The sequence below is a fragment of the Notolepis coatsorum genome (genome assembly GCF_963971535.1).
Source record: "Notolepis coatsorum genome assembly, chromosome: 8".
Taxonomy (NCBI): Eukaryota; Metazoa; Chordata; class Actinopteri; order Aulopiformes; family Paralepididae; genus Notolepis; species Notolepis coatsorum.
Genome location: NC_140172.1, coordinates 76,387,461 through 76,459,549, shown reverse-complemented (window position 1 = coordinate 76,459,549; position 72,089 = coordinate 76,387,461). Strand labels below are relative to the sequence as shown.

Genomic DNA, 72,089 nt, shown 5'->3' with positions numbered 1-72,089 from the left:
TCTGCTTCTCTTTGGGCACCGGCAGCGGCGCGCTGGGCGTCGGCCCGGTCTCTTGCCATATTCTCTTCCGTCTGAAGGCGTCTCATCTCCAGGCGTATGCGCTCTTCTTCGCTCCGTTGCTGTGCTTGGAGTCGATCGCGTTCGCCCTGAAGTCGATCGCGTTCACCCTGAAGTCGATCGCGTTCGGTAGAGGCTGTCAGGCTGACGAGGAACGCCTGTTGTAGCATCCTCTCCGCTTCGCTGGGGGAAGGCGGTTGTGGAGGTGAGCCGCTCCTGGGTGAGCTGCTCCTGGGTGTACTCGTTGGGGAGTCCTGGAGCTCTATTTCCTCGGCGCTCTCCTCCTCTTCTTCCGTGCAGAGTTCTCTCTCTGTAGGGTTGTCTTCCTCCCGGGGCTGGTCGGGGACTACTTCTTCGGTATTGGCGGGGGGTAAAGGCATGTCAGCTCCCTCCTGGTCCCCACCGTGCGCTTGGTCAGTTACATTAGAACCTACTAGGGCCTCTGTGGTCGGGGAAACCTGGTCGTTAAGGTCAGACATAATTTTACTTTCTACTTTTACCGCGTTTACCGTTTGCCGAAGGCTAGGTAGTTGACTGACAGCGTAATCCTCTAAGTACTGAGGTGGCTGTCGTCTGCGCTGCGGGCGTTCCACGTCAGGAGGACCGTTTCGTGGAGTGTTCATCATAGGCCACCTCAATATTAATAACACTATATTAATATTACACTAGTTACCCTCCGGCTCGAAGGACCAATTGTAACTGAGGGGTACAATTCCCTGACTGTATTGATAAGTATGGTATTATTAAACCACTACCTCTTGTACTTTAACTTTTGGCCATCCAGTACATGATATAGATATGATGAACACTTTCCCACCTGATGAAACGAAGTCCACACAAATGTACAAATCGAATATTTTATATAGCAAAGGGTATATACAACGTTCACTTGTTGACATTTATGATTTGAAATGCACTTGTATGGCAAATGAGTATTCGTAGGTAAATCAACATTGAATGTCCAATCTCTGGTTACGCAGGGAGTAAGTATACAACCCGGTTCTTTAGGGAACTATAGCGATGGTACTTAAATGATTATAGCTGGATACACTAAGGGGGGGGGGGGGTCCCGCTGGTTGTAAGACAGTAGGAGGGGGGGTTAGAAGAGCCGCTGGCGGTATCCCATCTGGCCGACGATTTCTTGGGAGAATTCAGAGTCCTGAACACGATGCCCACAGAACCTCGGTCCGCAGATGAATACAGCTGGACCCTCTGGTGGACGGTAGCTGCCGGTCCACAACGGAGAGACGTGAGGCGACCTCACTGGTGTAGAGCGCCGTCTCACCTGGACTCCTCTCCGGGGGGTAGTTCCAACACTCAGCAGTGTTGGCCGTTATCCATGGAATAATCAAAGCACCCAAAGCATGTAGATAATCCAAGCCGTGGAAGGCTCGCCGTCGTCCGGGTAAAGTAATCCAATGTACAGGTCCACTCGTCCTGGCCCGGAGCTCCTCGGATGCAAGCACCACAAGTGGTCTGCCCAGCCTGGTTAAGACTCCAGATAACGTCAGGAACGATGGGGGTGCTGGTCACTTTATAACTCTAACCGAACGATGCACCATACGTAATAGACTATTATTAGCTTAATAGAAATACGTCCAACTCGACGGTATAGTGCCAAACTATGACAATTCAACTATTAATCCACACGATATCTCAATGCCTATTCTGAGGCCAAGTAGGCCTTACTGCACCACACGTGCGTCGTGGGTGAGGCTTCGCGTCTGTTACTAGGTTGGAGGGTAAAGAACTAATGGACTAAAAGGGAGTTCTACTTTACTTGCGCCATATATATATGCGCTGTGAACAAATAGTACCATTCGTATTTCGCCAGACGTATTCCTACGCGGAACCGGGCTTGCCACGACATGTTGGTCGGCACGATTGAACTTGAACCTAGGGGTATGGCTGCTGGCGCCAGGTTCTCGTCCAATGGTAGAATGAAACTATTATGGGCTGTTTAGTAGACTAAAGGGATATTCAGTGCATATTGTACAAGGAATATACAGGGGATATCAAAGGATATACAAATACTATTAAATATATATCCATAAATAAATATATATATTCGGTTTAATCTGATCCTTCACAACAAGATGCAAGCATATCATTATTTGCAAACAGCTAAAGGAAAGGAGATGTTACAGGCATATGTTTATAGCCTGTGTTAGAGGGACACCTAGTGGTGCTTGACCGGATGTGATGTGTGGACATGCGCAGTGCTGTAACCTCAGTTTAATAAAAGATACACTGAAACAGCTGTCCTGTGAGGGAGGCAGTGTTGTCTGCCTTTTTTTCTTTGGGCTAAAGAAGAGGCAGTCGGCTGTTTGGAGTGACCAGGCCTACATCGCTATTCCCCACATTACGCAGCTAAAAGGCTAGCCGTTAGCTTGGTGCTAACCATCAGCCTGGAGTTAGCCGCTAGCTTGTTGATAACCGTTGGCGATAGCCGTGGGGAGGTAGCGGGCCTTGACCATGCAGACCAGAGAAAGACTTTTATCTTGTATACATCAGGGTCCCCCATTTTCAATTCATAATGCATTTTAAGTAAGGGTGCAACTTGCTCTGTGCAATCCATTCTTTGTGGATCTAGCCCTTAGTCTACTTAGTCCAATTGTTACATGAACCTTTTTCAATTGTTTTACTCACGTTGAGGTCTCTCTGGGAAAACCGCTGTCTTCCCTCTTACATAAAGAGCAGAATTTACGCGGTTGTTATTCCCAGGCTCGTCGTATGAGAGCCCGTGTCTGTGTCTCTAATACCGGCTTCCTGCTGCTCGTCCCAGACAGCGAGGGGAAATATTGTGGGGCTCTTTCTTGTTAGAAATTCGCCGTCACTGTTCTCCGGTTCTTTACGAGCATACATGCTGTTTCATAAATCAGCGTTTGGTCTTACGAGACCGATCAGCGCTGGCCCAGGGTGTTTTTCAATGATTGAATCCGCTTTTTGGGACCGGCGCATCTTGGTTGCCCAACATCATAAAAACTGCGTTTTTTATGCGGTCGGCTGGGAAGGAGATTTTTTTCTCTACCGAGCGCCAGTGCACTAGGTTAGACTCGATGACTCGCGTGCATCTCTGGGGGGAGATGACGGAGTAGATCAAACATTGGCAGGGGGATTTCACGGCCGTTAGGTGGGCCACCGGGAGCAGTGCGTTCACGTACTGACCGTCTTGGTGGCGCCCTCTGTGATGTTTTGGATCGACACGCGTACCTACCAGTGCACGTGAGCGGCGCGGGGAGCGGAGCGGGCGGTTTTGACGTGAGCGAGGAGTGGGTTTTAAAATGGGTCGGCGCGACGTCCGGAGCGAGAGTTCTCCTCCGCTCCAATCCACTCCGGGCCGCTCACAGTGGTTTAACACTGATGTAATATACATGTAGTACAGAGCGACTTGGGGGCGGGGTCAACATGAGCGATTAGCGGAGCGGAACAAGCCGTCTAGAGCGAAGAGCGGATTTCACGCCCGCACCGATCCACTCACGTGGCCTGGTACCTACCCCCCTCTTAGGACTGGGGGCGGTGGCGTGACAAGGGCATGGGACTTGTCCTGGTCGCGCCGGACCGGATCAGTTTAACCCGTTGTCCGCCGGGGTTCTGGTACCCCGAAGGACCCTGAGCTTTTCCGGGGGGAAAATGCCTGGGTGGGCCGGACGTCACAGGGTTGATGTCATGAATGTGTGTGTCATATGAATGCCACTACGAGTTGCCCTTAACAGTGGTGTGCATTGGTCCATACTATGTTGTACCTTTTTGCACAATGTTAGGTGGGTTGGTCCTTCTCCATTCGTTTCACCCCTCCCTCCCTGCTAAACCGGGGATGGGAGGGGGCTGTCGGGGAGGCTGCTTCTGTTAACTCCTCTATGTATCCCTGTGTAGGTCCCGGTCCTCCAGGCCCAGGTCGGGCCTTGCCCTCGTTGACCTGTTGGCCTGGGTTAACCCTTTTTAAACCTGAAACGACTTGAACTGCATTGTATAGCCTGTGTATACGAGCAGTTATGTTTCCGGGGTTTCTTAATGGGTTAAGGGAGCAACCATTGTCTGTTAATAAACATAGGGGGGGGGGGGGGGTTGTCTCCCCGGTGTGTTGGTAGCAGAGTCGACTCTCTGGTTGAGCCCGGATCTGACCCCGGCTGCCCGAGAGTATGCCCCTGCATGCTTCGTGACGTCTGCCAATTGTGTCAAACTCTTTCTCTGAACCTCGACCCCGCGGGATTAATAAATTGGCAGGGTCAGGGTTCGTGGTGGAATCTGTTTGCTGGTGGAGTTGGCTAACTCCGACTCCGCAAGGTTTGCGGCCCCATGGGATTGTGACATGGTGCACGGCATACCGAACACCCTTTCTGCCGGGATACTGTTCTTACAGTAAGCCCCTTAGGCGCCTGTCTAGTCCGCAGTGCTCCGGGCGCAGGTCGAGTTCTGTTCTTAAGACCTGTCGACCTGGGTTGAGGGATCGACCTCTTTGGAGGGTTGTCTTTTTGACCCCGACCCCGCGATGTTGGGGGCTGTGACGTTTTTCTTTGCTTCACGTCCGTTCCCTGGTGGCGTGTCAGAGTAGTCGCGGGTCCTTCTATACGAAGGTAAGTCCCACGGTCTGCTCACCCTGTGCGTTTGAGGTACTGAACCCTCTTCGCACAGTCTGGTCCGATCTCCCTCCCGTCCCTCACTAGGGGGGGCCTGGATCCTCCCCAGTATTCTGATGGTTGTAGGGGACCTCAGCGGGTACATCTGTCGGGCTTTCCGCTCTGCTCCACTCTTGTGTTCCAATAGAGCAGAGCGCAAAGCTATACGAAAACTAACAAAGGTTATCCTATAACCCTAGTTATTTGAGTATAGCGAGCGCTCTCCTCTGACTCACTGAGGACCCCACGTGTCTTCCGTTTCGGCGGTGAAATACTGGGGAAGGAGCTGGTAGTATGGCCATGGCCCCGCTTATGTATGAGCGGATGTGGGCGTGGCCAGGCAGGTGAGGAGCGTGCATGTGGTTGAAAGTTTTCATGATAGCATATGATTAAAGGGACAGTTCCAATAGAGCAGAGCGCTCGCTATACTCAGATAACTAGGGTTATAGGATAACCTTCGTTATAGTACAAGAGAGGATGTTTTTTGAAATTTTGAAAAGTTGATTTGCAACAAGTTTGACTTCAGACATTACAGACGACCAATGTTCCCCCTAGGGTGACCAGATGCAAAAAGTCCAAAAGTGGGACAACAGTAAGATTTTGGTGGGACAAAGTGGGACAACAGTACGATTTTGGTGGGACAAAGTGGGACAGATAGATAATGTAATTTTTTTATTAGAATAACTGCCATGGTCTTCACTGAATAGATTTAAAGCGAAGGTTAAAGGTTAAATCAAAATAAATACAAATTAAATACCACCTAACATCTGTTTTAAATATTCAAACGTCATCACTTGACAGGAATGTCTTGTGTTTGATATTCCCTGTTAACACAGAACTAGGGAAAACAGTGTAGTATAATACAAAAATAATAATACAAATAAATTGTGTTTCTATATTAGAATAACTGCCATGGTCTTCACAGAATAGATTTAAATCAAAGGTTAAAGGTTACCACAGTCGGCTGACCTGTATGAATGGGAGTGTTGTACTGTGTGATAGACACTTGTTATCTCAGCTGCAGTGACCTTGTCCGTCTGGCTATCATTGTTTGGTTTAAAAAGAAACGTATCCATAGATCTGGATGTTTCTTTTTGGTGAGCCACTTTCAAGTGAGACTCACGTCCACTGTGGCGCTTCAAGTTGTATTCTCCTCCATGCGCAATTGAAAATGAACTATGACACAAAACACAGAAAGCCTGCTGCGGATTGCCTGCTATCTGCCTCACCCAGTCATGTGTCGTTTGCCAGTCTTGGTTGTAACTGCAGGTCCGTTTCTTTTTACTGCTTTCCATCTTGAACTAGTTCGCTTGTAATGTTGTTGTGTTTTTTTTTACCAATCAGATTTGCGATATGAGGTAGCGTCACGACTCAGTCTCAGTCACGTCACAAGCAGGCAAGCAGCACGCTAAAGTACTATAATAACCAATCAGAGCAATGTGTGTGGACAAGAGGCGGGTTGCTACGTTTACTGTCTGTAGGGAGGGGCTTTTAGACGCATGTTTTTTTTGGCTTCGAAAAGAGGGACATCCTCTCAATATGAGGGACGCGGGACATTTGGTCAAATGGTGGGACAGTACAACCAAAAGGGGGACACCTGGTCACCCTAGTTCCCCCTAAGCTGCGCCCGTGCGCACATGGCAAAACGTTCCCGCGCACATCTGAAATCTGTCGCGCACAGAAGCGTTTGTGTAAAATATGCATGTGATTAAATTGACTGGCGCGTTGCACCGAATACTACGGTAACCTGTTGCGTGTGACGTTCCAAGAGAAGCCTCGCTTTCAGTGCCTTGTGGGCGGCGCTACTGCGCTCTCACACAGACACACAGAACAGATGAGGAAGTGGACAGATCTGACCAGCATCGCTGACTCACAATGGAAACGCGAAAATGTACATTACAGATGAACTGCAGAGAAAATTCCCAATTTATCATCCCGGTCGAGACTAATTGGAAGCGGAGTGCAACGTGTGCAAAGCTTGACCATATGTTTCTGTGTCTAATAAAAGTGGTGGCGATCTCAAAGCGCACATGGACACAGAAAAACATTACAAACAAAGCTGTGCGAGGCGAGAGTTTGATGGCAAAGTTGACCGAATTGATTGAAGAATGCAGCTATACAGAGAGAGAAAGACAATAATTGAAAACTATTTTGATGCCTCAAAATGATGTTTTGGTTTGATAAGATTCTTGTTATGATACAATCATTCTAAGGATTATGTGTGTAATAAATTAGTTTAGTACACTAATTGCAACAAATCTGAAACTGCATATAGTGCACTTTTAAATTAGTATCTTTGTGAGGTTACTGTTTTATAATTTACATTACATTGAAAAGATACAAAGATATATTTTTTAAGATGGATTTTCTAATACAGAAGAGGTATTATTTAGAACATTACTTCATATTTTTCTTGTTGTTTATTTTGTCCAGTAAGACTTGAAAATATATATTATTTTGTCATAGGTTGATTTAGTTATTTTCTTGAGATTTGTCAGATAGATTACTTTAGGCATAATACAGCATGTTGAGTAACTTTGGTTATAGAGCAGTAGCGGCCGCTGGCGCTAGTGCCTTGTGGGTCGCAGTTCACGTTAATAGGTTGAGTTGAAAATGTAATGCTCTGAGATGCTCTGGAGCAATCTCTCTCTGTCTCTCGGATCAATCAAATCAAATAATTAACACATGTATGTTGTCATTTTAAACAACTCACCATTCATTCATTATGCATCAGCAGCAGCTAAATTAATGTTATAGTTCACAACACAGCAGCGCGTTTTACATTTACATTTACATTTAGTCATTTAGCTGACGCTTTTATCCAAAGCGACTTACAAGTTCTGTACGACAAGCCATCAGGAAGAGCACAACTCTATCAGCTGAGTAACAATGTTCATCAAAGTGTTGAGTGCTACAGTGTAGGTTAGTTTATTAGGACAAGTGCATGACAGTATGGTTAGTTAGGGTTAGATTTTATTTTTTTTTTTAATTCAGATAATGGTTGAAGAAGTGCGTCTTTAGTCGACGGCGAAAGATTGAACGTGTTTCGGCTGTCCTAACTGGGGTGGGTAGTTCATTCCACCATTGTGGGGCAAGGACTGAGAATAGGCGACTTCTCTTTGATGACCCTCCCGGAGCTTGGATAGGAGTAGGTCTGAGGCGGCCAGAAGATGCAGAGCGTAGGGGTCTTGAGGGTGTGTAGTTAGAGACCATTGACCGGAGGTAGGCGGGAGCAGTTCCCTTTGCCGCACGGTATGCTAGGTCGAGGGCCTTGAAGCGGATTCGTGCAGCAATGGGGAGCCAGTGCAGGTCCCTAAGAAGTGGGGTGACATGGGCCGACTTCGGTAGGTTTGAGATCAGGCGGGCCGCTGCGTTCTGAATGAGTTGAAGAGGCTTAGTGGCAGTGGCCGGGAGGCCAGCGAGCAGTGCGTTGCAGTAGTCGAGGCGGGAGATGACTGTTGATTGGACGAGGAGTTGGGTGGCTTCTTTTGTCAGGAAGGGGCGTATCCTTCTGACGTTGCTCAGGAGGAATCGGCAGGTTCTGGTTGTCGCTGCGATGTGAGCAGAGAAGTTCAACTGGTCGTCAAGGACAACACCAAGGTTCTTGGCGGTCGGGGACGCGGTCACAGCTGCATTCTCGACTGTGATGGAAAGGTCGGTCAGGGGGGAGGATTTGGCCGGCAGGTGGAGCAATTCTGTTTTGCTTAGGTTCAGTTTGAGGTGGTTGGTCGTCATCCAGGCGGAGATGTCGGACAGACAGGCCGAGATCCGCTCAGAGACGTGGATATCTGAGGGAGGGAAGGAGAGGAAGAGTTGAGTATCGTCGGCATAACAGTGGTAGGAGAAGCCATGAGACGTGATAATGTTACCCAGTGATTTAGTGTAGAGGGAGAAGAGAAGGGGTCCTAAAACCGAGCCCTGGGGGACACCCGTCCGCAGGGGGCGGGTGGCCGACAGGGTCCCTCTCCATGACACTTGGTAGGAGCGGTCATTGAGGTATGATGACAACCATGTCAGCGCAGAGCCAGCCACTCCCATTCCTGCGAGGGCCGCGAGGAGGATCTGGTGGTTGACTGTGTCGAAGGCTGCAGATAGATCTAGGAGAATCAGGACAGAGGAGAGGCCTTTCGCTTTTGCTAAGTGAAGTGCCTCTGTGACCGCAATGAGGGCCGTCTCTGTGGAGTGACCAGTCCTGAAGCCTGACTGATTAGGGTCTAGGAGGTCATTCTGTAAGAGATAAGCAGTAAGTTGGTTGGATACAGCACGTTCAAGTGTTTTAGAAAGGAAGGAGAGAAGAGAGACAGGACGGTAGTTGCCTATGACGGTAGGGTTCATGGATGGTTTTTTTATGAGGGGCGTGACTCTGGCTTGTTTTAGGGAGGTGGGGACCACCCCCGAGTTGAGTGAGGAGTTGATGGTTGCAGTTAGGAATGGGAGGATGTCTGGTGCTATGGACTGGAGGAGTGGGGAAGGTAGCCGGTCCAGCTGGCATGTAGTCGGACGGTTCGACGTTACCAGTGTCAGGGTCTCGGCTTCTGTAATGGGAGAGAAAGATGACAGAGTGAAGGATGAGGTTCTCGATTCAGCATTTGGAATGGATGGGGGTTGGGAGAAGGAGCTGCGGATGTTCTCCACTTTTTCCTCAAAGAAGATCGCAAAGTCTTCGGCAGAGAAAGATGAGGGAGGGGGGGGTGGGGGGGGGAGTGAGGAGGGAGGACATGGTAGCATGCAGTTTGCGAAGATTCTTGGCAGAGGCCTCGATCCTATGGTGAAAGAAAGAAGCTTTGGCATTAGTAATGGTTTTGGAGAATGTTAACAAGAGGTTGTGATATGTGTCGATGTCAGCAGTGAGGCGTGACTTTCTATACTTCCTTTCAGCTGCTCTCAGGACCTGTCTTTGTTCTCTCACTGGATCTGTCAGCCATGGACTGGGTGGGGAACGGCGGGCAGGTTTCTCAACGAGGGGACAGAGCTTGTCGAAGGAGGTTGCAAGGGCTGAGAGGAGGGTGGAGGTTGCCATCTCTGTGGAGAGAGCAGAGAAGGTGTCACTCAAAGGTAGAGTGGATAGTATGTCAGAGGAGAGGGTGGAGGGGGATAGGGAGGGCAGGTTGCGTCTGAGTGAGACGGTTTGAGTTGGGGTGAAGACCTTTCGGTTAAGCATGAGAGTTAGTGAGAAGGATATGAAGGAATGGTCAGATACATGTAGGGGAGTTACCGTGGTGTTAATGATGCTGGAGTTACGGGAAAATATGAGATCCAAGGAGTTGCCTGCTTTGTGGGTGGGAGGCATGGCAGTGGGAGTCAGGTCAAATGATTGTAGGAGGGAGACTACTATGACTGACTGAGATGAGTCAGGCAGGTTGAAGTCGCCCAATAGAAGGAGAGGGGTACCATCTTCCGGTAAGGAGCTTAGAAGCATGTCCAGCTCATCTGTGAAGTGATCGAGCGGACCTGGAGGGCGGTAGAGTGTAACAATGGTGAGATTGAAAGGATTAGAGACAGATACTGCATGATATTCAAAAGAGGAGAGTGACAGTGCTGGGAGGGGTGTTAAGTTTGTAGTCCATGAAGGAGATGTCATGAGGCCAGTGCCTCCACCCCGCCTGGAAGGTCGAGGTGTGTGAGTGAAGTTATAGTTTGTAGATAATGCTGCAGGTGTTGATGAGTTATTGGGGGTTATCCAGGTCTCAGTTAGAGCCAGGAGCTGCAGATTTTGACTATGGGCGTAGGCAGTAATGAAGTCAGCTTTCTTGACTGCTGATTGACAATTCCATAGGCCTCCCTGTACTGTGACAGGTGTATTAGTGGCTGTAGGAGGGTAGGATAGATTAGCCGGGTTGCTAGCAAACTGCCGTGGGTGGGTTGAGTCTGTTCTGGGGGAGCAGATTGTGGATATGAGACACATTGTGGTGTCAAGAGTGGCAGGGAGGAAGTAGAGAAATGGCAGAGTGGGAGGGAAAGGGAGATTTTTCAGAGTGGAGTGTAAGATAGGATTATGATGTACTTAGCACTGGGTGGATCCCTGGATTCCTCCGTAGATAACTCCAGGAAAACTCCTCTTTGTCCCTCTTCGTTTCTCGACGCTTCGCTGACGCTAAGCCAGCAGGCCTTTAAATCCCTATCACTAATTAGTGCTTTCTAACACCTGGCCCTTAATGGGTCACTTAAGGAAACAAAATGGCCGCTTTAAACACGCCCCTTAATCAAGTCAGCTGGTCAAGTCAGCAATCAAGTCTCAGTTTAAAGATATTACTAAATGACTTAAAATGTCTTACCCTGATGCAGTGTAAGTCTCTCAGTGAATGAGCTGTCCTTCCACAACAGAATGTAGTACAGAGTGATTCCAGGAGAGGCTGAGGTTCTGCTTTTAAGCAGTGACAGTGCTCTGAGATCACACTCAGTACACAAGTGCTGTCTTTAAGCAGGAAGCAGCTTTTAATGGGTCACTTAAGGAAACAAAATGGCCGCTTTAAACACGCCCCTTAATCAAGTCAGCTGGTCAAGTCAGCAATCAAGTCTCAGTTTAAAGATATTACTAAATGACTTAAAATGTCTTACCCTGATGCAGTGTAAGTCTCTCAGTGAATGAGCTGTCCTTCCACAACAGAATGTAGTACAGAGTGATTCCAGGAGAGGCTGAGGTTCTGCTTTTAAGCAGTGACAGGGCTCTGAGATCACACTCAGTACACAAGTGCTGTCTTTAAGCAGGAAGCAGCTTTTAATGGGTCACTTAAGGAAACAAAATGGCCGCTTTAAACACGCCCCTTAATCAAGTCAGCTGGTCAAGTCAGCAATCAAGTCTCAGTTTAAAGATATTACTAAATGACTTAAAATGTCTTACCCTGATGCAGTGTAAGTCTCTCAGTGAATGAGCTGTCCTTCCACAACAGAATGTAGTACAGAGTGATTCCAGGAGAGGCTGAGGTTCTGCTTTTGAATCGCTAGTGTAACTGAGGGGTACAATTCCCTGACTGTATTGATAAGTATGGTATCATTAAACCACTACCGTCTTATGCACTTTAATTACTGGCCATACAGTACATGATATATATATAATGATGAACACTTCCCACAATGAAATCGGTTCCACACAAATTTGTAATTAAGTATTTATTGCAGCAAAAGGTACATATACTTCTCTATTTCACTTTGAATGCGCTTATAAGGCAAAGGAATGTGCGTAGGCAAATCAATAACGAATGTCCATTCTCTGGTTACGCAGGAGGTAATTATACAACCTGAATCTTAGGGAATTATATCTATGGTACACTAGTAATATAGCGGGAGATACTGGAAGGGTCCCCCCGGTTGTAAGCCAGCAAGGGTAGAGGATCTGTCGGTAATAGAGTCTGGGTCAACGATGATAAGGAGACTCCGAGTACGGGAGACGGTGCAATAAGATCTTGATCCACAGACGAATACAGCTGTTCTCCGTAGCCTGTAGCTCCACAGGGAAGAAAGCTAGCCTGCCTCAGGCTTCTGAGGGGCAGACTCGACGTGGCTCCTCACAGGGTAAATCCCACACACTTGTGGGCGTCGGCGATTCTCCGCTCCATTAATCACAGGACCAAAAGCAGATATAATCCAGCCGTAAAGGGCTATGCAGTCGTCGGGTAGATAATCCAGTGTACATGTCCACACGGTCCTCGTCTAGGGCTCCTCGGGTGAAAGCGCCATGAAAGCAGCCCAGCCTGGATAAGCACTCTAGCTGATACGAGGAAAACGTTGGTGATGCTGGTCACTGTAGAACTTTAGCCGCACGATACACTATACACAATTAGACTATTACTGACTTAATAGAATATGTCGCACTCGACGGTATAGCGCCAAACTCTGACACTTCAGTTATTAATTCGCACGCGGTCTCAATGCTCTATTTGGGGCCAAACAGGCCATACTTCACCGCACGTAGTATCGTGGGTGAGGCTTCAACTTATTGGGTAACATACTTCTGTATTCACCTGCGCCGTATTTATACGCTTAGATGAATAAACTAGTACCAGCTTTATTCCTGTCTCATATCCTTGCGCAATACCATTCATGTCCAGGCATGTCCCCGGCGGTGACTTTGAACCTGACTTTGGAGGCATGGCCTTGGCGCCTGTGGACCGCTGTCCAATAGGAGAATGAAATATTATGGTCTGTACTAGGCTAAAGGGATATTCCGTGTATATGTACAAGGAATATACAAGGGATATCAAACGATATACAAATATTATGCAATATATATCAATCAATAAATATATATATTCGGTTTAATCTGATCCTTTGTAACAGCTAGCCTATTAATTATCGTCTCAGCAAGCACAGTCATTACTTTTTTCCGTAGCCGCATTTCGCGGAGACAGCTGTGTATAGCGAGAGAGAGAGAGCGAGAGAGAGAGAGACTCACTGTTTAGTTGAAACGTCCAGGGCAGGAGAGCTTGATAAACGTGTATAATCCACTGTTGATGTATTCCAGACCACTGTCCACTGTCTCCAGACTGCATCCGCCATATAGCTTGTTAGCCAAGTGTTAGCTTGTTAGCACAACACAAGTACATTCCTTTGTCCATTTCCGCTCGAACAGACAGCAAACTACCTGCCGTTCTATCGCCATGCTCTAAGACAAACTCTAACCTTAACCAACTTTGAAAGAGTGCCTAAGCTTAACAGTCTAAAGAACTTGCAGTCACGGCACGCTCTAAGACAAACAGCTGCATGCATCTCACAGTCACAACAACACAACTATCTCTACCTACCACCAACGGACCAACCTAGGAATAAGCTAGAATTGGAACATTAGAAATTGGATTCGGCCAATCAGAGATCGTCTCTGTGAAATTCTGCTACGGAAAAAAATACTGGCGTCGGCCAATCAGAGAGCGTCTCCGCGAAATGCGGCTACAGAAATTCTTGACGCTACTGGCTAGACCGCTTCAAATCGCGCCCGGATTCCAACATAATAGTCATATTTCAACGCACAACGCGTTATGCACTGATTGGCTGTGACGGATACAGCGATCAAACTGTGACGCGCACTCAGAGCGCTATCGCGTCTAGCCCGGGCAGAGAAATACGAAAAAATTAAAAAAACGTCACTTCCTGCTCAGGAAAACGAGTGTTTTTTATTTGAGATAATAACGTTATATTGTGCATTGGAAATACAAACACTTAAAATGAGTAAATATTATTCATTTTAAACATGTTTATATTATTTATAGGGCTATAAAACAAAAAACTAAAAAGTTTTATTTTCTTCTCTGATTTAACAGCAGGTGGGGCGGCGCCCGTGCGCCCCTAGTGGCAGAGCCGCCACTGTTATAGAGAGATATTATTTTGTTATATAAAATAATATAAACAATAATTTTATATCCATACAGAGAAGGCATACTTTAAATATATTATAATGATAAGTGTAACTGAGGGGTACAATTCCCTGACTGTATTGTTAGATATGATACTTACTACCACTACCTCTTGTACTTTAGACTCTGGCCACCCAGTACTAGGTATAAATAATTATGATAAACACTCCCACCTGATGAAACGGATCCAACACAAATGTACCAAGTCGAAAGTCTGCGTTTATTAATAATACATAGCAAAAGGTATGTACAACGATCACTTAATTACATTTATGATTTGAAATAGTATGCACTTTTATGGCAAATGAGTATTCGTAGGTAGATCAATATCGAATGTCCAATCTCTGATTGCGCAGGAAGCAAATATACAACCTGGAATATTTAGGGAACAATAGCAATGATACTTGAATGATTATATAGCTGGATACACTAGGGGAAGGTTCCGACTGCTTGTAGGACAGCTGGAGGGGGGGGTAGAGTCTGGCTGTATCCCGTCTGGCCGAGGGTATCCTGGGAGAGCCCACAGTCGTGCGACCCGGTGCCCAGCGATCCTCGATCCACAGATGAAAGCAGTTGGACTGTCTGTGGCCGGCGTCCTCCGGTCCACGATGGAGAGACGTGAGGCGACCTCGTCGTGTAGAGCGTCTTCTCACCTGTCGTCCTCTCCGGGGGGGGTATTTCCAACACACCGCAGTGTTGGCCTTTATCCATAGAATAATCAAAGTACTCAAAGCATAATCCAAGCCGGGGAAGGCTAGCCGTCGTCGGTAGAATAATCCAATATACAGGTCCACTCGCTCTTTGGCCTGAAGCTCCTCGGGTGCAGCTTCACGTGGGGTCAACCACCCTGGATAAGCGTCCAGCTGATGCCCGAAACGATGGGGGTGCTGATTACTATAGAACTCTTACCGCACGAGGCACTACATATGAATAGACTATTATTAGCTTAATAGAATACGTCCAACTCGACGATATAGTGCCAAATATGACTATTCAAATATTAATATACACGATGTCTCAATGCCGATACTGGGCCGAATTGGCCTTACTGCCCACACGTGGTTCGCGGGGAGGCTTTTGCGTCTGTCACTCTGTTGGAGGGTAAGGAACTGGACTAAAAGAAAGCTCTACTTTAATAGCACAGTATATATACGCACTATGAACAAATAGTACCATTAGTGGTGCGGTAGACATATTCCTACGCGGAACTAGGACTTGTCCATACATGTTGAGCGGTACGATTGAACCTGGTCTGAGGGGTATGGCGACCTGGCACCAAGGTCTCGTCCAATGGTAGAATGGAGACTATTATGGGATGTTCAGTAGACTAGAAGGGATATTCAATGCATATTGTACAAGGAATATACAAGGGATACAAATACAATTAAATATATATAAATAAATATATATATTCGGTTTAATCTGATCCTTCAGAACAGCCGCCCCCTAATTGGTCCCAACCCAATTAGTTAAGCAGAGACAGATTAACCGCACTGTCTACCACTCAAGGGTTCGCTGTAAGGGTCAGTCAACTCACAAAGTCATAGGGTCATGGTCATCATCGATTGTGTCTGGGAGTCGGGGCAGTTCTATGAGCCTCGCCACAGGACGGGTGTAAATGCGCCCCTGGACGAGTACTTCAGCTGCTCGGACCTTGCCATCGGCACCGGTGATCACTTTGCTTACGCGGCCAGCCGGCCACATAGCTCTGGGTAGTGACTGGTCAATAATCATGACGACTGTTCCTTCCGTCAAATTGTCTCTCTCTTTTACCCACTTCTGGCGGGTCTGTAGAGACGGTAGGTAGTGCAGTAGGAAACTGCTCCAAAACTTGTCGGCTAATACTTGGCTGTACCTCCACATTCGTCGGCCGTTCGCTTCTTCAGGCCGGTACATTGTCTGGGGTAACGCGGGATCTAGCCGCCCCATCAGGAGGGTGTTGGGGGTGACTGGGTCGACATCTGCTACATCACTGGAGACGTAACCGAGGGGCTTTGAGTTCAATACTCCCTCAATCTCCGTGAGGACTGTCATTAGGACTTCTTCCGCCACAGTCTGGGCCCCAAGTACTGCGTACAGGGCTGTCTTTATAGAACGTACTTCTCGTTCCCAAGTTCCACCGAAGTGGGGTGCGTTTGGGGGGTTGAATTGGAAGTCAATCTGGGCTGGAGCGAGGTGGGTCTTAAGTTCTGGGCCCATAGCTTGGAAGCTCTCCCTCAGCTCTCTTTCTCCGCCTTTGAAGTTTGTCCCGTGATCGGACAATAATGTAGACGGTTTTCCTTTCCGTGATGTGAATCTTCGGAAGGCCATAAGGAATGAGTCTGCGCTCATGGTCGGAAGGAGCTCGATATGTATCGCTCTGGTGGTCATGCATTTGAATACAATACCCCACCGCTTCTCGGTGCCTCTTCCTTTCTTTATGTGCAGCGGGCCAAAACAGTCCATGCCTGTTGAGTGGAATGGCTTGTCGCCGAGTCGGAGGCGACATGGAGGTAGGTCAGCCATCCGTGGTATGCTGGGCTGCGCGCGCCACTTTCGGCAGTCTAGACAGGTTCGCTGGAAGCGTCGCACCGCCTCTCTTCCTTGAAGTATCCAGTAACGACGTCTGATTTCCGCGAAGACTCTCTCTGCTCCTGCGTGGTGTACATCCTCGTCGTATTTCTTTATAATCAGCTCTGTGACCTTGTGTCGGCTGTTCAATACGATCGGGTACTTAATGTCATCCGGTAAATTGGGGGCTCTCCGCAGGCGACCACCCACTCTGATGAGGGTATGTGTGTCACTCTCGGGGGCCAGATGAATCAATCTGCTGTCTGATGGGACGGGCTTTCCTCCCTGTAGACAGTCTAGTTCATCGGGGAACGAGTCTCTCTGGGCTCGTTGCAGTAGAAGCAGTTCTGCTTCCTCGTAGTCAGCTGCTGACATATCAGCGGGGGACTTAATCTCTGGGTGGTGCCGCAGGAATGTCCGTTGCTGCGCACTCTCTATGGTAATGCAATCGTCTATGTTGGGGTCTGCGGAGACAACAGTGCTCAATCCACAGAACATGGGTTTCTTATTCTCAGCCTCCTGGTCACTTGCTTCCCTCTGGGTGGGCGTGGGCCAATCTCCTTCCGGGAGCTTGAGGAATGCTGGTCCGTCACTGTAGATGTTATGACGGGTTAAGTCATCTAGGGACATTCCCCGGGTGATGACGTCAGCTGGGTTGTGTTTTGTATCAACATAGCGCCAGTTCGCTTCTCCGGTTAACACTCCGGTTAACTCTTGAATCTCAGTGACTCTGACTCCCACGAAGACTTTGTATTTGCATGAATCCGATTTGATCCAGGCGAGTACTGTCGTGGAATCTGACCACAGGATTGCTCTATGCACCGGAATGGTGAGCTCACGTTGGATGAGCGTGGCTAGATGCGCTCCTGCGAGGGCTGCGCAGAGCTCTAGACGTGGGATAGACTGTTGCTTGCGTGGGGCTATTCTCGAGCGGGCGAGGATGAATGCTGTGTAGATCTCTCCCCCCTCTTCTTGGGCCCGCAAGTAGGCTACTGATCCGTAGGCGACCTCGGAGGCGTCACTGAAGACGTGTAGATCCATTTTACATGTCTCTGGCCTCACCGTGGGTGGGAAGTAGCTTTGGCGTATATTAACGCCTGGGAGTGAGTGGAGTTCCATCTCCCACTCTCTCCAGGTGGATGCAAGGTGTGCGGGAATGGGGTCGTCCCAGCCCTGGTCCTTGTCCCACAATGCTCGTACAATCATCTTTGCCCTGGTGGTGTACGGTAGTATACATCCTAACGGGTCATATTGTCGGGCGAGTGTTCTGTACACACTCCGTCTGGTGGTCGGTATTGCCGTCGACCTTCCCTGCTCCGTGGTCAGGGGTTTGTGTCTATAGTGGAGCGAATCTGTTTTGAAGCGCCACACTAGTCCCAGTGTCATCTCTTGGGCTTCTCCTGGGATTGTGGCCATCCAGGTCTCGCTGCTCGCTGCCTTGTCCTCGGAGGAGAGGCTGCGCAGTACGTGCGGATCGCTGCTGGCCCACTGCCTGAGATCAAAGCCGCCTTTGATCAGAGAGGCGCAGAGTTTAAGTAGGAGAGCCTCGGCTTCTTCCTGGGTCGAAACGCTTTGTAGACAGTTATCTACGTAGAAGCTGTTCTTCACACTGTGTCGGACCTCTTCGTCCGCTGCTGGGTCCTCTGCGACATGTCTCTGTAGTGCAAATGTAGCACAGCATGGGCTGCATGTAGTTCCGAAAGGGAGGACTTCCCATTGGTAGATGGCTGGGTGCACATCTCCTGGCCTCTCTCTCCATAGGAACCGCAACAGGGGCTTGTCCTCCTCTACTAATCTCACCTGCAGGAACATCCCTTTGATATCCCCGCTGATAGCCACCTTTTCCTGGCGGAAGCGGAGTAGTACGCCTAGTAGGGAGGGGCCGAGTGTAGGACCGGGCAATAGCTCTTTATTCAGATTTTGGGATCCGATCTGGTAGCTGCGGTTAAACACGATGCGGTCTTTGCCGTTGTGATGAACCTTGTGGTGGGGCACGTACCACGATTCAGTCGTCTGGTCGGCCTCTTTAATGTCAATCTTTGTGACGTGTCCCGCTGTGATGAGCTTCTCAATCTCAGCGCGGTATACACTTTCTTGGGCGGGGTCCTTGGCTAAGCGCCGCTCTGTGTTTAGTAGGTACCGCTCTGTGGCGTCTTTCTTTGCGTGAAAGGTAGGCATCCCTTCCCGCCGCGGGAGTGGCGTGGCGTATCTCAACACGCCGCTGACTGGGACTCTCTTTGTTCCCGTCTCGAGGAGGTTAATGGTGTAGATGTCGTCTTTAGAGCGAATGTCTTTCTTTTCGTTCTTAAAGGGCATTTGTTCTAAGGTCCATAGCCTCTCTACATGCTGCAGGAGTGCGGTGTCTCCCTCTGTGACTCGGGAGTGGAGACAGCTAGTGGCTGTGGTTCGGTTGAGAGATTTGGCGAGTGGGCCTTGGAGAGTCCATCCTAGGCGGGTCTCGACTGCTGCAGGACAGCCTCTGGGTCCGGTATGAACCCGGTCTATCGGGACAATGAGGTCTGCATGGTCGGAGCCTATCAACAGTGTCGGGGTAGCACCGTCTATGAGTGGGATCGGTAGCTTGCGTAGATGTACATATTTCTCCATCAGCTTGGCTACGGGGTATGTGTACCGCGAGAGTCCTATTTCTTGGCTGGTGAAAGCGTCTGTAATCCTGTACCGTCGCTCGGGCTGGCCGCTTGCTGCGATAGAGAATGAGACATTCTCGCCCTTTATCGTTTTCAAATCTCTTCTTATTGTCCGAATTGTCATTTGGTTTTCGCTCCCCCGCAGCCCTAGCTGGGCCGCAGCGGACGCGAGCAGGAGGGTCTTCTCTGACCCGTCATCAAGGACGGCGTAAGTGTCCATGACTTTATTCTGGTAGCTCAATGTCACACGGACTACCTTTAAGAGCACTCTGGCTCCGCTGCTGCTGGCGGGGTCGATGTACATGACGCTTGCTTTGCTGCTTGATGGTGCGGGTGGAGGCCGCCGTCTGTTACTGTCGTGGAGTATGTCCAGATGGGCTCCATCGCACCGACTGCACTTTTTCTTTAAGCGGCATTCGGCTGCCATGTGTGATCGCGCACAGCGAAAACAGCGTCTGTTGGACTTTATCCATTGACTCGCTTCCTCCGCATTCATCTTGGGGAATGAGTCACATTGTGACAGCCAGTGTTCTTTCTCACAGTAGGGGCACACTATCTTCCACTTCTCCTTTCTTGAGGGGTACTGTGGCTCCTACTGCTTGGCACTGACTCCGATTGGTGCATGACAGTCACCGATCTTCTTCCATCATTTAGTCTCCTGGTTCCTTCTCTGGAGCCAGGGGTGCTCCGTCCGAATGTATCTAGCCGTAAGCTGCTGACTTCTCTCGCCAGGAAGTCGGCTAGATCGAGGAGGTTCGGTTCGGGGCCATTAGGGTCTCGGTGGTCTCTCTGCCGCCTAAAGCGCTCCTGTCGGGCGGGCGGTAGCTTCTCCAAGATCCTCTCTACATTTGAGTTGGCGTATAGTTCATGCCTACCCTTTTCCCTCTGCGCTCCCAGCATCCCTACTAGGGACTGCACTCTGATGGACAGGTCGTCCAGTGCTCGATTGTCTGTTGCTGGGGGTAGGCGGTCGATGTGCCTGATCTCCTGGATCACGTAATCCCATATACGTCCATATCTCTGGTCCAACGCTACCAGCGCTGCGGTGTATGGGGTCGTGGAAGTGGCGTAGGCGAGCGCTATGTTGTGCGCGCGGGGTACCTTTAAATGCTTCAGTAGTATCGCGTATTTATGGCGTTCATCAATGACATCCACCAACATTGTCTCCAGACACATGCGGAGCTCCGTATACTGGGCCCGGTTCTCCTGGGTGAAGTCTGGTACCATAGGTGTGCCAATGTATGACGCGGATTGTTGATACATCGGCGAGCGTTGGGGGAGAGGCCTCCTAGGCGAGTCTCCTCCTGCTCCTTGGCGTGGGCTGGTACCGGCTGTGTACCATGGCCCGCTGGTCCAGGTGCTGTTCCTCGGTGCGGGTCGTGCGTCGTGCTCACCCGTGAATAGCGTCGGGGGTCTGTAGCGCAGCTCCGCGGGGGTATAGCCTGGGCTGTACTGGACCTCCTGGTCCGGTAGAGTACTGTGCTGTCGTCGGGCGTGGTTCTCCTCCTCTTCCTCTTCGTCTTCCGTTAGGTCATCCAGGGCTTGTAGTCTCTGATTTAGCCTCTCCGCAGTGTATGCTGCGGAGAGGTTGGCCTAATAATTTAAACTAGTATTATTTATATACATGATTCATGACATGATCGACTGGACTGCGGTCTGTGTTATTTTGATATCAGAGATGTGGGAATAGATATCACCCTTTTCTTTTATTAATCGCTCAAAATACCTATATCAATGATTGGTCCTCATCTCTGATATCAAACAACAATTAACATAATCATTAGAAGCTATCGCTTCTTGCAAATATCTTGGCATACCTTCAGTCGTTCATGTCGTGACTGACGGGGAAAAAAACAAAATTGTGTGCATAATTATTAGGAATAGGATTTACACATAAGGCTAATGTGTACAAAAACATTTTAACAACCGTTAACCTGGTGGTTAATAAAACTAACATGATTGATTATGGGAAACTGTTCACAAATATATATATATATATATTTGCACATTTTATGATGATTCTTGATGAAATTACTTAGGATCCAGTTGTATTTAATCTGAGTTTGAGTGTCACTTTCATCTGTGATTGCCTCAGCTTTGTTGGTCTTTACTTAGAATCAGGCAATTTTCTCCATTTCTTCTCTATAAATGAGGAGATAAAACGTCTTATGCATCGCTTCTGTATGTAATTTTAGTGCATATACCATCAATGGTTCACCATACAGGTGCAAAACAACGTTACATGTCCTCTTCTATGAGAGAATAAAACAACTGATTCTTTCTTGTCTGACAATACAATTTTGTAACCTAAGTAATTCAAATGTGATGTAATACAGTAACACAGTAAAATTTAAATAAATACATAATAATGTGGACAATGTGGCGTTCAGAAGTCTCTTGGTCCACAGGTCTCTGATGTGTCTCTTCTTGACGATGCAGTCGGGAATATTCACTGGTCGCCGTTCATTCCCTGTCAAGGGTCACCTGTAGCAGTCAACTATAGTGGTTTTGTAGACTTCTTTTCCTGGAGCCTGCGCTGCTCTCCATCACCACCACACATCCGCCACTGTGCTCACGCTTGGCTCCCATCAGGCCCAGAGACATGGTGGTCAGGGCGTTTTTGAATGTGTTGTGCTGGTTTCGCTGTCCTCTCCTCGTCATTGCGGTACCACTTGATGGAGGGCGAGGGCCCGCCGGTGTAGTGGCTAGTCAGTAGGACGCTCTCTCTCACACGGATGACAATCTTGTCATGGGAATCCACCTTGATGGTCGGGGACTTCAGTTCCCGTTTGCAGGTGATGGGTTTGGTCTGTCGTGGTCTGCAGTGCCGGGGTGGAGGCCGTCAAAAGGTTGATCTCCTCTTCGTCAGTGTCTCCTTGGTCAGTCTCCTTCGTGGTCCCCTGCTCCACTTTCTTGGGGATGTCTGTGGGCTGGGTTGGATGGTTCTCCCACGGTTGTTGTCGTCGCCTCTGGTTGTGTCCGCAGCTCCTTGGCGGCGTCCCTGGTGGTAGTATGCTGTCGTGGGTCGCTCAGGTCGCTGGGTTGTGTTCCTCGTCCTGTCCTCTCACCAATTCGTGATCTGAGGATGATAAAAACTGCCTTAGAAAACTTCTCACATAAATGATTCAACGCCTTTCTGCTACAGAGGAAAATCATTTAGGGTTAATTCAATTTATTGTAAATAAAATCACTTAATTGAAAATAGGAAATGCAAGCCAATTGCATTAGCAGTGATTCCTTGTGTCAAGAAGGTCACATTCACTACAATCTTATCAGATCTTGTATCTAACTAGATCTTACAGCATTAGGCTTTAAATAAAATTAGTAAATGAATGGCCAAAGTCTTGAATCAGATAAAATAGTCTGTGGTGTTAAATTGAAGTTGATCTTACCTCAGGATGCGTTGGGTGTGCCTCAGGATACTTACCTCGCCACGACTTCTCTGGCGTTATTCACGTCTCAGTGTGGCTCGTCATAATTTAGCATGGGGAAAAAACATAAAATCTAGGTAGCCAGTTAATTTTGCATGAAAAACAATCATTCTTTTTGTCATCTAACCCTAACTAACCTTACTGTCATGCATTTGTCCTAATAAACTAACCTACACTGTAGCACTCAACACTTTGATGACCATTGTTACTCAGCTGATAGAGTTGTGCTCTTTTTGATGTCCTGTCATACAGTGTCAGCTAAATGATCAATGTACGTGTGTACCTTGTACATTTAGATAATTGTGTTTCAATTTTGTGGTTGATATTTTGCAGTCATGGAAATGTATTAGTTGTTAAAAGAATAGTCATGCATGTTATTGGTTATAAACCGAGAATAGAAGGAGGAGATTGTAAGTAAAGTTGTTTTCATCATTAATCTTTCATCTCGGGCACTTCTCTAATTCATGTGCCTCTTGAAAAGAGATGATGAAAATGACTGGTTAGTTATTGTTAGTATGGGAATTAGGTAGATTTTCATGACTGCAACATCATCACCTGTGTTTATACTATACTAAGTTGAGTCTCTAGGTGTGGTCAGAGTCCTCTCTAGGCATTTGCATTGTCTTTCAGCTCCTCATCGTCCTCAGCTGATTTTCGTGTTCAATTGTAGATTATTTTGGGGTCTCAATTTAAATGATTGTAGCTGGTCTCACTTTGTGCTTTGTCTGTGTTCAGATGCAAATCACTGGAGTTTCAGCTTTTGTGATACAATGTGTTTACACCCATTCTGCATCTTGACCCAGAGCCAGATCTCTTGGTTGTCTGTAAATACAAACACATGTTAATTTCCCACTCTTTTCTTTTATTCTGGGTGAATCCTCTTTGACTGTCTGTGTGCTCAACAAACATTAGCTAGTCCTTCTCTATTTCATCATCTCACTCAATGTTACTGTGGAAAAAGAGGAGGCATGATTTTGGCCTCATTTAAACATTATCTGCATTTATTCATTATCTCTAAAGAAAGGTTGTTATTCTTTCTTTAGCTTTTTAGATCAATTCTATTTGGGTGTAGTCATGCACTGTTTTGCATCTCGCCTCAGAGCCAGATCTGTAAATACAAACACATGTTAATTTTCCACTCTTTTCTAAGACCATCTGAGTGGGTTCTCCTTGATTGTCTGTGAGCTTAACAAAACATCAGCTATTTCTCATCCATCCCGTCCTAGGATGTAATGATAGTGTTATCATTTATCAATCATATCGCATATGTACACAAGCATCATATGAATGTGGACCCACACATTTTGAATCATGTTTAAAATGTCTTACAATGGAAAGGGCTAGTTATCTTTCATTGGTTCTTTAGATAAACACATTAACTCAAGTGAATATAACCTAAACATCTTACTTTTAAACATGATCTATGTTGTTTGTGCCCAAGTTTTTCAACATTGAAAGCTTATAAAGTCTAATCTAACGCTGTTTATGTGGACAATTCCTGTACTGCCATATACTGGGAACCGGAAGTGTTTGTTTAGCTCCCCGTATTGGTCAGGGTACGCCCACAGATGTATTATAATTCTGAAACAGACATTGTAATTAGCTTTATGTGACTTATAATGTGTAAATTAAAGCAACATAAACACTCAAGTGATCTGAGATAGTTGTAATTTGCTGTAACTGAGATGATAGTTGTGTATATGTACAGTTTCTACGTCAAATGACTCCCTTTTCTTGACTCCTTTTGTATCACAAACAGTACTGAATTTGCAAATCTGGTATGTCATAAATGTATAGTTGTAGCAGTACTGACTATCTGATGAATTGAAAATGGGGGACCCTGATGTAAACAAGACAAAAGTCTTCCTCTGGTTTGCATCCCCTTAACAATTGTGTGTATTGAGCTGTACAGTATTGTACCCATTCTGCAATCTGTTAATAAAGTTTTCAATCAATCAATCAAAGCATCTATATTCATGATTTTCATACTCACCGGGGAAAGCTGCAATGTTCGGTTCGTTTCTCCGGTGGTCTGGGATAATGCAATCCTGGAAACACTCTTCTGCATCTCGCCACCGCAACTCAACACTTTCCAATAGCAGCGCGCACATACATATACAAATAAAACATATACTGCACGTGGATTTCATATACCTTCGGCCTTGGGCATATTAAACTTTACGTTTGCCTATGGATAGTTTAATATAAAATCATAACTTAACGGCGCGCATAGCGTCACGTCATTGCTCCATGCGACGTTCGTGTGTTCTCATTCGCCTCGGAAATAACGCTTTGCAATTCATACAGTATTTTTCCCACGAGCTCTCAATAGCCTGGAATTCCTATACCAGCGTTTTGTTACCGAATGAACGCGCCTGTGCATATGTGAAATGTAAACAAACTGAAACGATAAAACTATACTTCCCCAAATGGCCGTTCCCGTGGGCCGGTGTTCTGCGGAATCCGGAAATTACTATCCTAGTTTGTTCCCGTGAACTGCACTTCAATGTTATTCTTTGTATAACGGTAACTCGTCTCTCAATGCTCGTCGCGCTATCCGCAGCCGGTTCTTGGCTCAATAAAGCAACGCGACGGGTCCTATAATACTTGTGCACATACAAACGAGACTTAAACAGACAAACAAACATTAATACATATAAGTTAACGTGTGTATATATCTGACTGTATTGGATCGCTGTACGTTTAGTCGGCCAACATCTGTTGCGACAAGGCATTTATCCCTTGATTTAACTACACATCGTTATTAAAGTCATAACGACCGAACCTGACTTCGAAATTTACCAGCGATATATTAGATTATATATACCTTTTAATCACACTCACGGTCCCTTCGACCTGCGACTCGTTAAATGTACATTCACGTACTCCCGAGCGCGCTGGTCATCTTCCCGCTATCTGTATAATCAATTGGAATTCAATCCAAATACATCGTTTTCAGGAATGGAAGAGATTGTGGGCTTGAAACAATGAATATTATGACGCTACTCTGGTAATTAATAGGTTCCAATAGAGTAGCGTTTTCCAAGGATATCACATCATAATAAGCCCACGTTTCTTGCCTTGTTGCCTATATTTTAGCCTGCATCAGCTAGACTTGGGTTAGCAAACCAACAACCTTATTTTGTGCCCTAACTTTCGGTTTGGCAACAGCCAAATCCGGGAATAGCACAGACAACCCATCCTTTCAGAACATCTGTCCAGATAAGGACCCAGGTACACGCGTTTCCCCGGTACGATTCTCAATACAGATCAGATATATTAATGCACATTATTCTTACTCAGCCATGATCTCAATATTTGACAACATTCTGTAATATTCACCTGGCACAGAGAAAAGCGGGAAGGTTTTAATTCCTTTCCATACATTTTTGGTCGACCAGTCTATTATACTCACTTTTCTCTGTATAGTTGAAATGATACAGCACGCCGGGAGGACGCAAAAAGTCCGTCACAAGTTCGTAGACGCCAATTGTGGGATATTTGTGGATATCCTGATGAAGAATGTCTCAGTCAACCGAGGCTTGGATAATAACAAGAGTTTATTAACCAAACAGATAGAATACATAGAGAGAATGGCTGAGGGGCTCTCCCCAGGTAGTCAGCTGAAGTGACCCAGGTAAAAGACCCCTGGATAGATCTCAAGAGGAGATCTATATAGTTAACAGGAGGGGGTGTGGTCCCATTTGATAGGTCAGATGGGGGGGAGGGGGTACAGGTTTGGGGACACAGGGGAGGGGGGTGATTCCACAGAGAGGGGGGGGGGGCACAGGTAAGGGGAACATATTTACATGAGGACATATTATACCACAACACAAACTGTTATTTCCCCACATGTCTTGACACAGAAATATAAAGAGATTTGCACCCCATTCTTATAGCAGGGCTATAGTAATTGCCAATTAGTTAATTTGCAAAACTTTAACTGTATAATCTGCATTCACTCTGTATTTTGGGTGTCATGTTTATAGATGACTTAACACAACAAAGGAGGTGCTAACTTAAGCGTCAGGATCTTTCAGGGAATTACAGCTTGTGTTCCTATTGTTGTGCGTTTATGTTGCCATCCCTAAAACTGCTTGCATGTACCCCCCCCCCGCTCCCCTCTGATATAGCAGAAAACGAAAATAATAAATAGGTATGTGCACACATACATGTTAATACTTTTAAAAGTATTTTCAAATACATTCAACTAGTACCTGTCACCAGGATAAAATTATTTAAGTAGGCTAATTGAATACACATGTGTGATTGTGAATACAAAGCTAATTCACCAGATTCTCTTCGCCGCCATCTTTATTTACTTAGATCGCTATGAAAGCATTTCAGTGAGCGGATGACTAATTCACTTCCATGTATTTCAACACAAAAACTACAGCCATAAAAACGATCTGAGTCAGGTGGTCATGAGTCTGTAATTAGTGTATTCTGTTAGTGTTTTGACTATTTTGGTTCTTGAAGTGGGATTTTTATAGCTATACATTTATAACACTGAAATTAACACTGGTATCTGTACCGCTCTCTGCATCACAGCAATATGATTGTGAAATGAGTGATGTGAATGAGCTAGCTTATGGTTAACAGTACGCACTGGATTTTATAAGGCCTGGTGGGAAGCCTGACTCACAGCGTTCAAACTGTACCTCCAGGAATCTGTTCTGTATCGTAACGGCTCTCGCTCGGCGTCACTCACGCACTGTACCTCGCTTGTGCACGCGCACTGAATAAAATTCCACAATGTACCTTTATATCCCAATATTCGTCTGACCACACCCCCATCAGCTTATCCTCATAAGCAGGTGTGTGGCCACCTACTCGCCTCCTTCTTCTCTTCACCACAAGGAAGTGCCTTTGGTAGATCCCCACTTGACGAGGTTGTTAGTAGGAGAAAGTTGGAAAACGAGAGATACGTTGACATCATATCTTTATTTTCTCTCTCACTATATTCGAGAAAAGACGGCGATATTGTCTTCGTACTGGAGTGTCTGGAAGATGATGATCATTCTACACCTCCGCCGGTTTTTTCGTATTGGGAGTTCACGCCGCTACATGCCTCCTGCAGTCCTCATTGCTGCGGCTGGTTGGGGTAAAACTCTCCAGCGACACAGCTGGACTGTAGGACGCGCCGCTGTTGTGAGAAGCGGTGGATTCCAGGTTTGGTGAGTAATGTTTGCTTGCGAGCTCCACTTGTCTGTTAGTGCTATGGGGGCTAGCTGACAATGTTTACGAAAGCCTATTAGGTGACGGCGGAGGATCTTGGTTTGAAGCTCATTATAGCAACTAGTGGGCCACGACCAGTAGAACTGGTGATCCCAGGATCTCTGGATGCGTGGGTACTTCTCTGTCACCGTATAGGCCCCGTCTTTCATATGCAAATGAGAGTATACCCTAAACGAGGAAATGTGGGCATGGATGATCGTTATCGGAAAATCCATGTTCAAGTCGGCTACAGCCCAGATGGGACTTGTGCTGGCTCCGCCGGATGGTAAAATCACCGTTGTAAAACTGTGTTAACATCTCGTTTCTCTTCTCTCTTAAAAGGTGAGGAGGGTTTCAGAACGGCGGCCTGTCTGAGTGTGGCTTGTTATATCGTTGTGTACAAGTTCAGGTGATAGCTGCTTAGCTTGCGTGCTAGTTGTGGCCTACCTGTTAGCCAGTCAGCTGTTAGCTGCGGGCGCTAGCCTGTTGTGTCACTAGGCTAGGTAACGTTAGCTTGCTGCTATCGGCCGAGAGTGGCCGTTAGCTTAATGCTACACTGTTGAACGTTCTGAGACTATAACATGCTTTAAACACTCAGACTACGACGTCATCTTTGACAGAGGATGTCGAACCTACCCTGAGGCCGGCCGGCGAGGACTGCGTCAACAAGGGGAACCGTAGCGGCGGGATGGAGCGGCGACGCTGCCCATGTCGACAACACAGGAATGCTGTGTTACTATCGGTGCCTTGTTAGAGACTGCAGTTTTGCTTGATCTGCGCTCACGGTAGGAAGGGTCTTGACCAGACCTTGAACACTTCTTTATTTCCCTTCTAAATGTTTTGTAAATAACGATGTTTTCCAAAACGAGTGTTGCTGCACTACATTTAGGATATGATGCGAGTTATGTGTGAATTGTCTTGTCACTGGTATTTAGCTTCTCCATGCAAATCGGGTTGTTTGTTACAGATGTGAAAATGATCTGGTTTGTCGTGTTGAGAAACATCATGTGTGTTTATGTACCGTGTACTCACAACTAAGGGGGTTAAACTAACCTATAAAGCTATGCTTAGTGACATATGAGTGAAGAATGAATTCTTTTCTCAGCCTGTAATGACAATGAACAGTGTGTTCACATATTAACAGGTTACCTGTTCGACTGGCCGTATTAAGGGTAAAGTAGGAGGGGTGTTTTCCCCCCGGTTCCCTGGGGACTTCCTCACCCTCCTCTCAGACATGTTGTTACAATATATTGTGTCATTGTGTGGTGGGATACGATGTAACCCTTAGCTTGATTGCTGGGGTTGTGCTAAAACTGCTTGAGGGACTGTATTTTCCTAAAAGAAAAGATTGTTTGGTCACTTTTCGTGTGTGCTTAGCAAGGCCTGTGGCCGATACTAATCGAGAATTATGTATTCTCTCATTATGAAAAACGGCGTTCCTCTGTAGTGTTTTTGCCATTTTTTGTAGGTGATAATGGGTTGTGTGTGTCGTGTGACCTACAACTGGGTTGGGTTGGCCACAGAAGCACATGTGTAAGTCTGGTACCAGGGCTCTTGAGAGGGCCCTCTCTATTTTGTGTTTTTTCCTTAGTAAAAATCAGATAGCAGGTTAGCACATGCGCTGTGTGAAGCCGTTAGACGCTTCATGGAGCTGACTATGACTGCGTCATACTTTTTTGTCATTACATCGTATCATGGGTGTGGGGTCGTAAAGGGGTGAACTGGTAATACAGGGTAAGGGGGGGGGGGGGGGGGGGGAGTTTCTGGTCCCACGCCCTGGAATATTGGGCATGTGCACCGCAGAAATTCCCCTGCCATAGAGTATGTCACTGTGCGCGTCTCTGTTGGTAGGACTTCCGTGAGCTGTTCGGGTCCATATGATGGATCTGTTTCGGGGGGTGGTCAGGGCTCCTCCTCACGAAGCTCCTATTCGGGCCTTCTGTGAGTTAGGACTCTCCTTCCATGTGAGGGAGCCTCCTCAGAGTGCAGAGCCTCCTCCTCAGATTGTCAAGGTGAGTGGAATCTCAAAAAGGAGTCCTACTCTATTGTGTGTGTATTCGATTCAATTCGATTGAGTGTGTATGGGTTCAGTGCCTCCTCCCCGGAGAGCCCTAAAACCAAAATGTACATGGCTCAAGGTTGCAATATGTTCTTTTCAATCTGTACAGCTCGCGTGGGAAGTCTCTCTGGGGATTTCCGTCTCCTCCCTATGGGAGGGTGGTGGGATGTAAAAATGTAAAAAAAAATTACCCCCGGCTGTGTAGACTGGGATTCATGCTGTGGTGCTTCCTTCTTTTTTATTAAAAAGAGTTGGAGTTAGGAGGCATCACACCCCTCTTGTCGTTCCCCTGAGCGCCTTGGGGATTCAATGACTGTTCATTGATGTGGTTGTGTCCCGACGCACACATAGTGCTAGCTCGGGGTGTTCTGTTGAAGATCAGGCGACTGACTGGCGCGCCTTGGTTGCTTGGGGTTAAAACAGCGTTTTTATAAAGCAACTGGGATGGGGTTTTTTTCCTCTTCCGACGACCTATGTTGGTTGTCGACGGATTCTCGTTCATATCAGGGGGATGATGACGGAATGGATCTGAGAGGTAGAGGGGCGACAGTGGCTCGAGAGGTAGAGCAGTCGTCTGGCAAGCCGGAGGTTCCCGGTTCGATTCCCGCTCCTCACGGGCAGCGTGTTGATGTGTCCTTGAGCAAGACACTTAACCCCTAATTGCTCCCGATGAGCAGGTTGGCACCTTGCATGGTTGCCTCTGCTGTCGGTGTGTGAATGTGTGAGTGAATGGGTAAAATGTGAGTAACAAATTGTAAAGCGCTTTGGATAAAAGCGCTATATAAAAAAGCAGCCATTTACCATTTACATACGTAGAAGGGTCTCACGCCCTGGGGGTGGGCCACCGGGCGCGGTTCGCACCGAACGGCTGGGTGGCGCCTTCTTTTCATGTTTAAGGTCAACACGCATATCTGCCCCTTCTCCTGGAGTTGGCATGTCGGCGTGGTTAGGGCACGGGACTGGTTCTGGTCACGCTGGTCCGGATCAGTTGAACCCGTTGTCCATCGGGGATGCAGATCTGCTGTTCTGGTACCCTGAGGGACTTGGGCTTTTTCCAGGGGGAGAAATGCCAGGTCGGTCCGGGTGTCACAGGGTTAGGCGCTATGGAGACCCTTGTTGGGTACGTTGTACTCTGCACTGTCGTAATGGCTTACGGCCGTGCCAACCTGTACACGCCCGATCTCATCAGATCTCGGCCGCTACGCAGGTTGGTCTTGGTTAGTACTTGGTTGGGAGACCTCCTGGGAATACCAAGTACGGGGTGCTTGGGGCTGGTTGTCCATTCTTTTTGCTCTTCTCTTACGCATGGCGAAGAGGGGCCTGTTGGGGTGGTCTTTGACCTCCTCGGGGGACCCTGTGCTCCCCGTATCGCCGGGCCCGGTCCGAAGTGATGTTTCGTCGACCCGTAAGCCTGGGATAACCCTGTTGGAAACTAAAACACTTGTACTGCGGTAGTGCCCGCAGGTACGTTTTGGAGTTTTTTCTTGAGGGGTTATGGGACCAACCACGGCATAGGGTAATGACTGGGTGGTTGGTTCTCTGGTGTGTTGGTGCAGTGTCAACTCCCGGGTTGCCCGGTTGAGTGTGCCCCTGCACGTTCATGATGTCTGCCAATCGTGTCAGCCTTCGCTGCCTCATTGAGGGAGGCTTTGTCATGGTGGTCAACAACGCCAGCATACGCCCCTTCCGCCGGGGCGGCTGTTTCAGCTGACCCCTCTGGCGCCTGTCTCGTCCGCAGTACTCCAGGCTCGGGTTACAGCCTGTTGCCTGGTTTCCCCGGTGCGCTGCCTGCTTCCGTGGTAAGCCTTTGGTTCTTACGGCCATGCTGACTGCCTGTCCTGCAGGGTCAGTGTGCCAGGCGGTGTGCTATTGGGGGGACAGGGCCCGCTCTTGTGAGGGGCCTTTGTCCGAATACGCTGGCGATGTGGGGGGCGGGGTCACTAGGTGACCACCTGGTGGGGTCTTGATGCTGGCATCATGGACTTCTCCGGGCCCCCGTTTTCCAGGGGGTCCAGTCCCTTTGGTGGGTCTGGGTCTTCCTTCGCGCTCCGCTGCTACGGCCTTGCCACGGGGTTGGGTTTGCTCTTGACCCCGTGATTTCTGGGGGCAGTAACGAGGTCGTTCCTTCCGTTCGTTCCCGGGTGGCATGCGGGTTGTGCGTGTGGGTAGTCGTGGGGTCAGGCCACAGTCTGCTCACCCTGTGCGTTGAGTTGCTTGAGTGCCTCTTCGCACGGTCGGGTCCGTCGCTCTCCCGTGATCCCCCAATAGGGGGGGTGCCCTCCATTAGGGGGGGTCGGGGGGGCTCGGTCCTCCCTGATCTGATGGTTGTGGGGGGCCTCAGCGGGGTATATTTGTCGGCCGATGGCTCTCGCTCGGCCTCCCTTGTGCGTGAGTGACGCCGAGCGAGAGCCGTTACGATACAGAACGTTAGGTTATAACTATAACCAAGTTCTGTTAGTAATGGTGACGCTCGGCCGCTGCAGCCCTTGATCTCACCTTGTGGTGAAAGCTTGGGAAGGAGGCGAGTAGGTGGCCACACACCTGCTTATGAGGGTAAGCTGATGGGGGTGTGGTCAGACGAATATTGGGATACAAAGGTACATTGTGGAATTTTATTCAGTGCGCGTGCACAAGCGAGGTACAGTGCGTGAGTGACGCCGAGCGTCACCATTACTAACAGAACTTGGTTATAGTTATAACCTAACGTTAACCAATCTCTGCATTTCAGTGCCACTGATCATTCTTTAAAAAGGACAAAGATAAAACTATAACAAATTATCCCAGTAAATGAGTGGTTGAATCAAAGAAAAGATGGCAACAATCCTCGTGAATAAATACACACTACAGATTTCCATTGACCTTTTCTTTTTTTGTATTATTGTGGCAGTTACCAGAGAACTCTGGGAGGTCCTGGAGAGACTGATTATGATTCAGACAGAGACAGTCTTTATGAGTAGATGGATTGCTGTAGTAGTTTAACCAGAGACAGTCTAATGACATGGATAGCTGTGGTAGTTTAACCAGAGACAGTCTATATAATGACATGGATAGCTGTGGTAGTTTAACAAGAGACAATCTATATAATGAGAAGACAGATCACTCCTGGGGAATTCCATAACAGTAAAGATGGCGGCTACAACAAAACTACTTGCTACAAAACAAATATTGAGGGGAAAAAAGTATTAATTAAGATGTGATTTTTATGTTGAGTAACATTGTAATTTAGCATTGTAAATCTTGAGGAGAAATGTGAGCTTCAAAGATGTTTTAAATGAATTGCCATCTCTGCCAAAATGCTGGGAATCGCAGTGAGTGGTTGCCATGGTAACTAAAGAATCTGGTAGAAGCTGGTCTAGGTGGAAAATAGGCTAAATTACTGAACTCAAAATTTTGACCAAGCTAACAATGAATTTACCAGTGACTTCAAATATGATTTTTTTTAATATGTTGGCACGTTGTCAAGATGGCGGTGAACGTAACAGATTTTGACACAAAGGTCTACGAATTATTCTAGAAATTACACAAAAACAAAGGTGTTCAAACAGTGCAAAAATGTGAGGACTATTGAAACAGAACAGAACAATGTTAAGGAGTGTTTTTGGAATGAGCAACACCCTGGCAGCAAGAGTCGGCTGGCGCCATTTTCTTCTACAGACCAGAGCTCATTCTGTTCCTATCCTTTAGTCTGGTCAATTCAGGGCAACATATATTTAGTTGTAAATGCTCTGTCTTGACCCCTCTTCTGTTTGTGTCAAGTTGACATGTGGCTTTGTTTCACTGTCAGTCATGAGACTATGGCTTTGTACAGACTTGTTTTCTAGGGATCCATTTTGAGAAAACACTTTAGTGGTGTGACTGTACACATTAATTATGTAACAAACTTCAATGTTCATAATCTTTCCATTTACAATGTAATCATCCTGACCATATCAAATGAGACATGAACTGAGTTGCTATGAATATGAATGTTTGATGTTTTTACACAAATGTCCTAAAATGTAGCATGGGATTGTTATAGAGGACAATGTGTCAAACTAACTGTACATACCTACAAATAAAAACCTTCAATGGTTTCCAAAACCTTTTCAAACCCAGGTCCTGGGTATAGTTCAAAGTAAAGCGCTTTCACAAACCCTTGTGTGCATTCTGTGATTTCATTGACTTTAACAGTTCCCAAAAAAAATAAAAAAAAATATCTTAAAACATTTCAAAACACAAGTGTGTGCAAAGCCTAATATAACCTCGGTGCTGGGAAGCTCTTCAGAAAACAGGCTCTAGTCAGGTGGTCCATTCATCAACACTGTCTTAACACATTCAGTGCCACGCCCCTTTGACCATATTTGGGTCAGAGTGCCAATAAGGAAGTCAATGGGAGGTCAGGGAAATTTGCAAAGGCTTAAACTATATCTTAAATTATGGCTATGGGTCTAAAACACCCCTCGCTTATCAATGACTTGCTTGCAAAACGGATTTTTGTTTCATTGGTACATTTCTGTTTTATACCGTTTTGAATACGAGTATAGTTTGAGAGTTCTAGTAATTCCAGAGAAATTCTGCGATAATAGCTCTTTAGTGGAATACACAAAACACGTTGTCATTTTTCGGCTGATTTATGAATAGTTTTCAAATAAACGCTAGATTATCGATAGTATATGTGTACTTATGCACGCTAGAGAAGCGGGCTGAAAAATCTATTATCCATGACCTGGTCAGCGCTAACGTCATACACACACACACACACACACACACACACAGACACGCTGCGATGGCTGAGAAAAAAACATCTGATTAACCCAATACTGGTAAAATAGAGTCCTTACCTCACATCAGATGTTCTGCAAAAAGATTAATCCAATTCCTGATCGCCATTCCAAATATTGATCGCGTTTATTGATCCAACGTTATAGTCCAAAACACATAATCGAAAGCTGCTCGCAGCCTCCCCAGTGAATGTGGTAACAGATACTGCTTGCCAGAGAAAGGAAAACCCCGGACCGGACTTTTTTTCTGATGCACATGCCCACCCAATCCAATGATGTGCAATACCATCCGGGAGACGATAGGCGGCGGTATTTGCCCTTTTCAAGCTCAGACCCATTCCCAATGATAACGTCAGGCTGGATGGATGAAAAATTAATGGATATTGCTAATAAAAGCTAAAACGAGAAAAAGACGAGAAAACTCGTCATTGGCACTCAACGCATGGCGAGTTAACACGACTAATCTCGTCGTTGGCACTCAATGTGTTAATGTATCTTTATCTCTCTCTTTCACATACACATGCACACACACAAAGACTGAGGGGATTAGCTGGCATGTCCAGCATTCAGATTTTAAGAATGTTTTCAGCTAGTGGTAGTGGAATATGAATGACAGCATATGTTTCTACCAGGGCTCTGTGATTTATGACAGGGTTGCCCCTTACCTCCACACTACTACTGTTGTTTCTACCAGGGCTCTGTGATTTATGACAGGGTTGCCCCTTACCGCCACACTACTACGCTGTTGTTCCTACCAGGGCTCCATGGTTTATGACAACAGGGTTGCCCCTTACCTCCCCACTACTACACTGTTGTTTTTAGACTGCACACACCAGAGTGCTGGAAGCTCCTTTACAGTACGTTCAGATACAATGCAAAGCAAAATATTATCTCACTTTACTTGCATCCATCTGACAGTTGAACGGTAGCAAAACTGGTGTGTAGACACGCTAGTGCATTTGGTCTCAACAGTAGCATTGTTGACATTTACAAAAACAGAACCATTTCTAAATGTAACCTATTAGGCTGTTTCATATTCCTTGTAAAGATATATCAACATTTGCTCCTTCACACAAACATTTTCATTTCATTTTGCACTTCACACCGCAAAGCTGTGTCTTGTTCGCCTTTGTATGCATTTGCGCCACCTCTAAATTCCGTTTTGCGTTGTATTACAACAGACTTCTAGGACAACCATACACTGAAGGAAATATTTAACCATAATAACTTGTCTGGCTTTTATCACTCAGGTGCTTGTCACACTAAGGGGAATATTTCATGTCTTTGGCCTTCAGCTACCCTGGAAATGACATGTTGGCATCGTTAGCATTTCTCATTCAACCAACTGGGTACTACTAGCGATAAGCTAACTATATAGCGTGGCTACTAGCAATAACCTTTGGCTAAAGGGAATGATGAGCCAAAACAGAAACATTGTTATGTCCAAGACAGTGATTTTAAATATCAATATATCCCATAAAAACACCACCAACAGATGGTTAAATTCAAGTTGAGTCAGAGCCAGAAGCCTTTACACCTTATTAGCATTAGAAGAGTTTGAACCAGAAGCCTTTACACCTTATTCACATTAGAAGAGTTTGAACCAGAAGCCTTTACACCTTATTAGCATTAGAAGAAGTGTTTGAACCAGAAGCCTTTACACCTTATTAGCATTAGAAGAAGAGTTTGCACCAGAAGCCTTTACACGTTATTAGGATTAGAAGAAGAGTTTTAACCAGAGCCAGAAGCCTTTACACCAGCGGTTCTCAAACTACAGGTCGCCGTGGGTAGGTGACAGTGCGCATTGACAAAAAAATTATTATTTTTTAAAATGTTCTGGCAACATATTTTGGCTAAATATGCCTCGTTTTATAAATGTGTATTGATAACATAGTGCTGTAATAAAATGTTCTAATAAATATGCATGATCAAGTTCAACGTGTGCTTTTATTTTGATATTCCTTAATTCCACATTGAAATTACGCGATACATTAAGTGTGGGGTAGCCAAAAAAAATCCTAAATAAAATGGGATCGTGGTATAAAAAAGTTTGAGAACCCCTGCTTTACACCTTAATAGCATTGAAAGAGTTTTAACCAGACCCAGAAGCATTTACACCGTATTAGCGTTAGAAGTAGATTTCTGGATTGTATATGAGAAGAAACCGATCCCCACATAAAGGAGAGTCCAGCCCTGCTGGCACCAGACGCTGTGACAAGAATGATCACTTGCATGTTGCGGCCTCAACCCTTAAATCCTTGGACTGTCTATCACTCTGCCCTCATATTCATCACTAATGATAGATATAAAACTCATCACTGTGAGTGTCGTAACTGAGAAGGTTGGTTGGTCCTCGCTGACATTGGAGGCGCAACAAACACTCAATATTTGTTCATTTCTAAGGCCCTTATTGGTAAGCTACCTCCTTATACTACATCATTATTGGTAAGCTACCTCCTTATACTACATCATTATTGGTAAGCTACCTCCTTATACTACATCGTTATTGGTAAGCTACCTCCTTATACTACATCATTATTGGTAAGCTACCTCCTTATACTACATCATTATTGGAATGGAATTTTGGTACCTATGGAACCCCCGTTCTAGTGACTGGCTGGTCCTTAAGATCCCACAAGTTTGCTTGGAACAGGGTGAATCTGCATTTTGCTATCATGCCCCTCTAGCTCATGGAATTAACTCCATATACTGATTTTATATGCTGTGTGATTTTATATGCCTTTTTTGCTTATTTCTGTGTGTACACTCAACGTGACTATAAATGAGGGAAACCTCAGTTGCCTTTTGAGTTTAAATAAATGTTTGAAATTGAAATCACTTTATTTGTTCAAAGAAACCTATCCCATAAGTTGCATTGTTTTTGTGTTGTGATGAGTGTGCAACACCTAAGGGAGGAGTTAAGGATGGTGTACCCCACACCTAAGGGAGGAGTTAAGGATGGTGTACCCCACACCTAAGGGAGGAGTTAAGGATGGTGTACCCCAGACATCAGTGTCTTGGTGTGCAACACATTAGGGAGGAGTTAAGGATGGTGTACCCCAAACCTAAGGGAGGAGTTAAGGATGGTGTACCCCACACCTAAGGGAGGAGTTAAGGATGGTGTACCCCACACCTAAGGGAGGGGTTAAGGATGGTGTACCCCACACCTAAGGGTGAACTAGGTTTACAAACTGGGCTGTACTGTAGGGAAGCAGTGTTTTCCTGGCTCCAAAAAGCAACCAGTAATTGTTCATAAAAGTGATAATGTGTAATGGTGACACCTGCTGACCGCAAGTAGTACTATCTCAGTGTTCTCAATATGATTTCCCTGTGAACTTCTGTTATTTTTAATTTTTTTTGCATGCAGACTTTCTGCAGTGAAATCTTTTATTTTGGTGACTGTGTAATTGTTTTACATTGTTGCAGAAAATACCTGTGCGAAGAAATGACCAGGTCTCGTTTGTTCATGTATGTCTGGTATGAAGAGAAGGCTGACTAAGTGTGTCTCGCCAGACTGTGTGAGGCCAGAGCAGCAAAGGTGAGTGGTATGTTGAAGTGTTGTGGTGTCAATGTGTTCTGTACATGTACACACTCTAGAACCTGATTAATTAATAGCAACATTACACATTGTCACTTCAAAGCTAATTGACATCACAAAGGACAACACTTCCAAACAGCGTGTTTAGGCTCGCTAATGTGAAGACTTCAAACCCTGGCCAAACGGAAAGGAGTACCCGTGCCATGTTTCCCCTGGGCCAAAATAACATTTCTTACTGCCAACCCATTCTACATAATTTTCCATTCCCCTTAAAACATTATTTGGAGTTAATTTTGGGTTCCCTTGTGTCCAAAATTCATAGAATATATATAATTTGAATTAAACATAAAAATTATTGAAATTTACAGGTCTCTATTTTCATGCTGGTGCAAGGCTGGCGGAGTAGCATGGACAAGCTGAATGGTCATTTCATATGTGGCACAAGGCAAATTATTTCCACCTCCCTGTTTGATTATTTTGTGGCTCGAAGGGAACCCACTTGTGCCGAGAGATGGGAGGGCTGGTGCAGCCGGGGAGGGTCCATAAAGACCCTGATACCGCAGGGCTGGTGCAGCCGGGGCGGGTCCATAAAGACCCTGATACTGCAGTACCTGTGCCTCAGACCACGTGGAAGTGCAGACGCCTGGTACTCTGAGCTGTCTTCATGACAATAGTCTAGGCGAGGAGGACGCACAGGAACATCTGTTCAAATCCCAACAAGCTGTTATTATTGATGTTAGACTGTAGTGCATTTCATCCCACTTTGAAGTAAATAAGTTAACTGAACGGAACCTTCTAATCAGTTAATCACAACAAGCCATGTCAGCTTTACACTTGGTGGTTACTGAATTCATGTGTGGATCAGAATCAACTGGCACGCATCATCATTACGCGTGGAAAACATCACAGGGATTCCATAACATGCAACTGTGAGCAACACACACTACAATAGAAGCGGACACAAGAGAGGAGAGTGAGTAGTTAGATGGTGATAATATGCAGCTTCTAACAGTTATCCTATTCTGGAGCAATTAAGTCTACACACACCCAGGTCTTCCTCAGGGGTCTGCTAAGACTGACAGTGAGGAAGAGGATGGTGAAACATTGAGTTTAGACTATTATCCTTACTTGGTGCTGGATGAATTCAAATGTTGTATATATATGAATAAATAATTGAGCAAACAATAGGTGGAGGCTACAGTCTGTGTATATTGTGTATGACATGGAAATAAATGATCCATTCATTCACATGGGATGATGTGGTGTAGTAGAGCCTGATATAGAATATAACTGTCTAGATGCACATGTTGCCATTCGATCTCTCTGGCCTCTTGGATGAAGTCATTCTGACGTAGCCAGATTCATATTGTTTTTAAAGGGAATGAGAGGAGATGATTTGATTGGTCATAATTGAAGCCAGCCGCGACTCCACCTGCTAATAATGTATTTCTCCTACTCTAACCTCACCTGCTAATAATGTATTCCTCCTACTCCACCTGATAATAATGTATTCCTCCTATTCCATCTGCTAATAATGTATTCCTCCTACTCCACCTGATAATACCTGTTAATAATGTATTCCTCCTACTCCACCTGCTAATAATGTATTCTAATGTATGCTAATAATGTATTCTTCCTACTCCACCTGCTAATCCAACCTCACCTGCTAATAATGTATTCCTCCCACTCCAACCCTGCGCCACGGATGGGCTTGTGTCCAAAACTAAGGTGGACACACTGTTGCCCTTCTCACGCCTGTGTTTGTATCTAGATTCATGAAAAAATGCCCCAAAGTCTGTTATTTGAATAGTGTTACTGTACATGATGATATACATATTAAATGTCGAGGAAACTCTTTAATGCAAGGTCTAAAGGGAACGAACTCTGACTCCCCAAGATACTCACTTTTTAAAACCATCACTTGTGAAAGGGTTAAGGTGTAAAGTGGACCTAACTATGATCCTTTTTAAAACCATCTATTCTGAAAGGGTAAAGGTGTGGACCTAACTATGTTCTGTTCTGAAAGCTGCCATGGTTCCCAGGATGATGTCACTGCGCTGAGCCTGATGTTATTGTTAGCCAAATCATTACTATCGTCAATCAGCTTCAGTTTACCGGAGCTCATCCAATGAGAAAAGGCGTTGATCCTGAGAGCCCTGCTGATTGGTGGCTAGGAGGCCATGGGGTCAGTTCTCTTCTATCATGTTCAAGTCTAGTTCTGTACAGTCTCTCTCAAACACAGTCTGCTGGGCTGCCTCTCTCTCCTCTGGCTCCTCTTCCTCACCATCCTCCTCGCCCTCTCCCCCACCCTCCTCATCGCTCTCACTCAGTGGTCCGATACTGGTCCTGCCCAGACCCTCCGCAGGGGAGCAGGACCTGTGGAAGTCCCCCAGGAAGGGTTCTAGACCCATGCAGATGTCCCCGCCACAGGCCAGCCTACCGCCTCCTCGCTCTAGGTAGGTCTGGAGGTCCAGGCCCCGGGTCTGGAGGTGAGAGAGAGAGCAGGGTTACAGCCAGAACACTGTCCTAATTAACACTTCTTTGTTCTATGAAGCTTCAGTAGTAATTATTAGCCAATAATTTGATTAGTATCCAATTTACAATGTGGTGGGGAGATGAGAGCTATGTGGTTTTCTGGGAGTTCTCATGACAAAATGTTCTGAAAGTAACTGATTTCAAAATTTATGTTTTTTTTATACATTATTATTTTTGTAAGTTATTCCTTATGCTGATGTAGGCACATTTTTGGAGGAGTAGATATGACTTCACGTGACGGGAGAGAAAGAAGATTCTAGGCAGCACTACAGGTCCCACCACGATGGCGGAGGATTTGAAAATATTTTGGAGGGAACCTGCTAACGTTAATGAGGCAATCTGTACACTTTGTATGATGAAGGGAGGCTGCAATTCGAAACTGGCCCCCGTAAATGTCCCCCCCCCCCACAAGTCCCCGGGCACCGAAAAAAATAAAAAAAAGATAACCCTTTTTTTTTATAAAAAATAATCGTCATAATTTAGAAATGAGATTGCATAGGTCTATGAATCGAGATTGCGATTTTTTTTCGATTAATCGTGCAGCCCTAATCCACACACTGTATTACAGCTGGATTACAGCTCCCAACACAGCTCCCAACAATCTTTCCCCTGATGGGTTGACACATTGTCATTCTGGGACAATCCCGATCATCCCGATCATTCTGGGAGGCACCCCGGTGGCCTCTGTGGAGTCCTGCCGCTTCCTCGGGACCTGAAATGGGAGCTGAACACCATCGCTCTCAATAAAAAGGCCCGGAAGAGGATGTTCTTCCTACGTCAGCTGAGGAAGTTCAGGCTGCCGAGGACTATGATGGTCCAGTTCTACACTGCCATCATCCAGTCCATCCTCACCCTCTCCATCATCACCTGGTTCCCTGCAGCCACGGTCAGGGACAAGGCCAAGCTGCAGCGGGTGATACGATCAGCGGAAAAGGTGATCGGCTGCCCCCTTCCCTCCCTCGAGTTCCTACATTCCACCAGGGCCTTGAGGAGGGCGAGGAAAATCATGGCAGACCCCGCCCACCCGGGTCACGGCCTCTTCATTATGCTCCCCCACGGCAGGCGGCTTCGGCTGCCCAAGACATTAAAGTCCCGCCATAGACTTAGCTTCTTCCCCTCAGCAGCTCGCCTGGTAAATGAGTCAGGTGTCCCCCTGCTCCCCCCCCCCCCCCCCCCCCCCCTCTATGGCGAGCTGCTAGGGCTGGACCTCTGGACTTGAACTGTGCTGCACTGTATACATGTCCCCCACCACTGCACTTTACTTTACTGTCTTATTGTTGTCTCACTGTTCTGTCCTGTTTTGCACTTATTGATTTATCATTATTATTATTACGTTGTTCCTATTTGTGAAAAAATCAATCATGCACTGAAATGTCAAATCACGTTCCATTTGTACCTGTACCAGCGTTTCCGTTAGCCGGTAATTACCGGTATTTGACCGGCAAAATCTGTTGAAGTCCGACATATTTAATCTCTCCGGTCTTAATGTCCGGTGAAAATAATTCCCTCTAAGCACAATTTGATTATTTGAATTGTATTAAAATAGGCTAAAATTAAATAGCCTATGCGATGAACGAAACAATCATTACATTTGTTTCATCGTTGCTTCTAATAATGACAACGACGTTGTCAGCGAGAGCTTAGTGCTGGCCGCTGGGTTTGCGAATGCATGTGCAGCTGCAGAGCCGGAGCAGCAGCGGCACAGTGCAGTACTCCAATTCAGCCATTGGCAATTCAGCTGTTGGGTGGGGGGCGCTGCTGAGCGGTCCCCAGATAGAGCCAGAAAAGAGCCAGAAAACAGCTGAATCTGCTGCTCTGCATCGACATACTCTCGCAAATAAGTCATTGGGAGGTGGAGAGAGAGAGTCGTCACGCAAACCCACGATAATGTTGCCGTCTCTCTCTGCCAAATTTCTCAGTTCTTCGCTTGATATAATTAATACAAATGTCCAATATAACGGAATTCGTTAGCTCATAAAAATGTGATTATAACAGACTGCTGTTTATTAATGTCGGGCGACTGCCCACAGACACCCATTTGATTTAAAGTCGGCAGCAGCACGGAGTCTCTGGACTTATTTTATTTGGAATATAATGACTATACGCAAAAGTAGCCTAGTTTTAAGTAAAAATATTATAAATCTACATGCCTTGATGATGTCATTCTTTTGTTTTGTTGTCATTCTTTTGCCTATCAATTGTTTTTAAGCTCAATAAACTCTGACCGGAATTTCTCTCATTTGACCGGTAGATTGAAATCTACCGGACACTGAGGCCGGCAACAATTTTTTTTAACGGAAACCCTGACCTGTACAATATGGTGAATAAAGAAATCTGAATCTGAATTGCTTTTGTAATCATTAAAGCGTTGTGAGCTGTAATCCAGTGTGCATTCGATCTTCACATGCACTTTTATCCTGCACCTTAGTAGCCTAAAACTGGTTGGATGTGTGTGCTTCAAATCCAGAAACCTTACCAAATGATTCAGTGCAATCAATCAAATGGGGAATAGAGTTTTCTGGGTCCGAAAGAGAAATCAACATAATAATCTGCATACAGACGTAGATTGCTTTCGACACTACCAACCTACATTGAATGTTGGATAAGGATGCTCTCAAAAAGTTAATGGAGAGAAAGGGTCTCCCTCTCCCTGCCTCACCCTGTGATGTAGTTCAAAAGGACGGATTTATTTGTTGCATGTTAAAATCGAACTGGGATGACCGCTGTTTGGTCCATATGGATGTTATGTGTTTCCCAAGTCTGTTAGCTATTACTTTTGTAAAAATTATATTTGGTCATAGTTTAAAAGGGCTATGTGCAAAGGAATTTGGAGTCGAGTCGTTAATCAAAATTGGGGCAAAGATCTTATGAAATTGTCAAATTTACAACCAAAACTGTCTGGGCCTAGTGCTTTGCCAGAGGGAGATGCTTTAATTGCCTCAACCAAATGTTGTTAAATTCTTAGTATTACTGTCTAGTACCTGGTACTGTGTGACATTTCTTTAATATTGATACAATTATTATATAGTATTTATTTAGTTTTAATATCATTACTGTATTGTATTTGTTTAGTTTTTAATACACTATCAACACTGTATCTGGTAGTGTGTGGCATGTTGTATTTATTTAATCTTTGATATGCTTCCTGTATTATATTTGTTCAGCTAACCTGCGTCATCTTGGTGAAGTCGAGGACCGGCCTGGCGCAGGGCCTGGCGCTGGGCCTGTCCGGGTCCCGGCGTCTCTTCAGGCCAGGTTTGAGGAGCAGCAGGTCGCAGGGCTGGGAGTGGCAGCGGGGGAGTAGAGGGGGCAGGGAGCGGCGCAGGGAGCACGGCGTGCTGCAGGCGGAGGAGGGGGAGGCTGTCGCTCCCGCAGAGCAGCCCGGAGGAGGAGGAGCGGTGCGGGCCGGCGCGCGAGGAGGAGGCAGAAAGGTGGAGTTGACCGAGTCTCTGATCAGCACGGGGGAGAGGGAGAAGCGGCGCTGGGGCGGGGGAGGGGGGTGAAGGGGTGAGGGGGAGGAGGAGCAGGAGGAAGGGGAAGGGAAGAAGCAACAACAGGCTCCCCCTCCGCCCCCTGCGGCCTCGCTGGGGTCCCAGGGGAAGCTCCAGGGGAGAGGGGAGTCAGGAGACAGGGCCAGGCTAAAGAAGGTAGGACTGGACGAGGAGTGGAGAGAGGAGTTCAGAGAGGAGCTGGGGGCGCGCAGTGGACAGGGGCCTCCTCCTCCGCCTGCCGTGGCCCCTCCTGCCGCAGCCCCCCCGGAGACCCCACCCCCCACCCTGACGGGCGTCCAGACCCGCGAGGCAGTGGGCCGCCAGGTGTAGCGGCAGCGTGACAGGTCCTCGGGCACCGAGAGCGAACGACAGTGGCGTTTAGGGGGCGGCGGGGGAGGCGGCCCAGGGCCCAGGCCGGGAGGAGCTGCCGCGCCTGGGAGAGGCAGCTCGGTGGCAGCCTGGTCCCCTCCCTCTGGGAGCACCAGGGGCACAGGGCCGGGTGGAAAACTGGAGCTCAACAACCCCCCCTGCAGGCCGGGCTTGGAAGGACACCGCTGCCAATAACTGCTCTCTGATAACAACAGATCATACATGTTATTAAGACTCAGGACATCTTCATTCTTCAAGTCATCTTCAAAACATCATATTATTAAGACTCAAGACAGTCTATCCATATAACTTTGTATGATACAATAATGCTGTATACACCATATATATTTATCGTATATATATATTTCCATATCTGTCTGAATATACCTTCTATATACCCATTTATACACCTGTATATAATCCTTTTTACATATCTGTAGATACTATATCTAAATCTGTACATAACCCTTACCTACTCTTACTAGTCATACCTCTTGCCAGTATGACTTTATACCTTTATCGTTGTACATAATAATAATACTATAACACTGTACATAAATCTGATTAGCACTATTATAGCACTATATTTGATATCAAATGAATCACCTGTACATTGTATATTACTGTTGCACTTTACTGTTACATGTGCACTCTAGGGTTGGATGCCAAACTTATTTTTATTGTACTGTACTTTTGCTGTATAATGACAATAAATTGAATCTAATCTAATCTAATATAATATAATATAATCAGAGTGTGTGCTCGTGTTGTTGTATCATTACCACCTGCTGGGAATTAGGGTTAGGACATCTCTCCAACTCCCTACATACTGGTGGAAATAGGATTTAATTTCTAGGTTAAGAAGGTTGATCAAATGCTTTTACTCCTATGCCTAAATGAAAGACCAAATGTGGATCACTCTTAGAATAGTTGGGCAGATTACCTGTTCTGAGATGATAAATACAGTTCTAGGGCTGCAACTAATGATTATTTTGCTATCAATTAATCTGTAGATTATTTAATTAATTAGTAGATTAATCTAAATGATTAATTTACCAGAAAAAACAACAACAATTGATTCTATTTGCAATTGAACATTTTAACATGTTTTACTAGTATCCTTAGGTCACATGGGTAGTTGCTTCTTTGACACCACCTACTGAATACCCAGAGTAGGAGATGAGCCATGAAGTTTATTTATGTTTAGTGTGGATTCCTACAGTACATGAGTAATATAACACCCGCCCGTTACTATGACATTGTTTATCATTAAATACAATGTATCCATGCCTGTAGCTAAATGCTGAAGAACAGGGGAACTACATTTACTTTTCAGCTTTATATTTGAAAAAACTACCAGCCAGAGAGATTTTTTACCTGCCAAAAATTATAAATAGCTTTTTAGTATATCTCCATGAGTTATTATATTTATTGTGTGTTATTGCTCCACTCCATGATATGGTAGTGCTTGTGCCAGCACAGGAGATACGATTTAAAAAAATTAAACATGTATATATATATGGGCCTATATACATATTTAAATCAATATGTTCCTTTTGAATAAAATAGGCTCAGGAATCAGGATTGTTATGGCTAATTAGCCTAATCCATGTCAAAAAAGAGTAGCCTATAGTAAATGTATACACACATACACAGTAAGTCAGAACACACACAAGAGAGAGGGAGAATAGCTTATAGCAGACTTTCAGATATTTCTGCTAATGAAGTTAAATATTAATTATCATCAACTATCCAGTTCGTTTTTATAGTCTAACGTTTGGCTACTTCAAATATATATATATTTGTATATACATATTTTATTTATATATATAATATATACATATTTGTATATATAGTATATTGTATATACTATATATTTGTAAATACAATCAAACTCTTCACATTTGTTCATAATTCACTGTTCATACTTTTTGCACAGCCCTGCTAAATATTCCATCCCACTGTATTTATATTCTAATTAGTGTATAAGACCACATCATGCACAATTGTACAGCCCTGGCCTATTAATCACGAATAGTGGTTTAAGAGAAGTTATTTATATTTTGAACGTGATTCACTGCACATTAGTTAGATTATTAGTTAGTTAGATTACACGCATGTTATGACTTTGAGCGTCTGCCATTTCCACCGCAAAAGGCACATACAATTAACAATACGATGCGTCGGTCATGAATATGCAAATCAACTAAATGTCATGGTTGACATCGTCGGCAACGTTGATGAATTGTTGCAGCTCTAGATAGGTCTGATTTTCCTGTTCTGAGATGATAAATACAGTTAGGTTTGCTTTCCTGTTCTGAGATGATAAATACAGTTAGGTCTGATTTCCTGTTCTGAAATGCTTGATAAATACAGACACATGTTTTGGTACCAGCAATGGTTGTGAAATCGATGTGAAAGAACATTGCTATCATAATGGGAGTGAATGAACATTGCTATCATAATGGGAGTGAATGAACATTGCTATCATAATGGGAGTGAATGAACATTGCTATCATACTGGGAGTGAAGGAACATTGCTATCATAATGGGAGTGAATGAACATTGCTATCATAATGGGAGTGAATGAACATTGCTATCATAATGGGAGTGAATGAACATTGCTATCATAATGGGAGTGAATAAACATTGCTATACTAATGGGAGTGAATTAACATTGCTATCATAATGGGAGTGAATGAACATTGCTATCATAATGGGAGTGAATGAACTCACCAGGCATCAAGCCATCTGGGGGACAGCAGTGAGAGGTTTGTAGGATCCAGCAGGGACTGAGAGAGAGAGAGAGAGAGAGAGAGAGAGAGAGAGAGAGAGAGAGAGAGAGAGAGAGAGAGAGAGAGAGAGAGAGAGAGAGAGAGAGAGAGAGAGATTCGTAAGACTATAGAAATTTGTATTTTCTGCCCTTAGTCCAAGAGACAGGCAGGCAGGCAGACAGACAGACAGACAGACGGCAGACAGACAGATACTGTAGTTACCAGACAGATGGTCCCAGGATGTGCTGCGTCTCCTTTCAGAGTCTGTCTGCTCAGTCTCTCCACCAGCACCTGCACCATGGCATGGTGGCAAGGAGAGGCAGGCGAGGAGGAGCAGGAGAGAGGAGGGAGGGGAAGAGAAAGAGGAAGAGGAGAGAGGGGGTTGGGTAGGGGAACAGGAAGAAGAGGAGGAGGAGGAGGGGAGAAGTGTGTCCTTCGGTATGTTTGTCCGTGGGTCCGTGGTCACAGAGGAAGAGGCTATGAGTGTTTGGCTCCTCCCCCTTTCCTCCTCAGGGCCAGGAAGCCCCGCCCAGTCTCACGTGGACATTGTCATCCCGTTGTTGCCCACGGCAACTCACCTGCGGAGGAGGAGCTAAAGGTAAGCATGAATACAGACCAAACATCTACTGCTGTATTAGCATGGAAGTGGGGGACCATGTGAATTCTGAAAATGGGTGACATTCAACCTTAACCCAGACCTTAACCTTATCTCAACCTTAACCCTTTTAATACACTCCACTGTTTGATTGTACTGTAGATGAGATTGCATAATTTTACTCCGTCTAATCTATTTTATTCTATTTGACTCCTTTATTACGTTTTATTACAGGTTTTAAACTGTCCGGTTTTTAACTGTGTGGGTATCAAGCAGGAAGAAAAACTGTCAGGTTTTAAACTGTGTGGGTATCAAGCAGGAAGAAAGACTGTCAGGTTTTAAACTGGGTGGGGGACCCAGGCCTGAACACGTGAACACTTAAGGTAACTAACTTGCGTTCAGCGTTTCTCTGATTTTTCTCTGATTGGCCACGACACCCACGTGACACCCCCCTTATCCACGCCTGCCGCTCTCGCTCTGTGTGTTGTGTTGCAGCGCGCGGCAGAGGTCGCTGCCTTCCTCAATTTATACGCATGGAAGTATTGACTACGCCGTAACGAATCATTAAAAAAATATACCGTTAACTGGAATATGTTGTGCCTTTACACATATGTTGGATTATGTAATTGGTTTGTCATGACTAGGGGTGGGACGATACATCGATCCAGATCGATACATCGATGTAATTATCAACAATCGAATCGGATCGATGCGATGTAATAAGATCGATTCATATCGATACTCTTATTTTGAAAATCCTGTGGTGAGTCTCATATCCGCCCAAGAACAACAGCAGTAGCTCCGTGTGTGTAGATGTTACAGCATAGCATTCTCCCTTTCTGTGTGTGTGTGTGCGCGCGCGTCTTTGGAAAGACCAGATGAGGTCAGAGGAGTTTGATAAACAATATAATACATAATAAATGTAGGCCTATACATGATCATGCAACATCAACAAATTGTTGTAGGAACGGTTTGGGAGAGGGAGGTTGTGAGTTTTAAGTTCCAAAAAATGTAGCTTAAAGTTTAAAGCTCAATATATAAAAACGTGGCACTTTACAGTGAACAGGAGGTCTATTTGTATTAAAAACAATAGTTTGATTTTCCTTTAAATGTCTGGAAGAGCTCAAAAATACAAATGTCAAATGATATTTTCATTACCTTTTTTTTGTTGATCTAAATGTTACTGATGGTGTTAAATGGGCATATGATATCATCTCATATCGATCGCAGGCACCTGAATCTAATCGTATCGTATTGTATCGTGAGAGACTTTGTGATATCGGCAAATATCGTATCGTTGTCCAAAGAATCGATATCGTATCGTATCATGATGAAACTGGTGATTCCCACCCCTAGTCATGACAAACCAATAAAATATCGCATCGCCGGCTGAGCTCTGGTGTCCGCTGGAGCAAGCCAGAGACAGCCGGCGATGCGATATTTTATTTGTTTGTCATGACAAACCAATTACATAATCCAACATATGTGTAAAGGCACAACATATTCCAGTTAACGGTATCTTTTTTTAATGATTCGTTACGGCGCAATCAATACTTCCATGCATTCGGGACCTCCATGTTTTGGGGGTATTCATCAGACAAATCGGATCCGGGATTCGGCTCCCATCAGTCGGGCAAGAACTGCGGGTTTTCAGCCTCTCTCCTCTCTCCTGGAGCTTAAGGGGGAGCTTAGTATTCCTGCCTCTGAGGAGGTGGCTACAACAACACACAGTGACTACATGCAGTCACTGTGTGTTGTTGTAGCCAGTGGGGAAATCGCGATTTTTTTATTTGTTTGTCATGACAAACCAATTACATAATCCAACATATGTGTAAAGGCACAACATACTCCAGTTAACGGTATATATTTTTTAATGATTCGTTACGGCGTAGTCAATACTTCCATGCGTATAAATTGAGGAAGGCAGGGACCTCTGCCGCGCGCTGCAACACAACACACAGAGCGAGAGCGGCAGGCGTGGAAAAGGGGGCGTGCTAGCGCGCTGTCACGTGGGCGTCGTGACCAATCAGAGAAACGCTGAATGCAAGTTAGTTACCTTAAGTGTTCACGTGGCCTGAACTGCACCCTGAGTGGGAGGTTTGCCCTGAGAGGGAGGTTTGCCCTGGGTGGGAGGTTTGCCTCAGAGGGAGGTTTGCCCTGAGTGGGAGGTTTGCCCTGAGTGGGAGGGTTGCCCTGAGTGGGAGGTTTTCCCTGAGAGGGAGGTTTGCCCTGAGAGGGAGGTTCTGTGTCGATATCAAACAGGGGAGAAAGTAAAGAAGACTGTTTTAAACTGTTTAAACACTAAGTCAGAACTGCACTATTGCGTTATTTTACTATGTCTATTCTATTCTACTCTTATATTACTTTTTATTACAGGTTTTAAAGTGTGTGGGAAAGACTGTCAGGTTTTAAAATGTGTGGGTATCAGGCAGGAAGAAAGACGGCAGGAAGAAAGACTGTCAGGTTTTGAACTGTGGGGATATCATGCAGTAAGAAAGACTGTCAGGTTTTGAATTGTGTGGGTATCAAACAGGAAGAAAGACTGTCAGGTTTTGAACTGTGTGGGTATCAGGCAGGAGGAAAGACTGTCAGGTTTTGAACTGTGTGGGTATCAGGCAGGAGGAAAGACTGTCAGGTTTTGAACTGTGTGGGTATCAAACAGGAAGAAATACTGTCAGGTGTTAAACAGTGTGGGTATCAGGCAGGAGGAAAGACTGTCATGTGTTAAACAGTGTGGGTATCAGGCAGGAGGAAAGACTGTCAGGTTTTAAACTGTGTGGGGGACCCAGGCCTGAACTGCACCCTGAGAGGGAGGTTTGCCCTGAGAGGGAGGTATAAAGGTTCGAATTGGGTACCAAACAGGAAGAAAGACTGTCGGATTTTAAGCTGTGTGGGTATCAAACAGGAGGAAAGACTGTCAGGTTTTAAATTGTTTAAATAGTCATTCAGAACTGCACTATTGCGTTATTTTACTATGTATATTTAAGCATTACATCACGCGCAGGAGTGTGTTATACTCATTAGATCACACCTAGGGGTGGTTGTTAGGCCCGACGCGCAGCGGAGGGTCGTTAGACCCCCCTAGGCGTGATCTAATGAGTATAACACACGACTTCAAGTGATGTAATGCTTTTATACAATGGCCCAATTCACCCAACCGTATTACTATACAATAAACACAGTAATTGAAGCATAATGGAGATTTATTCACAAAACCATCCACAGATAAAGTAGATCCAATTGTCATTTTTTTGCCATTATTTTTTTTCAGTTTTTCTTTTGTTTCACAATGGGTCATGACAAACCAATTACATAATCCAACATTATGTGTAATGAACTAACATATTCCAGTTGACTATCTTTTTTGGAGGATTCGTTCAAAAGATATTCATACTTCCATTTGTCTATCTATGGCGGACTCATTCAGACTCATTCAGAAGGGGAAAGAAATTAAGAAAAATAAAAGTAATTCGGTTGTGGGAGGGATCTGGGGTCACGTGGAGTGTGTTATACGAAATAACAACGGCTAACTTAACTGTTTCAGCCAATCAGAATCAAGATATTTGCATGCCATTGTATAATCTATTTTACTAACTGTTTTATTGCACTGCACTATTGCACTATTTTGCTACTCTTCTATTGTTTTTTAATTATCTATATTATGTGTGACGATCAAGCTGTAAACAAGGAGGCCTATTGGGATGTGAAGAACTGTGATTTGGTTCTATGTCTTACCAGTTACTTCTATTCTGCATCGAACATTGTACATATGTCTACTGAACAGCACAGAGCTGCTGTTTAAAAATATTGTCACGTTGTGGAAAGCAGGATGAGAGAGCGTAGATTTCAGTGTGTATCATTTAATCATTTATCATTTAACATTTGAAAGGCATACATTGTTGTCATACAGAAGTACAGAATACTTATGCAAAATGCTTCTTACTGTTACTGTTAGAGACTGTGCTAGACAAGATAAGTATGAAATAAAATAGTATAGCATGTAAAATAGAAGTAAAAATAGAGGTCACGCTGTTCAGTATAGACATATGTACAATGTTCGATGCAGAATAGAAGTAACTGAGTTACCATACAATATACAATATACTATGCAATGTACTAATATACAATACGGCTCACTTTTCCCACTTCAATGACAGAGCTGCTGTTTAATAATATTGTCGCGTTGTGGAAAGCAGGATGAGAGAGCGTAGATTTCAGTGTGTATCATTTAATCATTTATCATTTAACATTTGAAAGGCATACATCGTTGTCATACAGAAGTACAGAATACTTTTATCCAAAATGCTTCTTACTGTTACTGTTAGAGACTGTGCTAGACAGCATAAGCGTGGCGCGATGTGAAAGGGGAAGTGAACTCCAGCGTCTCGCCACAGCAGGGCGCAGCGGCAAGCCTGCCGAGTCTGCCCCTGCCGCGGGGGCGTGCCACAGCGTGTCACGTGGCCGTCGCGGCCAATCAGGCGAACCCGGAAACCGAAATCCGACTAAATCCGTTGCGGAAGTGATACACGCGACCCGTCTAGTGTCAACATCTCTCATTCGCTCTGAAGAGAGCAAGAGTGCAGCTCCTCTTTCAACATCACTTGAAAATGGCCCAGTAAACTATTCACTTTAGTTAAAAGCACGAGGCGTTGTCTAACGTTATGTAGCTGACTAGCTGGCTAGCTACTGATAGCGCATATCAACGACTGATACCACCATTGGAGTTCGTTTTTGCAGCTGCTGCTAGCTAGCTAGCTAACATTAGCCACCCAGCAACTGTAGCCAGCTAATACGGTCTGTGCTGGCTGCACCTTTTAATTCGCAATGGAGTGGAGCCAACTAACTGTACAAATCGGTAGGCGGGTGGGGTGGGGGAAACTGTACATTGGAAGGGATTGGGTTTGGACATTTACAGGGGCCAGTTTCAAATTGCAGTCTCCCGTAGATGCTCTTTGAGAATGGTTTTGAAAGTGGGTAGTGATTCACATTCCTTTACAGCTGTGGGTAGGGCGTTCCACATTTATGTGGCATGATTGCAAAACGTGTTTAGTCCCTTGTTTGAGCCGAATCTGGGTTTAACATGATTTGTGGAGCTCCCTCTGGTGTTGTGGTCGTGGTATTTACTGACCTTTGGGAAGTATTTTGACATGTACATGGGTACCTTAGTGGTGTAGTGTATCTTGTAGACCAGGCCCATTGCAAGTTGCTGTACTCTGTCGTCTACTCTAAGCCATCCTAGGTTGTTAAAGTGGGCAGGGGTGAGGTGGGTTCTAGGAGTAAGGTCAAGCAGTAGTCTGACCAGATTGTTTTATGTTTGTAATTTTGTTTTTAGCACCTTTGAGGTGCTTTGGTACCATGAGGTGCAAGCAGTCGTAGTACCCTTGAATGAGTGCTCCTGCCAGAGTCTTCAGGGTATTCTTGTTTACCAGAGAGGAGATCCGGTACAAGAATCTAGTTCGTTGGTTGACTTTTTTTATTACATTGGATGCCATTTTGTCACAGGAAAGATTTGCCTCTAGGATGGAACCCAGGTAGGTAATTTCATCTTTCCTTGTGACAATATTGTCACCCACTGTAACTGAGATGCTGTCGGTCTTGCTGAGTTTGTTATTTGAACCGAAGAGAATGGACTCTGTTTTACCCAGGTGTAATGATAGTTTGTCATCAGCGAGCCAGGTGCAGATTCTGCCTAGTTCCGAGCTGAGGGTTTTTTCAACCTGTAACTTGTTCCTGTCAGAGACCAGCAGGGCTGAGTCCTTCGCGAACAGGAACAAGTTGCAGTCAAAAGCTGACGACATGTCATTTGCATAAATTAGGAACAGTAGCAGTCCTAGTATGTTTCCTTGTGGAACACCACAGCTCACTGGGAGGGGGGGGGGGGTAGGGTACTGTTTACCTCCACCATCTGTTCTCTCCCCTCCAGGTAGGATTGCATCCAACTCACTGATAGACTATCAAAACCAGTAGCTTTTAGCTTGTCAATCAGAATGGAGTGATTGGCCGTGTCAAATGCCTTTTGTAGGTCCATCTATGGGTGGTAGATGATGAGTGATGGGTGTTAGATGATTTGTGGGTGGTAGATGATGACTGGTGGATGGTATGATGACTGGTGGGTGGTAGATGAGGAGTGATGGGTGGTAGGTGATGATCAGTGATGGGTGGTAGATGATGACTGGTGGGTGGTAGATTATTTATGAGTGGTAGATGAGGACTAATGGGTTGTAGATGATGACTGATCTACACTGACAAGTCATTTGAATGTGCAAATAGCTCTGTTCTCACCACAAAGTCAACAGTGCTATTTTTAAAATACAAATGCATCACTTAACATCTTAATATGAATGCACCACTTAACATCATTGTAATATAAATGCATCACAATGCACCACTTAACATGATCTTAATATCAATCCATCACTTAACATTAGGCTATCTTAATATCAATGCAGCACTTAACATCATCGTAATATAAATGCATCACTTAACAATAGGCTATCTTAATCAATGCATCACTTAACATGATCTTAATATCAATGCATCACTTAACATTAGGTTATCTTAATATCAATGCAGCACTTAACATCATCTTAATATCAATGCATTACTTAACATCATCTATCAATGCATCACTTAACATTAGGCTATCTCAATATCAATGCATCACTTAACATTAGGTTATCTCAATATCAATGCATCACTTAACATCATCTATCAATGCAGCACTTAACATCATCTTAGCTATAGATGACATGTATGTAGCTCATCCATTCAATGGCATCACATCCACAGCTAACTAACATTAGTCAACGTTATCTATAAAATAAACAACAAGCCACCGGACTCATCGTGTCGTTATTTACAGCATGCATCCTGCAGCCTTGAAGCTGCTGCTCAGATAACGCTAGAAACAGCCCAGCAGCACTGAGGCTAGCAGGCTAGTTAGCCTCATCCAGACAGAGAGCTAACAGCTACTAGCTACTACATCTACATCTACATCACTTACCAAACACATCCCGAACCAGCAGCACCACCCTGGCGACTACACCTCCACGTTAAAACACCACTACTGTTTAGCAGCATGAGACTCTAATAGGAATAGCAGTGATAACAGGCTGTACTGGTTACTATGGACCAGGGGGAGCATGTCAGGAAAACACGACAGGCCACGCAGAGAGGATGATGCTGCTATGATGAAGATGCATCTTCCTCCTCATCACACATGAATTAATGAGACTTCATTTTCACGAATAGCATCCTTACCTAGACGAGAGCTCCGCAGAATGGAGGCTTGGAGGCGAGAAGTTAAGGATAAACATAATAATAATAAAATAATAAAATAATAATAATAATAATAATAATAATAATAATAATAATAATAATAATAATAATAATAATAATAATAATAATAATAATAATAATAATAATAATAATAATAATAATAATAATAATAATAATAATAATTATTATTATTATTATTAATAATAATAATAATAATAATAATAATTAATAATAATAATAATAATAATAATAATAATAATAATAATAATAATAATAATAATAATAATAATAATAATAATAATAATAATAATAATTACACCGCACCTCCACCAGGACCTAGTATTAATAATAACACACCCACATCCCATAATTAAAGATAACACCTCCACCAGGACCTAGTATTAATAATAACACATCCAGGACCTAGTATTAATAATAACACCTCCAGGACCTAGTATTAATAATAACACCTCCACTAGTATTAATAATAACACCCCCACCAGGACCTGCTATTAATAATAACACCTAGTATTAAAATTACTTATACACCTTATAACCCATATACCTCTGCATGATAGCATGTATGTGCAATATTGCTGCATACTATATATGCCTGAAGTTGGTGGCTCCTGAATGATCTACTGCATCAAATGTGCTGTTTGCCTACAAAGATAGTAGGTTTGGGTAGCTGTCCACGGTAGCAGCAGTCCTGATCTACAACTATGACCATCTGGTGTAGCAGTACTGTCTATCTGTATGTCATGTATGTCATATGTTACGATGAATTGAAAATGGGGGACCCTGATGTAAACAAGACGAAAGTCTTTCTCTGGTCTGCATCCCCTTAACAATTGTATGTATTGAGCTGTACTGTACTGTACCCATTCTGCAATCTGTTAATAAAGTTTTCAATCAATTCAATCAATGGTAGAGTTCCTAAGCCAGAATCCTCACACAACAACCGCCTTGCCTGCCTAGTCAGAGAAGTATATACTATATCTGTATGTTGTGTATGTCATGAATGTTAAGATGAATTGAAAATGGGGGACCCTGATGTAAACAAGACGAAAATCTTTCTCTGGTCTGCATCCCTTAACAATAAGTATTCCAAATAATATAACAAAAAAAATTACAGGCTGGTATGAATGAATGAATGAATGAATGAATGAATGAATGAATGAAAACTTTATTAACAGATTGCAGAATGGGTACAGTACAGTACAGCTCAATACATACAATTGTTAAGGGGATGCAGACCAGAGAAAGACTTTCGTCTTGTTTACATCAGGGTCCCCCATTTTCAATTCATCGTAACATATATGACATACATGACATACAGATAGACAGTACTGCTCCATCTATACATTTATGACATACCAGATTTGCAATTACAGTACTGTTTGTGATACAAAAAGAGTCCAGAAAGAAAAGAGTATATACATTAGGCGTGGAAACTGTACATTGGATTGGGTAGGTGGGGGTGGGGGGGGACTGTACATTGGAGGTGGTTGGGTGGGGGGGGGGGGGGGGGGTTGGTTAGGAGTGGAGGGGGGGGGGGGGGGTTCGTTAGGAGTGGGGGGGGGGGGGGTTGGGTAGGGGGGGGGGGTTGGGTAGGAGGGGTGGGTGGGGGACACTGTACAACTGTACAAACAACACTGTACATTGGATTATTGACAAGACCATACTTGGTAATTTACTGTACATTGGAGGGGGTTGTGTTCGGACATTTACAGGGACCAGTTTCGGGTTGCAGTCTCCCTTAGGTGTTTTTTGAGAGTGTTTTTGAAAGTGGGTAGTGATTCACATTCCTTTACAGCTTTGGGTAGGGCGTTCCACATTGATGTGGCATAATTGCGAAACGTGTTTAGTCCCTTGTTTGAGCCGAATCTGGGTTTAACATGATTTGTGGAGCTCCCTCTGGTGTTGTGATCGTGGTATTCACTGACCTTTGGGAAGTATTTTGTCATGTACATGGGTACCTTGGTCGTGTAGTGTATCTTGTAGACCAGGCCCATTGCAAGTTGCTGTACTCTGTCGTCTACTCTAAGCCATCCTAGGTTGTCAAAGTGGGCAGGGGTGAGGTGGGTTCTAGGAGTAAGGTCAAGCAGTAGTCTGACCAGTTTGTTTTGAGATGTTTGTAATTTTGTTTTTAGCGCCTTTGAGGTGCTTTGGTACCATGAGGTGCAAGCATAGTCGTAGTACCCTTGAATGAGTGCTCCTGCTAGAGCAGGGGTGGGCAATTATTTTTCCCGGGGGGCCGAATGAGCAACTGAAAATATGTTGGGGGGCCGGGCCAAAATTCCAAACTCAATTATGCATAATATACATTTTATTTCTATATAAAAAGCAGTAAATGGCATTGTTTTGACCCCTGGTAAGAGTGTATGTTGTTATTTGGCAATTAAAAGGTGAGGTTAGCTTTCAAAAATATCATTTATTCAAATAGAATTTATTTCCAAAATGATAAACAAAATGTGAAACATTAATAACAAAGGGCATTTGAGTTTCATATACTATTGAAACAAGGATTTTCTTAGCTTTCTAAAGACATCACATCATCTTATAGCAAAAATAAACAAGACATGTCACTGAACTGTGTAAAGAAAAGTGTCCCAGTTTTGTAGCCTTTTTTTACTTTACATGCCTATATTAAACATTTAATGTTTTCAGAACTGTGCAAAAAAAAAGAAAAAAAAATATCAAGTGTCCCATTTCACTTGTTATATTTCCACATTTTAGTGTTCTTCAGTTCTTTTTTTTTCATTCAGTGTGAGAAATCCAGTCTCTGTTGAGCTTTAACAAGTCCATCAAAGTCAGGTTGCATGTCTGAGGTGGAGATGCGAAGCACAGCTGCCAGATGTTCATCAGTGAGAGAGGATCTGTACCTGGACTTGGTAAATGTCATGACTGAGAATGTCTGTTCACATATGTAGGTGGATCCAAAGAGAACCAACATCTTCTGAGCATGTCTCCTAAGCGTATACTGTGCGTGTGAACGTTGACACGAAAAAAAAAGTAAAAAAAAAAAAATATTAAAAAAAATATTTTTTTTTATTTTTTTTTTTATTATCATGTAATCTTTCGCGGGCCGGTCAGAATCATCCCGCGGGCCGGATCCGGCCCGCGGGCCGTACAATGCCCAGGTCTGTGCTAGAGTCTTCAGGGTATTCTTGTTTACCAGTGAGGAGATCCGGTACAAGAATCGAGTTCGTTGGTTGACTTTTTTTATTACATTGGATGCCATTTTGTCACAGGAAAGATTTGCCTCTAGGATGGAACCCAGGTAGGTAATATCTTCTTTCCTTGTGACAATATTGTCACCCACTGTAACTGAGAAGCCGTCGGTCTTGCTGAGTTTGTTATTTGAACCGAAGAGAATGGACTCTGTTTTGCCCATGTGTAATGATAGTTTGTTATCAGCGAGCCATATGCAGTGTTCTTTTTATTTATTTATTTCAAGGGGTTATTTTTTAGATACAGAGTTGGTTTTGGTGTCATATTTCTTGTATTGATATTGGTATTGTATTCACTTCCCAGGGCGTCTTAAAATTGTTTACTTGCTGATCCCCCCCCCCCTTAGTATGTTGATTATTAGTGTAACCGATGCCACCTGTTGTTCGTTGCCGGTAGTGTTCCTCTGGTGGGTATAACTCCAATAGGGTATATCTGCAGAGCCGCAAGCCCAACGTCTGGCGGGGCTTCGGTGCTTGTACTCTGTTTGAGGCGGTGCTTCGGTGCTTAAAAATAAACAGCACAAACTGACTACTTCCGGGTTTTACAGGAAACAAGACAAGGTACAAGCCCCGACGCCCCGCCCACGCACAGTCAACAGAGTACAAGCCCCGAAGACCCGCCTCAAACAGAGTACACGCCCCGAAGCCCCGCCCAGACGTTGGGCTTGCGGCTCTGCAGATATACCCTACTCTATAAATCAGTGGTAGGAGGTAGGAAGGAACATAGATATATAAGGAACACCGAAGAAGCGCTTGTTTCCAGCCGGAAGGAGATGGATGGACATGCACACACCCTCGTACAAAACAGCTGTATGTTTTTGTTGTTGAGCAATGCGGTTAGGAGATATTTCTGGTTGCCTTTTTGAATGTTGACTTTGAGTGCTTATAAATTATACATTTTGTTTCACTGATTTTATGTCGATAACGTGTTACTGCTTAAAACGTTACTGGCTCAATCCGGGCCATATCGCCCAGCTGAGTCTTGATCGGTTGAAGACGTAGATTCAATATGTGAGCAACGTTTTAATGGCCATTTTAAAACGAGAAAAACATTAAGCCTTTATATTTATATATATGCTTTCATTTGAGATTAATTTAAATTATTTAAAGCATTAAAATAAATTAATCTAGATTAATCTATGGAGTGAAAAATCTTCAACGTTCTGAACTTTCAGCAGTATATTTGCTTGTACGGATATAAAAAAGAGGTCTAGCTGAGGTTTTGTTGAACATTTGTATTTCACAGGAGAGAAAGTGTATTAAAAGAAAGCTATTAAAATAGTCTTTGAATCTAAATATACTTTCTTTGTGTTGATTTTATATTCATTCCATGATTTTACTCAAGTAAATATCTGTTACAAGCTTCGGTTTTAAGTTTAAAAAAAAATGCTATTTTTAATCTAGATTAAAGTAGATTAATTACAGAAAATTGTGAGATTAATTCTGTAATTTTTTGTAATCTATTGACAGCACTAATATATATATATATATTAGCAAGACCGCCGATGTTGAGCTTGCTGTGTGCTGGGAATTGATGTGGGCCCAGGTTTGCACGGTAACATGCACTTAACTTAGTACGTTTCTTTAGTTTTATATTGCATGCATTATTAAATAGGATAGTGTTTGTTTCTTTTCAGGGAGCATGGCAGATTTCCTCTGCTGTTCTTACTGGTTTTGTTTTGGTCCATTACGGGTTTGATTAATTTAATTTCGTTTCTATTCCGCCTGGTTTATGATTTAGTGTTTGAGGGGGAAATAATCGTTGCCTTGCCTCTGTGGGCTGACAAATTTTTATTATAAATATAAATCCCATTTAGTCACAACTTTCCCCAAAGGGATGCCGGGTGGTCTATCGGCGAGGATATGTGTTGTTTGGTGGCACTGGTCAGCAGATGGGAACCTTCCTTAGTGAATGCAACACTAAAATGGGGGACCCTGATTTAACAAGACGAAAGTATTTCTCTGGTCTGCATCCCCTTAACAATTGTATGTATTGAGCTGTACTGTACCCATTCTGCAATCTGTTAATAAATTGATTTTCAATCAATCAAGTGTGTACCTCATTAGTCTAAACTGGCAGTTGTGTAAATGCCTCTAGTTACATTGAAAGTGTGTTCTCAGTGTGAATATACCTGAGGTGTGTAGTGCAGCTGCAATTAATGATTATTTTGTTATAGATTCATCTGTATTTTATCGATTTAATCTAAGCTATTAATTTACCAGAAACTATTGATTGCATTTGCAAATTGCAATTGAACATTTCAAAAGTTTTGTGTTGTCCAGGTCACATGGATAGTTCTGTAGCGTTATGGCTTCGCTCAGCACCTAGTTGCATATTTCTCGCTTCAGCGTATATACACTGAATAAAAAATTCCACCATGTACCTTTACATGCCAGCATTCATCTGACCACACCCCCATCCGCTTACCTTCATAAGCAGGGGTGGGGCCACACACTCATCTCCTTCTCAAATTTCATCCACAAGGAAGCAGTGTTGGGCAAGTTACTTTAAAAAAGTAACTAGTTACAGTTACTAGTTACTTCTTCCAAAAAGTAACAAAATTACTTACTCAGTTACAAATTATAAAAGTAACTAGTTAATTTTTTTTACATAAACAACATACACAAATCTAAACTATTTTAATGTTGCTGTGGGACAAAGTGAGACTAGCCTCCAATCAAATGCCATGTATGTAGATATTATAATTACTATGTTTATATAGTGGATCATACAAACAGAATAGATGTTTTGGAACTTTTGATATGTATTGCCCCTCAACAGGCCACAACTGGGCAACATTAAATTATGCTTGTTAAGCACTATACCAAAAATAAATAACATATATACTGATTGATTGATCATTTTAATTAACAGATTGCAGAATGGGTACAATACAGTACGGCTCAATACACACAATTGTTAAGGGGATGCAGACCAGAGAAAGTTTCGTCTTGTTTACATCAGGGTCCCCCATTTTCAATTCATGACATTTATGAAGAAAGTCTTTCTCTGGTCTGCATCCCCTTAACAATTGTATGTATTGAGCTGTACTGTCTGTACCCATTCTGCAATCTGTTAATAAACTTTTCAATCAATCAATCAATCAATGACATACACAACATACAGATATAAGAATCTAATCGAATCATCTAAACTAATCTAATCATGACATTTAAGACATGCATGACATACAGAGATATATATATATATATCTCTGAGCACCTGAAGCCTGTGCTATTAAACCAGGAAGTGCAGCACTGTTGATAAGGCTGTCAGCACTGCAGTAGAGCCACTCAGTGCCCTGCGCTGCAAAGAGTGAACACAAAACGTCTCATGTTGACTGAGTCGCTTGTGTTGTTCGTTGGATTCGTTTTTGGGCTCAAAACGTACACTACACGGACCGCGGTCTCATGCTGACTGATCAGTGATCGCTTGTCTTGTCGCGCTGTGGGTCAGACTCTGGATGCTTTAGACACCCGCCCACCTCCACCTCTGATTGGCTTACCATGACATTTTATTCAACCTCAGCCAATCGTCAGCATGTATGCTTGGCTCGCGCACTGCCCACTAAACAAGGAAGAACATATTATTGCCTCTCGGCGCAGAGATCTGTCTGATGAAAGAAACAGGTTCATTCATAGTAACGCGCCGCATTTTTTTGCAGTAACGGTAACAGCGTTATTAAGATTGGAAGAGTAATCCGTTAGATTACTCGTTACTGAAAAAACGAACGCCGTTAGTAACGAAGTTACTTATAGCGCCGTTATTCCCATCACTGCAAGGAAGTGCCTGCTATATGCCCACTTGACGTGGGGAAAAATATTTAGTCTGAGGAAAGGAAAACAAGAACAAGGAGATACGTTGACATCATATCTTTATTTTCTCTCTCACTATTTTCGAGAAAATACGGCGATATTGTCTTCGTTACTGGAGTGTCTGGATCATTCCGACCTTCAACGTTTTTTTTTCGTATTAGGAGCTCACGCCGCTGACATGCTTCCCAGCTACAGTCCTCCTTGCTGCGGCTGGATGGGGTTGCCCTCCGGCAACACAGCTGGACTGTAGGACGCACCGACTGTTGTGAGAAGCGGTTGTTTCCAGGTTGGGTACGTACTGTTTTGCTTGCAAGCTCTGGTTGTTGTTGATGCTGTGGGGGTTAGTGACAATTTACGAAACGCAGACTCCAGGCTAGGGTCCTCTGCTCGGCTTAAACGGCGGTCGGAGGATCTTGGTCTGACGCCCATGATGGTTAATCTAGTGGGCCGCGACTAGGTCCTGTTGATCCCAGGATTGTCGAGCGGATGCTTCTCTGTCCCGTGCAGGCCCCATCTTTCATATACAAATGAAAGTATACCCTAACGAGGAAATGTGGGCATAGGATCTTCTTTATCGGGAGTTCCATGCTCAAAACCGGCTGCAGCCCGACATGGGAATTGTGCTGGCCCCGCTGATGTCTGGATCACCGTTGAAAACTGTGTTCTGACGTTCTTTTTCTTTTCCCTTCTTAGTATAGGGGAGGGACTGGGACAGCGGCCTGTCTGAAGTGTGGCTTGTTATGTCATTGTGTACAGTTCAGGTGATAGCTGCTTAGCTTGCGTGCTAGTTGTGGACTACTGTGTTAGCCAGTCAGCTGTTAGCTGCGCAGCTGTTAGCTGCGGCGTTAGCTCGCTGTGTTTACCAGGCTAGTAAATGTTAGCTTGTTGCTATCAGCCGAACGACTGTTAGCTTAATGCTACACTTTTGAACGTTTTCTGTGACTATAACATGCCTTAAACACTCTGACTACGACGTCATCTTTGACAGAGGATGTTAGTCGAACCTACCGGGAGCCCTGCCAGCGAGGACTGCGTCAACATGGAGAACCGTAGCGGCTGGGTGGCGCAGCGACGCTGCCCTCGTCGTCAACACAGGGATGCTGTGTTCAAACTTCGGTGCCTCGTTAGCCAGATTGCAGTTCGCTTGGCCTGCGCTCAGGGTAGGAAGGTCCCGACCGGACCTTAAACACTTCTTCTTTCCTTCCCTTCTAAATGTTTTGTAATAACGATGTTTTCCAAAACGGGTGTTGCTGCAATACATTGAGGATACGACGCGTGTTGTGTGTGAATTGTCTTGTCACTGGTATAGCTTCTCTCTCCATAGAAATCGGGTTGTTGTTTTACATGTGTAAAAATGATCTGGTTAGTTGTGTTGAGAACATGTGTGTTCATGTACCGTGAACTCGCAACTAAGGGGGTTAATTAACCTATAAAGCTATGCTTAGTGACATGTGAGTGAAGAATGAATTCTTTTCTCAGCCTGTAATGACAATGAACAGTGTGTTCACATATTAACAGGGTTACCTGTTCAACTTGGCCGTATCAAGGGTAAGGTAGGAGGGGTGATCCCCCCGGTTTCCCTGGGGCTTCCCCACCCTCCTCTCAGACATGTTGTTTACAATATATTGTGTCACTGTGTTTGTGGGGATACGATGTAACCCTTAGCTTAATTGCTGGGGTTGTGCTAACTGCTTGAGAAACTATATTTTCCTAAAGAAAAGATTGTTTGGTCGCTTATCGTGTGTGCTTAGCAAGGCCTGTGGCCGATACATAATCGAGGATTCTGTATTCTCTCGTTATGAAAAACGGCGTTCCTCTGTAACAAGAGTGTACTTGCCATTTTTTGTTGTGGAAGATTGGGCGTGTGCACCGCAGAAATTCCCCCGCCATAGAGTACGTCACTGTGCGCGTCTCTGTTGGTAAGACTTCCGTGAGTTGTTCAGGTCCATGTTATGGATCTGTTTTCAGGGAGTTGTCAGAGCTCCTCCTCACAAAGCTCCTCCTCGGGCCTTCTGTGAGTCAGGACTCTCCTTCCCTGTGAGGGAGCCTCCTCAGAGTTCAGAGCCTCCTCCTCAGATTGTCAAGGTGAGTAGAACTTCAAAAGTTCAGGAGTTCTGCTCTATTGTGTGTGTATTCGATTCAATTTGATTATTGAGTGTGTATTGGTTCAGTGCCTCCTCCTCGGAGAGCCCTAACCTAAATATTACATAGCTCAATGTTGCAATATATTCTTTTCAATCTATACAGCTCACGTGGGAAGTCTCTCTGGGGATTTCCGTCTCCTCCATATGGCGAGGATGGTGGGATGTAAAAATGTAAAAAAATTTTACCCTCAGCTGCGTCACGTGGGATTCATGTCAGTCTGTGTTTCTTTCTTTTTTGAATAAAAAGAGGAAGGTACATGAAGCACGACGGCTCTGTGTCGTTCTCCCAGGCGACTTGGAGGAACAATGTTTGGTGTCTTGCTAGACTATCCATTGATGTGTTTGGGTCTCGACGCATACATAGTGCTGGCTCGGTGTGTTTCTGTTAAAGAATCACACAGGGGCTAAGTGCGCCTTGGATGCTTGTTAAAACAGCGTTTTTATAGGGCAACTGAGATGGATTTTTGTCTCTTCCGAGCGCCAGTTTACTAGGTTGTCTCGATTAATTCTCGTTCATATCTGGGGGATGTTAACGGAATAGATCAGAACATAGGTAGTGGGGTCTCACGCCCTTGGGGTGGGCCACTGAGCACGGTCCAAATGGGACCGTCTGGGTGGCGCCCTCTTTTCATGTTTTAGATCGACACGCATACCTACCCCCTCTTCTGGAGTGGGCATGTCGGCGTGGTTAGGACACGGGACTGGTCTGGTCGCGCTGGTCCAGGTCAGTTAACCCGTTGTCCGCCGGGGATGCAGATCTGCTGTTCTGGTACCCTGAGGGACTTGTGCTTTTTTCGGGGGGAAAAATGCCGGGTCGGGTAGGCGCTATGGAGACCCTTTGTTGGGTACATGTTGTACTCTGCACTATCGTAATGGCTTACGGCCATACCAACCTGTACACGCCCGATCTCGTCCGATCTCGGACGCTACGCAGGTTCGGTCCTGGTTAGTACTTGGTTGGGAGACCGCCTGGGAATACCAAGTGCGGTGTGCTTAGGGCTGGTTCTCCATTCTTTTCGCTCCTCTCTCACGCATGGCAAAGAGGGGGCTGTTGGGGTGGTCTTGGACCTCCTCTGGTAACCCTGTGCTTCCCGTGCCGCCGGGCCCGGTCCGAAGTAAAGTTTCGTTGATACCGTAGGCCTGGGATAACCCTTTTTTGAAAACTGAAACACTTGTACTGCGGTATAGCCGGTGTATACCCGCAGGTGTGTTTTGGAGTTTTTTCTTGAGGGGTTATAGGAACAACCAAGAGGGTGGTTGATTCCCTGGTGTGTTGGAGCAGAGTCAACTCCCGGGTTACCCGGTTGAGTGTGCCCCTGCACGTTCATGACGTCTGCCAATCATGTCAGCCTTATCTGCCTCGACCCCTCTGGGTGGGTTTTTTTTAGTGGAGGCTTTGTCATGGTGATCAACAACGCCAGCATACGCCCCTTCCGCCGGGGGGGCTGTTTTCAGCTGACTCCTTTGGCGCCTGTCTCGTCCACAGTACTCCAGGCTCAGGTTACAGCCTGTTGCCTGGTTTCCCCGGTGCGCTGCCTGCTTCCGTTGGTTAACCTTTTGAGTGCTTACGGCCATGCTGACTGCCTGTTCTGCAGGGTCAGTGTGCCAGGCGGTGTGCTATTGGGGGGAAAGGGCCCGCTCTTGGAGGGGCCTTATCCGAATACGCTGGCGATGTGGGGGGCGGTGTCACTAAGTGACCACCTGGTGGGGTCTTGATGCTTGGCGTCATTGACCTCTCCGGGCCCCCTTTTTTCAGGGGATCCAGTCCCTTCAGTGGGTCTGGGTCTTCCTTCGCGCTCCGCTGCTACGGCCTTGCCACAGGGTTGGGTTTGCTCTTGACCCCGTGATTTTTGGGGGCAGTAACGAGGTTGTTCCTTCCGTTCGTTCCCGGGTGGCATGCGGGTTGTGCGTGTGTGTAGTCGTGGGGTCAAGTCACGGTCTGCTCACCCTGTGCGTTGAGTTTCTTGAGTGCCTCTTCGCACGGTCGGATCCGTCGCCCTCCCGTGAACCTCCAATAGGGGGGGTATCCTCCATTAGGGAGGGTCGGGGGGGCTCGGTCCTCCCCGGTTTGATGGTTGTGGGGGGCCTCAGCGGGGTGTATTTGTCGGGCTATGGCTCCCGCTCAGCTCCTGTTATGCAACTAGGTGCTGAGCGAAGCCATAACGCTACAGAACGAAGGGTTATGTATATAACCCAGTTCTGTGAGTTATGGTGCGCTCAGCACCTAGGACGCCGCTGCGGCCCTTGATCTTTCATTGTGGTGAAATTTGTTGGGAAGGAGATGAGTGTGTGGCCCCACCCCTGCTTATGAAGGTAAGCAGATGGGGGTGTGGTCAGATGAATGCTGGCATGTAAAAGTACATGGTGGAATTTTTTATTCAGTGTATATACGCTGAAGCGAGATATATGCAACTAGGTGCTGAGCGCACCATAACTCACAGAACTGGGTTATATACATAACCCTTCGTTTCCTCTCTGACACCACCTCTACCCAGAGTAGGAGATGAGCCATGAAGTTTATTTATGTCTATAAATGTATTTGTAGTGTGGATGCCTACTGTACATGCCATTACTGCTTTTTATCCATTGACTCAATATAGTTACTTTATTATCCCACTAGTTACTATGACATTGTTTGCCTGTATCTGAATGCTGAAAAACGTTTTGGCTTTAGATAAAAAATAAAAAATACCAGCCAGAGATTTCTTTACTGGCCAAAAATGATAAATAGCTTTTTAGTATATCCATGTGTTATCTCTCCACTCCATGGTAGTGCTTGTGCCAGCAAAAAATATACGTTTTGAATAAAATATGCTCAGTAATCTGGGGGAGGGAGAGACGGATGTTTTCCACTACAAAGACGGCACATAAGTTACGAAGTGTCTGTCGTGCATATGCAAATCAATGACATTTCATGGTTGCGCATCGTTGCAGCCCTAGTGTGCAGTGATATTACTTTAACCGGAGTGTATCTCCTCACAAAGGTAAGCTTCTTACTGAAGTCCATTCTCTTCGGTTCAAATAACAAACTCAGCAAGACCGACGACTTCTCGGTTACAGTGGGTGACAATATTGTCACAAGGAAAGATGAAATTACCTACCTGGGTTCCATCCTAGAGGCTAATCTTTCCTGTGACAAAATGGCATCCAATGTAATAAAAAAAAGTCAACCAACGAACTTGATTCTTATACCGGATCTCCTCTCTGGTAAACAAGAATACCCTGAAGACTCTGGCAGGAGCACTCATTCAAGGGTACTATGACTATGCTTGCACCTCATGGTACCAAAGCACCTCAAAGGCACTAAAAAACTAATTACAAACATCTCAAAACAAGCTAGTCAGACTACTGCTTGACCTGACTCCTAGAACCCACCTCACCCCTGCCCACTTTGACAACCTAGGATGGCTTAGAGTAGACGACAGAGTACAGCAACTTGCAATGGGCCTGGTCTACAAGATACACTACGCGACCAAGGTACCCATGTACATGTCAAAATACTTCCCAAAGGTCAGTGAATACCACGATCACAACACCAGAGGGAGCTCCACAAATCATGTTAAACCCAGATTCGGCTCAAACAAGGGACTAAACACGGTTCGCAATTATGCCACATCAATGTGGAACGCCCTACCCAAAGCTGTAAAGTGTAAAGGAATGTGAATCACTACCCACTTTCAAAAACACTCTCAAAGAACACCTACGGGAGACTGCAATTCGAAACTGGCCCCTACAAACAGGGGTGTAGCTCCAGATTCTGGGCCCCATGAAAGAATGTATTTGTAGGCCCCCAGTGAATGCGAGCGCGCATAATATGGTTTTTACCTATACATTCGGATCAGCAGTTCAGCACCTGCACTGTTGGTGGGTGAGCCTAGTAAAGGATGTCGCATTGCGTTCATCTTCAATGAATGGACCAATGCAATAGTCTACCAAAGCCCCCCCTCTCTCTCTATATATCTCACACACACACACACACACACACACACACACACACACACACACACACACACACATACACACACACACACACACACACACACACACACACACACACACACACACACACACACTTCAGAAACAAACATAGTATCAATGAGAGCATCAATAATACACCTGAGTGATGTCTAGTAAAAAAAAAAAAAAATTGCCCCCCCCCCCCCCCCCCCCCCCCCAGTGCTGGGCCCTTGGAATCATCCTAATCTACCCCCCCCCCAGCTACGCCCCTGCCTACAAATGTCCTAACCCAGTTGTACAGTAAATTACCAAGTATGGCTTCGTCAGTATTCCAATGTACAGTGTCCCCCCCCTACAAACCCCCCCCCCCCCACCTCCAATGTACAGCCCCCACCCCCCCACCCAACCCCACCCCACCCACCCAACCTCCTCCAATGTACAGTTTCTACGTCAAATGTATATACACTCTTTTTCTGGACACTTTTTGTATCACAAACAGTACTGTATTTGCAAATCTGATATGTCATAAATGTATAGATGTAGCAGTACTGTCTATCTGTATGTCATGTATGTCATAATGTTATGATGAATTGAAAATGGGGGACCCTGATGTAAACAAGACGAAAGTCTTTCTCTGGTCTGCATCCCCTTAACAATTGTATGTATTGAACTGTACTGTACCCATTCTGCAATCTGTTAATAAACTTTTCAATCAATCAATCAATCAATCAATCAATGCAGCTATGGGATAGTGTCCACATGTAGAGCCCAGTGACCACTAGAGGGAGCAGCTGCTTAAAACCTGTAATGATGATTGACTAATGAATTACATGCGTTGCTCTTTTTCAATAAATGTTGTCACTTTTCTTACTTGAATTGTGTTTTCTGTCATTCATGTGATTACAAGGGCAGAGGTTCTGATGTTTCCCTCTAGCTCATTATTAATTAAAGGGTGGCACAGTCAGTACCCATACAATAGGGGATACATATCCATAACAGGCTGTAGATATTTCCATATCTACAAAGTTATTCCAATTTTTGTCTACTACATCCTGCTTTCATCTGGAAGTAGATGGTCAATAGGGTTATATCAGTGATTTGCTCTGATTCTGGCTCAGCATCATTTAAAAACCATATGCAGGATGTAGTAGACTATATTAATACATTTGTAGATATGGAATTCAATGTTTGCTTTTTATGGAGGGCAGCTCATGTAGGGGTATAGGCTTGCTCATAAGAAACTCTTGCATCAGAAAATGTGGCTGGAGACATGGATCAAAGTCTAAAGGAAGAAGTACTGACCTACAGGAGCTTCTATCAGATACAAGAGACTGATGAATGAGCATATGAAGGAAAAGCAGAGACTGAGGGCAACATGACAAGATAAACATCTGACCTGTCACCACCACAAACAAACAATCGTGATTTTCAGATCAGATTGAATTCTGACATGGCGTGATTCAGTCCCTTTAAGGCTTTAACACTAGGTGGCGCTGCGGTGAGGCAGCAAGTCTCCAAAGAAAAATACTTTAGAAATTTTGCGACAGTGTCCTATAGATCACCGCAACACTTACGGTATTCTGAAATCATGGGGGGGGGGGATGAATGAATGTGGATGAGAGCCTCGGCATTAAATGGTTGTAGCTACGGCTGGGGGTGTGTGCTGGAGACATGATCCAATCGATTTTATATGCCTGAGTCTCCTGAACACGGAGAGACCAATCCCATGTCGATCGGCACTTTCTCGGCCGAGCTATAGTCACTTTTCCGCACCTACTCCCGAACTCTGCATGCACAGATTGCCAACGGAGTCTGGATTGTCCAGATATCTAGGTTATATATTCGTACTGGCCAATCGCGTCTCGCTCTTTGCCATACTGAGATATACCTCATCTCCAGTACCTACTGTACTTCATTAACGAAAACAATGCACCCATGCACTTGACCAGGCCCCGCCCCAGTGTCCCCCTATAAGACACCGGACATGGTCACACTCGCCCTTCCTCTTTTTCGTTTTCCATCATGGACGTGCAGTACATTCCATGAACTAGCTGTTATGAAATGCAGAGAGAAATTGAACAATGTTGGGTTTTCGCCGGAGATTTTCCAGCCCCTGGAATCTTCTCGGCATGTTCCAACGGCGCGTCAGGCCTGTCCTGGGGTTTCCTCGTCTTCTGACAGTGGATCGAGGGCTAAGTCGCGCTCAGGTAGGCCCTGCGCCATCAGGCATTAATATTGGCGTTAGTAATACTGCTTGTTGTCACGTGAGACAACCGAGTTGTGTATTGGCGCAAGGGGCAGGATATCTGGGTAAACGTGACTCTGAGTTGGAAGTTTTCCCGGCTATCCTGGAGCGCGCTGCTAATGCTGTAATGCTGGGTCACTGTCCTGTTGTTCCCTGCTGTGGGCTGTCACCGCTTTTCCCTCCTCTTAACCGGTTCATTGATGAAGGTCAGTCGGTAGCTAATGTGGGGGGTTTTGCTGAGACTTATTTACCCTTTTTACGGGTAGATGGGCTGACAACAGGGCGCAAGGCAGGTGTACCCTGGCTTGAGAGCCAGGTAGCATCGATCCTTTGCCCTGGCAGGGTTGAACGGTGTCCCACCCGGAAGCCGACGCTTGAGAGCAAGTCGGCCCGGCAGGTGGCAGTATGGACTAATGATGTTTATACCGCCACAGGATGGAATTTAGCAGCGGCCAGTGTCATTGCTCAGCTGACTGTTTTTCTGTCCACATTGGTGTCGGGTAGTGGGGCTGCAGGGCCAGCCGACGCTGAAAACATTGTGCGTGTTTTTGGGGTTATAGAAATCTTGAATCAGTCGCAAGCTATAACCGCAGGGAGGATCAGGATGCTATCAACTCTTATGAATAGGCATCTCTGGTTGGAGCAGTCTTCCCTTGGGGAGGAGGAAAGGTTTCTTCTCCTTAGGGCTCCTCTTTCCGCGGAAGGACTCTTTTGTCGTTCTGCGGAAACGCGGGCGGTATTTGACCTGGGCCCCACACCGCCTCACACCATGCAGCCAGAGGTGAGAGCACGACCTCGTCAGCGACTGTGGCGAGGCCCTCGACCAGCGGCCATGTTTCCCCGGCCTGAGGTACCCTGGGCTCAACGTAAACAGGTGTCCAGAAGGCCCACAGCCTTGGCGGCCAAGGGATCGGCTACATTGGATGAGCACGCCCTAAAAAACGTCGCCGTCCAGCTGTGTGCAGCCCACTCTCCGGCCACTCCCCCCCCAACACCAGCGGGATAAGGGCTCTGATTTCTTTCCTTTGGCTGCGGGCCGCGGGTCTTCAATGAAGCGCAAGCGGCCCCACGTTTCGCTTCTCTTGGGGACAGGGGCTGACACCCAGTTGATGGCTGAGACTGGGTCTGTCCGTGAGAATGTTGTGCTGTCACGTGGCTCCCTCGCCACGCGTTCTGCGTCTGCGATTGGTGAGCCTGGTGTTATGTCTGTGAACTACAAAGGTTGTCAGCAGGGGGACTCGAGGCCTCGTCAGGCTCAGCGCAGGTTTCCCCGACCTCGCCTTCGCCAGGCCGGGTATCACGTTGGTGCCTCCCACTCCCGAAAGACCAGCAGTGGTCTGGCAGGCGCGCGTGATTTGGGTGGTAGTAATATCACTGCAGGGCAGTGTGGGGGCCTCACACCTTGCATGTCCAGCTGCAGAATAGC

At 45.3% G+C, this 72,089-nt stretch overlaps 1 pseudogene across 1 annotated transcript; it reads right to left on the bottom strand.

Moving 5' to 3' along the window:
- Positions 1 to 40,097: 40,097 nt before the first annotated feature.
- Positions 40,098 to 55,060, bottom strand: LOC311233128 (protein FAM53C-like; annotated as a pseudogene). The gene is made up of 5 exons (XR_014621070.1): positions 54,994 to 55,060; positions 47,618 to 47,973; positions 47,358 to 47,413; positions 43,931 to 44,823; positions 40,098 to 40,709 (listed from the first exon to the last, which is right to left on the bottom strand). The product of XR_014621070.1 is annotated as a protein FAM53C-like (transcript).
- Between the last annotated feature and the right edge of the window lie 17,029 nt (positions 55,061 to 72,089).